Consider the following 70606-nt stretch of genomic DNA (forward strand, 5'->3'; position numbering starts at 1 on the left):
CTGGAATATCTTGTTGCCAGAAAATAAAGGTGATTTAAAAAATAAGGCAGTATTGAGAGGACAAAGCAGCCTGTTCAGTGTACCTCCCACTGGCAAGGCTGTGACAATCTGATCAAAAAAGAAACATTAAATACAGCTAAGTAGAAAAAGTTGAGTCTGAAACCCCATGTCTGATATTCAAAAAGGAAAAAATATAATTGAGTTGTATTTCTGGAAGAGTGGATAGAATGTGTTTAATGTTACAATAAGTGGCAGCATGTTGGCATCAATGTGTCACCTCTTCTATTTGTCTGTAAAGCAGAGATGGATACAAAAGCTTGGCCCACTATTCCCCCCAGATCTCTATGGCTTACTCCCTAACTTCCTCAGATCTCGGCTCAAGTGCCATTTATCAGACCGTCCCTGGCCCTCCAGCATAAAGTAGCAACCCTGATCCCCGCACCCCTGACCCTGCTCTACTTACTCAGAACCCTTCCACATGGCATGATTTCTTTTCCCACTAAATGTAGTCTTCATAAAACAGACTTTAAATACTGCTCTACCCTGTCCCTATCGGTGCCTTGATTTCTAGGAGGCACCCAAGACTAGTGATCATTTACAATAACCAGGGGGAAAAGTAGCATGTTATATGATAATGGATTAGCCAGTTGGCCCACTGAGATCTAACAGCAAATTTGATGCCTCTTTCCTGGGCACCAAACCCTTCCTGTGACGAGGTGCTAGTGAAGCATGCACAAGTTTCCAATAGGATGTACTGTGACAGAATGCTAAGCAATGTAGCAATGGGTAGGTAAAACAGAACGCAGTAACCTGGACTCCAGGGCGCCTTAAAACCAGCTGGCCATCACATCATAGTGCCCTAGTCCATTCAGTCTCCCCGAAGACTAGGGCATATGGCCTCCAGCCTCCGATCCCTCTTCCCCAGCGTGCTTCACCGCTGATGGCCTTGCAAGTAGAAGCAGTCAGGAAAGAACGAGCTCCCACCATCACATGCACCCACCTGCCAGCCCTGCCCTCATACTCTGCCTTCTTCCTGTTACTTGCTCCTGGGCCAGTCCCTCCACTTGTGCACTAGATCCCATCTTCTCTGGCCTCCTTGAAGGCACGGCTCCAGCAAGTCTCCTCTCTCACCTGCAGCATCAAATTGTCCTCCTTTCCTGGATCACCCCTATGAGCATACAAAACAGGCTTTAAAAACAAAACTCTACCCTGTTTGCCCCCTCCTGTAATAGCCTCATTCTCTGATGCCCTTTATTGCAACATTTCTGGAGTTGTAATATTCTGGCTCTAATCTTTTTCTTTCCATTCTACCTGATGTTCCCAATACGCATAGCTGTACCTTTTGTAATTGTCTCACAGTTCTTGGGTATTCTGTCCCTTCCCCCACCCCCACCACTGCTTTTTCTCTCTAAATTTCAGTTTGGGATATTTCTACGGACATTTCTGCAAGCTCACTGATTCTTTCCTTAGTTGTGTTCAGTCTACTAATGAGCCCATCAAAGGCATTCATTTCTTCCTATTGTAATGCTTCCTTTTTTAGCATTTTTTTATTCTTAGTTTCCATTTTTTGCTTAGTTACTCATCCGATTATGCATGTTGTCCTTTTTCCATCAGAGACCTTAGCATAGTTATTTTAAATTCCTCGTCTGATAACTCTTAAAGTCTCTGTCATAGCTGATGCTTGCTTTGTTTCTTCAGACTTTTCTTCCTGCCTCTCAGCATCCTTGTAATTTTTTATTGAAAGCTGGACATGAGGTACTGGGTAACAGGAACTGAGGTAAAGAGGCCTTTAGCGGGAGGGTTTACGTTTATCTGGCGGGCTGCTAGACTGTGTTTCCTGTCCGCTGCAGTGTCAGAGGCTTCAGTTTCCTTGTTTTTGTCTTCACCGTTGTCTTTGGGTTTCCCTAGAAACTATTCCTTACACCAGTCTGTTTACAGCTCTCTTAAGAGCTGTAATCCACTGTTGTAATCCTGGAGCCTTATGATGGTATGGTATTAGGGAGAAGCAGCACTCAATAGTCTTATGATTAAATCTGCCTGGGGGTTTTGTTTCTGTTTTTCAGTGTGCTGGAGTCCCTGCAATGAGATTTCAAAGTCTCTTGGCCTTTCTTTCCCTCTTCTGTGGGACAGGAAGGCTAGAGGGGGCTCAAGCCATCCAGCTGCCCTTCCCGTGGGTCAGAGAAGGCTCTGGCCCTGAGGGCAGGCTTCTGCCATGGAAACACACCTTTAAGGGTATTTCAAAACGGCTACATGGGAATTTTTCTGCCATCTTTACAGTGAGAACCTGGGGGAACTTCTGGAGGTAAAACCCACTGAAGTGTGGGAGCCCCTAAGACTAGTTCCCAGGAGTTTTTAACTCTCAGACTAGTCCATACTTGCCTCCAGCAATTCGTTGAAATCCTGACTAATGGCTCCAGCAGCCTCTGCTTGAGAGGATCTCCTCTGTAACTTTCTGCAATTTCCTGTCCCTAGTTTTTGTGGCAGTCTGTGATCTCAGTTCTCTGACGGATCTAGGGAAAGTTGATTTTCAGTTTGTTCAGCTTTTTTCTTGTTGTGAGGACGCCCCATCGTTTCTCAAACAACACTCCAGATTTTCACCTCCCCTCCACTGAAAGAGCACTTGTCAAAGCCACCGATGACCTCCACAGTGATTGCTAAGTCCACTCTTAGAGCTATTACTTGATCTATTTGCTGTATGTGACACAGTGGACCACTCCTTCCTTCAAACATGGCATGGCTTTCAGGGCATCACACTCTACTGATTCTCCTCCCTTATGGTCCACTCTCCATGTCCTCTGCCGGCTCCTCCTCACTGCCCTGGCCTCTTAGCACAAGGAGTGACCCAAAACTCAGTTTCTGGACCTCTGCTCTGTACAGCTCACTCCCTTGGTAATTCCATCTAGTCTCATGGCTTTAAACACCATCTATATGTTCATTCCCACACTTACACCTCCATCCTGAATCTCCCTCTCTTTCGAACTCCAGGCTAGAATATCCAACTGCCTACTTAACATTTCCACTAAGATAACTACAAGGCATCTCAAACTCACTGTCCACAACTAAATTCCCGATCTTTATATGCAAACCTGTGCTACCTAAAGGTTTCTCCATCTCAACTACTCAGACAAAAAGACCGAGAAATCAACCCTGATGCCTCATTTTCTCACATTATTCATCCAGTCTATCAGCAAGTCCTATTTATTTTACCTTCAAGGTGTACAAAATCCGACCACTTCTCAAGATTTCCAAGTGCCAGTACACTGTTCCAAGCCACCTGCACGTCTCACCTGAGTTACTACAGTAGTCTCCTAATTGGTCCGTTTCAATCCTTGCTCACCCCGCTTCCCTAAAATTGGACCTTATCACACTTCTGCTCAAAGCCCTCCAAAGGCTCCCATCCCAGAGCAGAAGCCAAATTTCACAGAGGGCCGTAGGCAGTCTGCAGTACTACCCACTCCCATCCCACCTCTTACTGTTCTCTCTTCCTTGGTCTGCTTCAGCCTTTACTGACTATCACAATGTTCCTGGAGCCTCTAACATGCTCCTATCCCAAGAGCTTTTGGTCTTGAAGTTGCCCCTGCCTGGATTCTCTTCTCCCAGGGGTCCCCAGGGTTCATTCTCATACTGCCCAGCATTTGTTCAAGTGCTGTCTGATGAAGTCTCCTCCACTCCTTAAAATTCCAACATCACTGTGCGTCCCCTAACTCCCTACACTCTCCCCCAACTTCTCTCCATAGCGCTCATCTTCTGATGAACCATGTGATTTGCTTAGTGTCTGTCTCTGTCCATCAGAGTTTAAGTTCAAGGGCAGGGAGATTTGTCTATTTTATTCACTGCTACATTTCAACACCCAGATAAATAGTAAGGCTCATTGTGAGGCACTCAGTAAATATTTGTTAAATTAATGAATAAATATTAGAAAACAAAATAGGTTGCAAGAGATGGAATAGAATTGAAAGTAAGACACTATCACCTTTTAAATTTATATGTATTTATGTTGTGTAAATATTAGTTCTGCTTGTTTGTTGATTCAATGAAGGGGGGCGGGGGGAGAGAACACCAAGCAAGGAAAAGAAGTAAATGTGCTGACTTCATACTTAGCAACTTTGGCATCAGAATCGCACTGAGTTTTCATTGTGTACAATCTTCTCCAAAGCATCTCCCAGGTTAGAGAAATACGGGAATCCTTGGAGTGGTAAATCTCAGGCAACCTGAGTAATGTGCAGACTAGACTGCAGTGCTGAAAGTTGGTAACTAGCATAAACATTTGTTAAGGACATCCTCAAAGCCAGCTCTCGGACTACAAACCCTCAGCCTGCTTTGCTGGCCGGCTTTTTTACTGAGCCCAAGTTCAGGGAGCCGACTACTGGGCTACTCTTACCACAGGGTACCACAGTGTCCTAATTTCTCCATCCTGCTTAGGGGCGTCAGCTGTAACTTATAGCTACAACTTATTTTCTTTATTTCAGTGGCTGCAGGTAAGCTACTCTCAGGAGTGACACCTTCTTACATTAACAATTAGATGTTAACTATGTTAACAATTAGATGTCAACTATGGTTCAAGTACAGTTTTAAGTGACCTTAGAGTTTTTGGTAATATTCTTGTTCCTGCTTTGTTGGTCTGATTAGATGCTATTCTACCTACAAATGTGTACACCAGTCTATAATGAAACACAATGAGGAAAATAAAAATCCCAGGAATAAAACTGCTCTGTAACAAACAAATACCAGTCTTAACCGTTTACTGCATTTTTGCAACATGCAAACTGCTGCCACCTGCTGGTGACGCTTACGACAAAGTCACCACTTTGAGTGCTCTCCAAAATTCCGGCCAAAATTTTACAATTCCCTTCCAAAGCAGGCAGCCCCACAAATAGCTTTATGAAGATCATATCTGATCAACTCTAATTCTGTTAACAAAAAAAGTAATGTATTAATATCTAATGTTAGCTAGAGCCCTCTACAACTCAAAAACAGGCCTTGCTGTCAGTGCTACAGGTTTGAGAATATGGCTGTCAAGTCTTTTCTCCATTATTATTCTCAACAGGAGGGGAGGTATATTTTAAGTATATTTATTTTAGGTAAAAAAAAAATTACTTAAAAAAAATAAATGGGACAAGATGCATTACAAAGGCAGGCCATTAAGTTAGTTCAATCACAAGCTTAAAACATCACAAAACCCCTATTTTGACTTAAAAGTTATTTAGTAACTTATTCTCATTTATCAGTTCTAGATCCAAACCTTGTGTATAAAATCAAGAGACCTGGCCTCTTCAGACTTGTTTTGGGCAGGATGAACTGGCCGCCTGCAACGGGCCCTCTGCTCTCTCACTCTCACCAAAAGGGCCCATGGAGGCTCTTCTCAATTTATGGCGAATCTCAGCCTTCTTGTAAAAATGGCCTTCTTGAAATTAAGCTGGTACATAACTCTTTGTTGATTTACTTTCTTGATGTACCAACTTTCAACAAACGCACTTATTTCTAAGGTGTTCAGGGGGTTCCCCTAATCTTTCACTACTCAGAGACAAAAGTACTCTACCCACAATTTCACCATCTTAACACCAGCTCATGACTCACGCTTCCAAAACCAGAGCTCACGAGCCCTTGGTGACAGAACACACATCAGCAACTCTGCTCTACTTGTAAGACAATTTTAAATTATTTTTATTTTTAAGATTAAGCATCCTCATTGACAATCAGAAACAGTCATTGCTGACTCTTTGGATACACTCACATAAAATGGTTAAAAGTGATTCCCCGATTTTCGGTGACAAAGTAGGAAAAAAGAACATTTTCACAGATGCAGCTGAATTCTGTTCTTTTTAAAAAAAAAAAAAATCTTATTTTGCTACCAAGCCACTCACCAAATCAAAAGGAAAGACAATTTTTCAAAAAGCCAACAAAACCCAGAAACAGGGATCTAGGCAAGCCACAATGACCCTCCAACAGTGCCGCTGCTAAACAGGGTGGGAAACCAGATTCCCAAAGCTCACTAGGGGAGACCTTTAAAAATAATGTTAAAAGTCAGGACTGAACTACAGTGGTGTGGAGTTCAAAAAGCTGATAATCAAAGAAAGCTCAGCTTGTTCAGCTTGGGAATATATTAGGCTTTCTCCTATTCAAGAAGTTGAAATAAAAATATGAGCTGCTGGAGCCAATATTGAAATTGTCCTTACCACCTGGTAGAAGGCTGAGTGAGGGTAAAGGGAGAGGATGGAGAATGAAAGGCAGCAAAGACAAGTTGTTTTGTATCTAGGCTCTACTGCCCAGGAAGGCCGAACGGGGCTGAAATTCTTGAGCCAGTGTCATTAAATAATAGACTTGTCTCAAAACCAGCGGACTATACACTGATCAGTATCAGGTAACCCACAGTGTCTGTGGTATTAAAAATATCTTTAAAATTATAAATTTCTACTCTGAAAGGCAGAAGACCAAAATGGCACTGGGCCAGCCAATCAGTTACAGAGTAAAAGGGCTCCTTCCAAAGAGCAGTTAGCAGAAATGCAGGTTGGAAGGAATATAATGTGGAATAAGTGAGATCAGGCTCTTGGTACAATTTTGATAAGGCTTCTACCCACCCAATTGTAAGGAGCAGTGCTGAGGGGACTCCCACAGAGCGTCTGAGAGGGATGCTTCTCAAGAGATAAAAAGGGCTGTAAGTTGAACTCTGGACCACTCTCCTTACCTAAAGCTTGGGGAAAAAAATAAATATTTAAATTTTTAACTATTCAGAGCTTTGGGAACATAGTAATATTTAATATTCTCTAGTTTTCATTTTCTGAACCTTTGGCTTATAATTTTCTCAATTATGTTACATTGAAAAATGTATGAACGTGCCTTAGTCAGTAGTAGCACATGAAAATATAAACCTCATTCTTCCTTATCTTCTACATTGGAAGAGTGAATGAATGTGACCCTAAATATCCTGCCAAGTTACTTTGTATACTAAGCAAAAGATTAGGGCAAACCATTTCACTTCCACATCTTGAGCAGCAGGAATTAACTAGTCTTCAATCTCATCTTCCAAAATATCTCCATTAACATCCACAGCATGGAACAACCTGGAAGTATATAATTAGGTACAATATTATAAACTTGAAAGAAACTATAAATAGTTCCTTTCTTTCTCTCAAAAATACTTTCTGTACTTTTCTGATAACATCTTTTGTCTTTTCCTCCTTTTATTTTCTACTGAGGAGGACTGAAATCCATGTCCCTTTGAACAAGCTGCCTTAAAGTTTATACAAATAGCCCTTTTAGCATATAGACAAACTCTCTCGGGCCAAGGATAAACAGTAACAGGAGACGGGTGTCACAAAACTGACACTCAATGTATACAATATATAAAATAAGCCAAGACTGAGAAAGTCAGACAATCTAGAAGCAGCTAAACTCTCAAGATAAGGCAGCTCTATCACATGCTCATCACTCTTCTCTATCTTCATGGCCTTTGCATTCCCCATTTGTAGAATGTTTTATCGTTGTCAGCTTGCCTCCCTACCCTTATGTTACCTAAAATTTATGCAATTTTCAACACCAGATTTCCCATAGTTCACGGGCAGAGCTTGTATCTTCAATTTCTCTTATAGTTTTATAACATGAATGACAACAGGTACAATGATGACTATTGATAAAGATTATCTGATCAACTGATGCTGAATCAGTTGAGGCAGCCAATTAATGTATCTCTTACATGTTGCTGTTTCTCTCCCTCTGCTTCTCCCTCCCTTCCCTTCTAAAGGTAAAGAAATAATACCTTTTAAAACACTTCTGGAGAACAGGATATTCACATTGTGCCAAGGAATCCCCACAGATCACTTCATAATAATAATCTAAACATTATCTTTGCAATAAAGCAAATGATAAAACTAGTCCAACTTCAGTCTAGTTTATAGAACATAGAGAAGATGGAGAAACAAATTAAAAGACACCATAGGAAAACAAAAATCTAGAAGGTAAGATGTTATATAGGACAACTGGTCCAGATTCTTCAAAGAGTCAAAGTTTTCTGTCCTGGCCAGGTGGCTCAGTTGGTTGGAGTCTCATTCTGTACACCAAAAGGGTTATTGGTTCAATTCCCAGTCAAGGCACATACCTAGGCTGTGAGTTTGAGCCCTGGCTGGGGTGCATATGGGAGGCAACTGATCAATATTTCTCTCACATTGATGTTTCTTTCTCCCTCCCTCCCTCCTTGTCTAAAATCAATAAACATATCCATGGATGAGAATCTTTTTTTTAAAAAAGGTCATTGTTCCCCTGACACATACAAAGAAAAAAAGGTGGACAAAACCTTTTACAATAAGAAACTAAAGAGCCCTGGCTGGTGTGGCTCAGTTGGCTGTATGTTGTCTCACAAACCAAAAGGTTTGCAGTTGCGATTTCCAGTCAGGGCACATGCCTAGGTTGTGGTTCCTCCATACAAAAGCCAGCCAATTAATGTTTTTCTCTTACACTGATGTCTCCCTGCCTCTCTCTCTCCTTTCCTTCCCATCTCTCTAATATCAGCAAATGTGTCCTCAGGTGGAGATTAAAAAAAAAGAGAGACTAAAAAGATAGAAGCAAATAAAATGACCGACCTTGATTAGACCCTGGTTCAATAAAACAACATTAAAAGATATTTTTAGGAATAATTGGGAAGTTTTAAATGGATTTATTAGATGATAATATGTCACTGTCATTAATTTTTTAAAAGTATTGTTGTTATGTGGAAGAATTTTCTTACCTTAGACCATACATGTGGAAGTATTTAGAGATGAAGCATCACATCTCCAACTTAGGGTCAAGTAGTTCAGTAAAAAAGTTAGAGAACAAATATGACAAATATGGCAAAACACTATCCATTATTAATTGTGGTGGACATTATCCTACTATTCATAGTCCTATCCATTCAAATTTCCTGTTAGAAAATTTTCACTATAAAAGTTGAGGAGGGGACCTGGCTGTTGTCGCTCGGTGCACTAAGCACCGGCCTGCAAAACAAAAGGTCCTGGTTTGATTCCCAGTCAGGGCACATGCCTGGACTGCAGGCCAGGTCCCCAGCTCGGGGGGCGGGGGTGTGAGAGGCAACCAATTAATATATCTCTTACACGTTGATGTTTCTCTCCCTCTGCTTCTCCCTCCCTTCCCCTCTAAAGGTAAAGAAATAAAATCTTTTAAAAAAATATTGAGGAGGAGACTTCTGGTCAAGATGGAGGCATAGGTACATATAGCTCATCTCCTTGCACAACCACAGCAAAAATTATAACTAAACTACAAAACAACTAATCACCCAGAATCACCAGAAAATTGAGCTGTATGGAAGTCTGACAACCAAGGCATTCGAGAAGTCATGTTCATCCAGATGGGTAGAAGGGGTGCAGATGCGGAGGCGTGGAACAGGTGGTCCCAACACCCACGTGTGGTAGATAAAAAGTGGGAGGGACACCTCTGGAACAAGGGATCCCAGCCCCACACCCCCAGGGTTCCAGTGTCAGGAAGGTAAGTCCCCATCACTTCTGGCTGTAAAAACCACTAGGGGGTGGGGCGGTGGAAGGAACTGTGGGATTCTCAGGTGTCCCCTCTTGAAGGGCCCACAGCAGACTTAGGACTTATGCAGACTCCCGCCCCCTGAGCTCCTGCACCAGGGCAGCAGCTGGAAGGGTGAAACTGAAGGGTCTGGCACCAGGGTGAGTGCTGCGGTACTGCTTCCTCCCGGACAACACTCCGGAGGCCAGGCGGCGGCCAGTGTCTCCTTTCTGAGCCTCTCCCTCACAGAGCCACAGAGCCATGACACCACACCTGAGACTACACCAACCTGCTTCACACAGGTTGCCCTGCCCTGGCGACTATCTAAGGCTCCACCCCATCCAACTTTCCAGGGAGCTTTTCTACAATAGGCCACGCTACTAAGACAGGGAATAAAGCAGCTCTACCTAATACACAGAAACAAACACAGGGAGGCTGCCAAAATGAGGAGATGAAAGATAGGGCCCAAATGGCCCAAATGAAAGAACAGAACAAAACTCCAGAAAAAGGCTAAACAAAATGGAGATAACCAATTTATTAGGTGCAGAGTTCAAAACACTGGTTATTAGGATGCTCAAGAAACTCATTGGGTACTTCAATGGCATAAAAAGACCCAGGCAGAAATGAAGGTTACACTAAATGAAATAAAGAAAAATTTACAGGGAACCAAGAGTGGAGTGGATGAAACCAAGAATCAAATCAATGGTTTGGAACATAGGAAGAAAAAAACATTCAATCAGAAAAGCAAGAAGAAAAAAAGAACCCCAAAAAATAAGGATAGGCTAAGGAATCTCTGGGACAACTTCAAATGTACATTTGAATCATAAGGATTCCAGAAGGAAAAGATAAAGAACAAGAAATTGAAAACTTACTTAAAATAATAATGAAAGAAAACTGCCCTAGTGAAGGCAGTTTTGGTGAAGGAAATATACATAAAAGTCCAGGAAGCACAGAGAGTCCTAAACAAGATGGACACAAACAGGACCACACCAATGCCCTGGCTGGTGTGGCTCAGTGGATTAAGCACTGGCCTGCAAATCAAAGGGTTGCTAATTCGCTTCCCAGTGTAGGGCACATGCCTGGGTTGCAGGCCAGGTCCCCAGTAGGGGGTACGCAAGAGGCAAACACACACTGATGTTTCTCTCCCTCTCTTTCTCCCTTCCCCTCTCTAAAAATAAATTAAAAAAAAAAAACAGAGAAAAGAGGACCACACCAAGACACATCATAATTAAATGCCAAGAAGTTGCCCTGGCTGGTATGGCTCAGTGGGTTGGGCACTGGCCTGTGAATCCTTTGGCTGCTGGTTCAATTCCCAGTCAGGATGCATGCCTGGGTTGCAGGCTGGCTCCCCAGTTCGGGGAGTGCAAGGGGGCAACTGATAGATGTTTCTCTTCCTCTTTCTCTCTCCCTTTCCCTCTCTCAAAAAGTAAATTAAACCATTTTTTTTTAATGCCAAAGGTTAAAGATAAAGAGAGAATCTTAAAAGTGGCAAGAGAAAAGCAGAGACTTACCTACAAAGGAGTTCCCACAAGACTGTGAGCTGATTTCTCAAAAGAAACTTTGCAGGCTAGAAGGGACTGGCAAGAAGTATTCAAAGTGATAAAAAGCAAGGACCTACTACCTAAATCACTCTATCCATCAAAGCTATCATTTAGAATGGAAGGGCAGATAAAGTGCTTCCCAGACAAGGTAAAAGCTAAAGGAGCTCATCATCACCAAGCCCTTATTACATGAAATGTTAAAGGGATTTACTTAAGAAAAAGAAGATAAAAACTATAAATATTATAATGGCAATAAATTCATAACTATCAACAACGGAATCTAAAACACTAAGCAAACAAGCAGAAGAGAAACAGAATCATAGATCTGGATATCATTTGGAGGGTTATCAGTTGGGAGGGGGAAGGGGGAGAAAGAGGGAAAAGGTGCAGGGATTAAGACGTGCAAATTGGTAGGTACAGAAAAGACAGGGGGATGTTAAGAACAGTATAGGAAATGGGGCAGCCAAACAACTTATATGCACGACCCATAGACATAAACTAAAGGGGGAATAGATGGAGGGAATGGGGGATACTGGGTGGAAGGGGGCAAAGGGGGAAAAACTGGGATAACTGTAATAGCATAGTCAATAAAATATATTTTTTTAAAAAGTTGAGGATAAAAAAAGGAAATTTTGCAGATAGTATATTTTCATCATAAAACTCATGTCTATAGAGTAATATAAAAATTCACATATGTGCGAAAATGTGTAAGAGAATTCTCTAATAAAGTTAAACACTGGTTCTGTGGTCTGTAAATCAAGCGCCAAAAACTGCTGATGAGCCCAGAGAATTCTGTGTGTACGTACCGGTTAAAACACGGGGACGCGGGGTCAGTGAAATGTTTGTAAGGGTTTGCTCTGGAGAGAGAACCCATGCAAATCCAGCAGAAATACTGCATACAGCCAGTACATGTCATCTTGTTACAGCCATCTAACTTCTGGCGGGAAAGACAGAAAGGGGAAAATATCAAGACTGTAAAAGCAAAAAGAAAAATGCACATGCCAAAAAGATTCCATACAACATTGTTCTTGTCCCTTTTCTCATAAAGGGCTGAAAGATGGCAACACACTGACAACTATTTAATGCTTAGTCTTTTGCATTATAAGTAAAACAAAATATTTTGCAGGTGTTCCTACAACTAGATACTTAGGAAGTTTTCTTCTTATAACTATAGATACAAACCAAACATGTACAGGTTGGGACAAAAGTAGGTCTACAGTTACGAGTATGGGAAACAGAGTTTATTCTTGTATTATTAATTATTGTATCATTTTCCACATAACTGTAAACCTACTTTTGCCCCACCCTGTATATTAGAAGCAGAACAGGTAATTAGATTAGTATTTAAAATGTCTGGATTCAATCTGTGTGGTTTTACACGTTTTACATAAGCCAAAGAAAACACTGGTATCTAGTTCTCCCCTCCATCGCAGGGCTGAGGCATGTCAACGGAATGCCCGCTTCCTTGAAGGAGTAGTTAGGCAGCGACCACCAGCTTAGACACACAGTGAGTAGTCTCTCCTTTTCTGTAGTTTTGCTGCCCACGGTCAGTCATGGTCTGAAAATACTGGGTGGGGCAAAAGTAGGTTTACAGTTGTTTGTATGAAAAAATAATACAATTAATAAATAATAATGCAAGAATAAACTGTTTCACTTACTCAAAACTCTAAATCTACTTTTGCCCCACCCTGTATTACATGGAAAATTCCAGAAATACACAATTCATAAGCTTTAAATTGTGCACCATTCTGAGTAGCGAAATGGAACCTTGTGTTGTCCCAAGCAGGACGTGAATCTTCCCTTCCCATTCATCGCCTAGGAGCCCTCTCGGCTGTCAGATTACCTGTCTCCGTATCACAGCGCTGGTATTCAAGTGACCCTTACAACGGCCTAGTGCCATGTCACAGGGCCTATACTCTCGCTTCGCTTTGTATCCTCTCACATCTTCTCAGGGAGGAGAGCACGGTATGATAATATATTTGGATGGAAAGAAACCATATTCATGTAACTTTTATTATATTATTATAATTATTCTATTTTATTACTTGTTAATCTCTTACTGTGCCTAATTTATAAATTAAATTTCATCATGGGTATGTATGTATTGGAAAAAACATAGTGCATATAGCATTCAGTACTATCCTCAGGCATCTATTGGGGGTCTCCAACAGGTAAGGGAGGGCTACTGTAATGGACCGGAACAGTAACACAAAGTAATAAAATACAAAGATATGTTTTTATTTTAAAACATATTAAGACTTTATCAAGAAGCAACAGACTTATCTATTTTAATTCAGATTAATTGGAAAATTTCTCCATTTCCTGAGCGTATACTTGTTAAACAGGTATTTTAAATTCAGGATGAACAGTTCTTGGGGAAGTCAGGCTTGAAGTTTTTTTTTTAAACCACATAAATGAGTTAGGAATTGACTGTAGCTCTGGTACAGCCTCCTCATAACCCATTCAATTTTGAGGGGGATATAATGTGAGAACAATTGTCACGGTATGAAAGTACTTTGAAAAGGGACATCTACATACTCTTAAGGTCAATAACATTATTAAGTAGTTAATCTGCATCTTCCAAATAAAAAGGTTCAATAAATACCAAAATGTGTTTCCTTAATTAGTCATAAAAGTATAGGCTGCTTGAGACAATCGCCACACGCCTGAGGTCCGTTTACCTCTATGGGAGTCCCGCAGCACGGGCAGCTCTTTGAGTTCTTTTCCAGCCACTCCTTGCTTTCCATTTCTTCCAGTGCCTTCTGAATCACCCTCTTTCCATACCTCTGTTCCATAAATCTTTTAGTGGCCTCATCTGCTTGCAGGTACTCATTCTGTAAGTCTATTAATTTCTCTAGAAAGTGAAATGGAAAATTAACTTTTATACCACTTTGCAATGTTGATTAAAAACCATTAAAAATGGCCATAATGTTTGACTACTGAATAATGCTATCCCTGGGACTTTATCATAAGGAAATAATCCAAAGTGGAAATGCATAGAACAATGGAAAACAAATTAAATGTCCAAGGAATAATTATGTGTGAAAGAGCAATTTAAGGACATCATATTCACTTATTAAAAACTTATAGTTAGGATGGCTACAGCTCAATTAAAATACTCATTATAGAATCCAGAAAAAAAGCATATTTAGGTTATAACTAGGTAAAAGTTAGACATGTACAAATGACAAAGAACAAAAAGGAAACCTCCAACTAGAAAAGCTGGACTTGTTAAAGGTGGTAGAAAAATAGGTTATCTTTTTCCTTTGATTTTGACTTACCAATATTGATATGTTTAGTAGTATACAGTTAAATACTGACTTAACTAAAAAATGCAAAAGTTGAAACAGACACCAATATTCCACTAAGTCAGCATCATTTACCGTTTGACAGTAACACGGTCTACCAGAAAAAAAAAGCACCTTTGGTTTAAGGGTAAAGACTAACTTTCAAGTCAGTATACTAAAAAAAAGTCAGTGAATCAAATTCACCACCCACAGCTGATGAAAAGTTCCTCCTGCCAACTTTTCCCCTTGATACTTACTCTTCAATCTGGTTTCTATTGCTTTATCACCTCAATGAACAGGCAGACATTCCCAAAGGCTTTACTCATAGACAAAAGGCTTCTGTTCGCAATCCTATTATCTTAATTTTTCAATATGACTAATTAAAGACCCCTCCCAACAATCTTCTTGTTATTTTATGAGTTTACTTTCCTCACATTTACAGCACTGTCTCCCCTTTGAACGCAGTGAACACCTTCTGGTACCGAGTCTCGTCCGCACTCTTTTCCTTCACCTGGGAACCCTTCCTCTGTGCTGTGCACTCCCATAGCTCCATCCCCTCTGCTTAGATGTAGCAAATATGTATCTTTTTATTCTGTCATTTTTATTCCTCTAATAATTCAAAATGCTTTTTGTGTTCTTAGACATCTTAAGGACAAAGATTACCACTCTAATGTCCTCAAAATAATAAAACTGCCAGTATTTCATATATTTTATATGGTAATATCTAACATGTGTATAAAATAGAGATAGAGAATGAGATGTCAAATTTTGCTGAAGTCCCAAAGCCTAACTTCAATTTCTTCCTCAACGATGTGAAACATAGGAAATGTACTTTAGCCTCTCAATGCTAAGGTTAAAGAAATCTGAGTGTTGGCTTATTTTATGCAGTGCTGAGTTCTCTGTGCCAGCTGCCCGGACCCACTACAAGATTCTAGTGCAGACTAAGCACTGAACCTATCTACTCATTCTCCTCCCAGGGCAGGTTCTTGGAGGTAATGACATCCTAACAGTGCCAATTAGTAACTATAATAATAACGGCAACACTAGCTACCATTCTGTATTTCACATGTATGAAGCTCATTGTTCTCAAATTATCTATGGTGTAGGACTAGTTTTTCTTCCCTTCTTTGATTATATTTTGCAAAATGCAATCAAATGAATTATTAGAAAAATAAAAATAAATTTGTATCTTCTATATTTATCTTCTCACAGAGCAGTATAACCACTATAACCACTTTGAGACACACTACAATAGAATATTTCTTCCTTACAATAGCCCTATGAAGCAGCTACCACCACCTCTGTTAGTCGGAGAAAGACTAAGTCACCACAGTCCAGTTAAATCGATCTCAACGGCCTGGTTTCTCAATCCTTATCTAGATCAGAAGTGGCAGATGGGTTTCACATCTTGTGCCTGCTCCAGCAGAGGGTGACTTCCTGAAGTGCTGTGTTGAGGAAGATTCCGAGGCCTCCGTGAGCTCAAGGAGAAAGCACTTGATGACTGATCAGACATGCATGCCACAGAAACAAGTGACAGCTATGCATCTGCCAACCAGGATCTACAGTATTTCACGTTCACAGATAAAAATTACCTTTCCATTCCTTCCCTGGACTGTCTTCCCCTGATCTGTGCATGGCTTGTTTCCTTACTTCCTTTAAGTCTTAACTTAAACCACTTTGCCAGTGAGGCTTCCCCTGGTTCCCAAAATGAAACATCCCAAGCCCCTTCCCCTTCAGAACATTTCATACCCTGTCTGCTTTATTTTTGTTCCTCCTTAGTACTCACTACCATCTGATATTCTTATTTATGTTGTTTGCCTGTCTTCTACATTAGGATGTAAGCTCCATGAGGGCATTTGGTCATTACTATATCCACAGAAGCTAGGACAGTAACTAACACAAAAATATCTTAAAAAAAAAAAAAGATTTATTTATTTTTAAAGAGAGGAGAAGAGAGGGAGAAAGAGGGCAAGAAGCCTCGATGTGCAAGAGATATGTCGATCACATGCCTCTTGCACCCCCGCAAGTGGGGACCTGGTCTGCAACCCAGGCATGTGCCTTCACTGGGAATCAAACCAGCGACCTTTCGGTTTGCAGGCCAGCACCCAATCCACTGAGCCACACCAGCCAGGGCAAAATATCTTTTGAAAGAACACTTAAAATGGAAGATTGAAGGGATAAGTTTTGGGGTTTGCGGGGAGGGAAAGGAGTAGGGGACCTGAGTTCACAGAGCCACAGCTTACCTGCAGTGAGCTTACACGGGGAGACGCCATGGTAGGTCAACCTGCACAAGGTACAGAAGGCAAAGTTGCAGCTGGAGCAGATGCCCATGGTGCAGCCGGGCTCCTGCATCACAGGCAGCTGGCAGCATGGGCGGGGGCAGTACACCACGTCCGCCATCAGGTCCAAGGTGGACTGGAGAAGCAGCCGATCATACCGGGCAAATAACTCTGCTGCCACTAGCTCTTTGACCTGAAGGAAAATATTTTAAAACAGATAGGTTTGACAATTTCCCAACCAGTTCTGATCCTGAGGATTTCCTTAGGCTGCTAGTGCAAATCAGATACATATAAAGTAAACCCCTCTACCTCAGGAGATCAAACAAGTATGGCAAGTCTGTATCTTGACTGAGATGGTGGTTATATGGATCTACGCATTTGTCAAAACTAAGCAAGCTGTACACATTAAATAGGTACATTTATGCCTTAACAAATTTTTAAAAAGCACACCAATTAGGCTGTCCTATATTAAAGTCAGTAAATGATTTGGGCGACCATTCCCAGGGACGTCCCCTTTAGATCCCAACCTCACATAAAGACAGGCTAGTGGCCATCCAAGGTTGATGGCATCCTAGTAAACACACAAAATAAGTCACCAGAATTACCTAACACTTTTTCAACATTCACCCCTCCTGAGAACTGCCCATTCCGAGGCCAGCAAAGGGAGGATTTATGTTGCTTAGATGGTAAGACCACAGCAGTCTTGGCGGTACAGGGAAACAACTTGAGGGCTGGCTTCAAGGCCACAGACTGCCCTGAAGAGCCCTGGCAGGGGAGTTTCTGAGATGTCTCCCTCTGCGAAAGAAAATGGGGATGCAGCTGTCAGTAAAGCGTTACCTGACCAGGAGTGGCCACCGAAGTGCACTTGGGTTCTGGGCAGTTGAGGCACTGAACTTGGCCATCTTTGATCTGGATTTCAAAGTAGTCCTTCAGACAGGCTTTGCAGTATACATGCCTGCACTCTAAGAAGTACATGCATTCACTACCCAGCTTCTCACAGAAACAGATATTGCACAGGAACAATTTACTATTAAAGCATTTTATCTGCTGAGCTTGATCAAAGTCCAGGATTTCCTGGATCAGACTTGACAATGATTCCACATCCTGCACAGCTCTCTCATCCACAGCTTCCTCTTGGTCTACATCACAGCCAGCAGCTCCTCCAAAATCTAGTGCTGTGCTGGTAGAGGCATGAGCCATCCTTCTCTGCCCATTTTTCTGAGAACCAATCTTGAGCTCAAAAGGAGAGACAATATTCAGGTAACCTAGGGTATCCTCCTTAAGAAACTGCATCCAGGCAAACAGGACCACACTGCCACGATGTTCTTCCCACAGGTTGTCCAAGTGCTTGCAGAGAGCAGACAGCTAGAAGAGAACACATGAGGTTGCTGGTGAGTGTGGAAAGACTGTGATTCCTTCAACTCTTCACCTCCCCTGAAATCTTCAAGTTAGGCTCTCATACTTCCTGATGTGATTTTTTTTTTTTTTATTACTGTGATAAACTGTGCTGCAAAACAGCACAAATATTCTCACTGGAGCCCTTTTAAACTATTCAGCAACATGAGCCATAGTGGACGACAAAGTCAGAATCTAAGGGAAGGGCCATGAAAACAAGGGAGAGAATAACTTCACAAGATGTAGAACGAGGTTTACACATGCACTGCTAAATGGAGGGCTTTTTCTGTTCTCTAATTGTTCTTTGTGTTAGTTCGGCTATAGACCTCACGTAGGAGAAAGAGAGCCAGTTCTAAAGAGAACTATTTCTATTCCTGTGGAGTCCTAGCCCTGTACGTGCCCTGCAATAATGGTTAGAAAGAGAAGAGTTTAAAAGGTTTAAAATTAATTCTAACTTCCAGTCCTATCAAAAAGCCAACTCATGCGAAAAGAATAACTAACAGGACCTAATCTCAAAGTCCCTGTTATTCCGATTTACAAACTGGTTTTCACTGAGCAATCTGGGCTTATTCCAGATCCTGGTTAATGGAAGCAGGCAGACTGATTTTGAACTCGGACATGATTGTAAGCTCTCAAGGGGTTTGGCGGCCATGGGGAAAGTTCACACTTTTCGAGCTAAGCAATGAAAGTTTAAACTGTTTTAACTTCTCCACCTTAAAAGTAGTCTGTTCAATTTGAATGACAAATATAAAAGAACTTTCCATTACCAACGTGAAATATTTGTAAGTAGAGCTCAGGAATTATAAGCAGTTTTTCTTTTTAGGTAAACATCCAAACATAAGTCTTCCAGATGCAAAACAACTTTGTAAATCTAAACAGCAAGTGAACAAAGATGATATTTTCTATTCCTTGCTGCTCACTTAGCCCTACATAGGCATGAACTTAAACAGCTATTGACCAGTTCAAGATTGGACAACTAATGTTTTTCTACATTTACATGAATATGCTTTTTAGAAACCTGCTGAAGCTGTAAAATGGACTAAACACTAAACAGGAAGCTCTGAGTTCTGTTTGAGCCACTAAGTCCAATGAAGAAGTCATTCTCTTCCATTTTTTCTTCTTCTCCAGCCCCTTCTCAAAAGAGGCATCCGGGATGCACTAAATGTGAGAAAGGGGGAGACAGAAGGAAAAGAGCAAGAGAGAGAGAGAGAGAGAGAGAAAGAGAGAGAGAGAGTGTGTGTGTGTGTGTACATATATATATGGGGGGGGGGGGGATAATGGAAAATACAAGAAAACTAAACCTACTTTCCATCTATATGCCAACCCCAATTCAGTGGAAGACAGGTCCATGGATCAGCTTCACTGTCAGCAGGTGAAATTCATGATGTCAAGGAATCAGTGCCCAGCACCAAACCCCAAGGAGCACAAGAAACCAGTTAAATGTTAATTCCATGCAAAAAAAAAATTATTTGATAGGAGACCCTACTGTAATTTTAGCTATGTAACATAAAATAATAAACAACTCTCCTCTTTCCCCACCCTCTAAAGCAGGGGTGTCCAACCTTTTAGTGTCTCTGGGCCACACTGGAAGAAGAGTTGTCTTGGGCCACACATTAAATACACCAACACTAACGAAAACTGAGGAGCAAATTAAAAAAAAAAGATTTTAAGTAAATTTACGATTGTGTGTTGGGCTGCATTCATAGCCCTCCTGGGCTGCAGGTTGGACACCTCTGCTCTAAAGCCAGCATTAAGTAGATTCTGTGTGGCTGAAATCTGGAACTACAACCACACACCCAATTAATCTGTCTTTGTAGGGGTGGGTGTGTGTGTTTGTGTGTGCGCACGCGCGTGTGTGTGTGTGTATGCATACACATGCATGGATGTAAAGTATCAAGAGCGCTTTTGAGAAATCAGACTATAAATATCTAAATAATTCAGTCAACTATCAGTGATCTAAATGTCAAATAGCCTTAATATTGGGAAGTGGGTGAATAACCCACTGTCTAGCATGTACTGCCTCTGGCTCAGCTATCAAAATGTAAGGTAGTATTTCTTTTATTCTATGTGTATTATCTTTAAAGTTTAATTTTGTTTTTAAACCTCAATTTTTTTAAATTTTTTTTTATTTTTTCAAATATATTTGTCTTAAACCTCAATTTTATAAAAGCACTCTCATACAAAAGATTAGGCTGTGGGGCAGGGAGAAGAGAGGGGTTGAAAACTACACAGTCAAAATGGAAAACTGACAAGCTGTTCCTTAAGGTCAGTAACTCTGACAGCTTTTATCTTAATATACATCAACTTAGCAATCTTCATTATGACTTCCAGAAAAGTAGCTGCTATTGATCCATTATCTACCTCAGAACACTTTATATTAGCTTCAAGTCATATTTATATCTCAATCAAGACTGTTCATAAGCCTTCATAAGCTATCTACAGGAATCATATACATTTCTATTTGTGTGTAATTACATCTATGTGAGAGATCAGTCAATAATTATTTCTTCTTCTTTTACAAGATCTTTAAAAATAAAAGCACTTATGTTTACTTAGGATATTTGTCTATTTTAACTAAATTAGCTCAATTTTAGTCCTCCTAATTACAATTAAATCTTTGTCTTAAGGAATGGATAAGAAACTGAGAAAAAAAGGAATAATTCCAACATCTAAGGAAAATAAAGAGGACCTTAAAGTTTCATCACAATACAGATTAAATGGGAAAATAGCAAGACAAAAAAAGAAACAATATACTTGATTAGAAGTTACTCACTGTAATTCACAATAATTACTCATTTTAATTACTGCCATTCCTTTCTAAAATACCAAACATTTTCAGTTTATTAACATTAGGATTCATGAAGGCAAGGGGAGAAAATTACAAAATGAAAGCCATTTGTTCTTCATGCACTGAAGTCAAGATCAAGGTAGTCTTCAATTAGAGATGATTTTTTAAGTTTCTAAAAATGGATAGGAGAAATTAAGTTTTGGGTCTAACCTGAGTTGGTGACAGCCATTTGCCACTAAGTGTGAATGAAGGTGGGGAGGAGGATGGATAATCTGGTGGCAGTTCAAAGTTCAGCACAAGTGGAGGCAGAAAGCAAATGGTGTATTCAAAGCCACCATTCTGGAGACACTCATTTGAATTGCCTGAACCAAAAACAAAGATTAGAAAGGATCAGTTGGTCAATACTTGAGTGTCTACTACTGTTGAGCAGTGCTCAAGAAAGACTTAATGCTTTTGTTGAGGGGATGGAAACCCTCCCCCACGCTCTATTTCCTAATTTTAACTTCACAGCCACCATCTTTAAAAAAAAAATCTCATAAGCCCTTGAAAAATCTATTAAGCACCATGAAATTTATAATGAAGATATACAACTTATTCTTGTATACACTTTTGAGTACAATTCCTAACACTAATGAGCAAGTAATACACAATGTTTTCTTTTGTTGTTTTACAATAGATGATTAAAGACACAAGGTAAAGGATGTTCATTTCTATCAAAGAACCATGACCTACTTAGACCACTGTGTGTCAACTATCCATGAATCACAGTTGGGACAATTTGTGCCAACACAATGATGTCAAGCTTGATGGCAAGATACAGCGTACAACACTCTCACGTTCATTTTAAGTCATCACACATTCTCTTCCTAAGGCCTTTATAGGAGAAACGCTTGAGAAAGTGTGCGTCAAAGTCTTCTGTAAATGTTTTTATCAAATAAAGTTTGGTTTTTTTCCTGAAGCAAAAGGTCACAGAATAACAGCATTAACTCATGTTCATGGTGGTTTAAATGATTCTGGAAACCAAATATATTAACAACCACCATGGTACTTTAAAGCTTCCAAGTGTTCTCACATACATTATTTCATTTCCTCTTTTATTATCCCTGTTTAATAGCCAATGACTCATGGCTGATAAACTGCTAGTTAGAAGTTTAAGATGTATGGGATATACAGGATAATATCCCAAATTCAGTGGTCAAAAGGTGGAAGCAAACTGAAACTCTTTACCTCCCGGTCTAATTTTCACTTAAAACAGAAACATGCATTAAATGCCTATAAAAGTTAGGTGATAAATAATTTAGGTTTCAGACTCAAGAGACACAGAACAGACTTAACAGCTGTCAGAGGAGAGAGAGGGAAGGTGCTGGGTTGTAGGGATTGAGCGGTACAAATGGGTAGTTACAGAACAGTCACAGAGACGGAGGTTACAGCATAAGGAATATAGTCAATAATATCGAGATAATTATACACAGGGCCAAGTGGGTACCTGAAGCATTGGGGGGACCACTCTAAAATATAAAGTTCATGATTTTCTAACCACTTTGCTGTACATCTGAAACGAATACAGAATAATACTGTCTGTAAACTATAATTGAAAAATTAAAAAAAATAATTTAGGTTTCACAAAGAAATTGAGAATAACCTTTATTTAGAAAAATCAGTTTAAGAGAATATTGTTAACTAACCGCTCACAAATATCTTGAAATTTGGTGGCAAGTCCAAATAGATCCTGGTTTCTCCACCTTGTACAGACTCCGCTTTTCTAAATTCATCCCCATCATAAATACTCGCCAGGGCCAGCAATTCATCCTCCTGAGCTTCTCGGTCTTCTGACGACATTTAATTTTCTGAGGAGCTAAAGACAATCATCCAAATCAGTTAAGAAGAGACAAGACTCAGGGTTTGGAAAAGTCTAGTAGCACAAAAAAAAAGAGTTCCTCATCAACTATTGCAAAGAATTAATCAATATTCTCACTTTTCTGCTAAACTAAAAAATGACAGGCACGTCAAATATTCTACTAGCTTTGCAATAGGAACAGCCTTTTTTTCCAAACAATGACTGTAGTGCTTTTAATTGCTGACTCCTCAGTTAGGTACGACTGATTTAGGGGAAAAAAAGCATAATTAAAAAAAAATTTTTTTGAAAGGACAAATCATAAATTTATTTGACTTGTCCACTAAACCTAGCAGCAGCATGTCTTGACCACAAAAGGAGTCAAAGTATATTTGATACACTTTTAAAAAATAAATAAATTTTTAAAATCCACAGGAATCTCTAGTGCAGGTTTTCTAAACCTCAGCACCAATGACATTTTGGAACAAATTATTCTTTGTTGTGGGAAGCTGTCCTGTGCATTACAGGATGTGTAACAGCATTCCTGGCTTCAACCCACTAGATGCCAGTAGCATCTCTTTCCCCCAAGAGCTGTGACAATCAAAAGTATCTCAACATAGCCCAGAGCCCCCAAGGGGAAAAATTACTCCCAGTTCAGAACACCTTGTTCTAGAGAAAGTCACAGGCACAGATACTACATAACAGTGTCAGATAACTGAGGAAGCAGCAAATTAACATTAAATTTTGGAAATAATACCAGATTTTGTCAAATCAATTTTAAGATTATTATTATTTTAGGTAACACAAATATGCTACAATTAAAGTGTGAATCAATGCTTTTTAATCACGGTGACTAAGAGAGGCACCATAATTTCACATAATTTAAATGTGAAAAATATGTAATAAGAATCTATGACATTTAATAAAACAAAAAATTAACATTCCGTCAATTAAAATATTGGGACCATAACTGCATTTGTAAATATGTTCCCTCTCAACCAAAAAAATTTTGACTTGAAATGCACAACACTAAAAAGTTAGGACATGGGTTTTTCACATCACAAAGGGTGACACTACAAAATTTAGACAAATTCATTTAAATAATTTTGTTCCAGCAGATGATAATGGTTCTGCTTAAGGTGTATCCCTAAGACACAGTGACATGTTCCATTGGAAGTCAGTTAATACCTGTTAATAACAACCAGAAGAAGAGATTATTGACACTGCAGTATATTTCAGTTCAGAGTCTGGAATTCACGCAAATATTCCATGTATTCTCCAGATGGTGGAAATGAGACTGCTGAAGTTGGATAAGAGGCCAAGATGTGGAAGTCATACTAGATATACTATAGAAATCCTGACATCTGCAAAAAACAAAATAAAAAAACCCCACAAAAGGTAGTGTTAGGACCTCATCTGCATTTAAATTATTGCCATTTAAATCAAACACATCCTAACACACACTCAACCCTAATCTGTACAGCTACACATTACTCTCCTAGAACAGCCTAACTGAGCCACATGGTTAAAGGGGCATTTGCATGTACCCAGAAAAGAGGGAGGTCTTATCTTCCACCTTCGGCCCTGGGAGGAGTTCAGAAGGACCGCCAAGGTCATGAAACGACAACACACCACACCCACCGACAAACATCTTCTCGGCTGTCTCTCCTTCCCTCTTCTGCTGCTATTTCTTCATTTCCTATCCCCCTTGTTTTTCCTCTCACCTGCTTACAAATTAATTCATGTTAGGTTAATTTAAGCACGATAGCAGGATGTTTAAAAACAAAACAACAAAACTGCTAGCATGCCCTGGCCACTGTGGCTCAGTGGTTGGAGCACTGTTCTGTAATGGAAAGGTTGTGGGTTCATCCCTGGTCTGGGCACAGGCACCTGCGACCCCCCAGTTGGGACGCGTACCATCCCTGGTATGGGTTCCTGATCTGGGTGTATACGAATGCATCCAATTGATGTAAGAGCTTCAATGTTTCTCTCTCCCTTCATCTCTTTCTCCAAAAAAGCAAATGAAAATGTCCTCAGGTAAGGTTGAGAAAAAAAGCACTTGGACTCAAGCACACACAGGCAAACTTTTTTTTTTTTTTAAGGAAACTTTATTTTCCATCAACTTTATTTCCATTCTGCTTCAGAGTTTGTGGAAGAACAGCTCAAGACCATTCAGTAATTGCTCCTACCCATTCAGTGGCCTGAGCTGTGCAGGCTGCAAACCGGTTTTCAGCGGCGGCTGAGCACTCCAGCCTTCAGTAGAGAACTGAACAGGCGCAGAGGGCACCTGCTCCTTCAGACCAGTCAGCGACCTCAGGCTGAGGGGCAGTGAACTCGGGAGCTGGGCAGTCGCCCACCCGGAAATCCCTCCTTGGTCACAGCCTTTTCAGCAGTGGCCTGCTCTTCCTTTTCAATCTCTTCAGGATCCCTGTAGAAGTACAGATCAGGCATGACTTTGCCCGGGTGTTCATGGGAGATAGTGCCGTGTGTGCACAGAACTTCCTGGGCCAGCGTTCACATCAGACCCACTGAGTGAGCCCCCTTGTTGTTGCCTGAGATGGCAATGTCCACAAAGCCCAGAGGAGCATCTGGTTACACAGAGCAATGGTAGGCAGGTTAACACAAGACACCTCTGGGAAAGGCTGGTGGTCAGCCCTGGGACCAGTGACCACCAGAAGCCTTGGCTCCCAGAAGGCTGCCTGGATGTGGTTAGTGAAGGTTCCAGGAGTAAAGCAGCTGGCAACGGGAGCGGCTCCAGTGGTGGCAGCAAACTCCGGCACAGCGTGCTGGCCAGTGTTCCTGGATGGTATGATACATCAGCGGGGTTTTCAATGGCTTCAATGGCCACAATGGCACGGGCTGCCAGCAGAAGCTTTTCCCAAGTTCTCTTCAGATTTATGATGCCATCGTTTTTCCTTTTGTAGATGTGCTGTTCCATTTGGAAGTCAAGGTCGGTACCATCTAAGTGGGTTCCTGCTGTAAGGAATTTGAGGACATCCTCCTCCTTCATTTGCAGGACACTAAGATCTCCTGACATTGTGAAAGTTTCCCATTAAGTTACATGGCACCTGAGAACAATGCCACGTGAGCCCCTCTCAGGGTAACAGAAAAAGGCTAAGTTCTTTTCTAAGTGCTCTAGAGCCACGCTTCTGAGCGGGGCGTGAGGGGGATGGGCAGGGTGGCCCACAGAGGAGTTATAGAGAATCCTATGAACACGCACAAATGATATGCAAAAATGACATGTAACCATAATTTTAAAACCAGATGTATGACTCCCAAATAAGCTAAAAATGAAACTCAGACTCAACTTACATTTATTGAACACCTACTATGTACCATATTAGGTCCTTTCAAATTACTTTATTTAATTTTAAACAATTTTACCAGATGTAGTTTCTGGTGATAATATAATTAAGCTTTGTTTCTTCCTGTTTAAACATATATAAATGGGGTGAGATAAATTTACAGTTTCTGGTTTTAGGTTAGTTTTCTCCATATTGTCTGCACAGTAGGATCACTTGAGCAATTAAATCAGGTATCAGCAACTATCCAAGCTCTCCAGGCAATTCTTACCTGCAGCCAGGATTGAGAAGATCTACTCCAAGCAGTGTTTCCCATCAACAGTTCCTCATGACCTACCCACCAGACCTCAGCTTCTGAAGCTGCCACAGGGGATCCCAGTCCCTTAAATCAAGTCGCTGACCTACATTTCCCTGTGATTCTATCCACTCAGCCTTCCAGACCCAAGTCCACGCCTCTACTCCATGTAGAAATTTATAATTAGACATCATGCCTGTGTTTAAAAACCCAGCAAACTTTTTTTACTATAACTTCCCTATGGCAACTGTCATATCTCACCTTGCATTACAGTAGTTTGTACTTCCTCTCCAACCAGACTGCATAAGTTCCTTAAAGGCGAGAATCAAGTCTTTTGCATCTGTGTATTGTTCTCAGCATCTGGGAGTACGTTACATTAGACATTGGAAAAAATTAGAAGTGAATGGAGTGAGATGCAGCGAGCTGAAATGGGGGGCCGAATCATAAGGAGCAGTAACTGCTCTGCCATATCGCACTAGATGCAGGAGGTTGGGCTGGTCGTCGTGATAACAAGAACAGTAACACTTGGGGAGCTGTTATCGTGTATAAGCCCTTTGAATGCATTAACTGTTAGATTCCCGCAACCCATGAAGCAAATTCAATCACTATTTCCATTATACAGATGAGAAAAATGACATTTTAAGTCCTTTTCTGGCCTAAGGTCACACAGCTAACATATAACTAAATCCGGATCCAGACCACCCTGTTTCTTCACCTGTAACACAGGAACCAGAATAAACACCGGCGCCATCAGACAAGAGAGCATTCCAGTTGCATACTAGCTTTGGCAAACCACAAACCGCTACACTGGTGAGGCAAGCCCCTCCTCCCTGGGTTTCCCTGCGGCCTGGGAAAATCCTTCTCATTCTCCCCCACCAAACCGTGGGGACTCCAGATCTGGAGTCAGCCCTGGCTCTGGAATCAGCACGCCGCCGCCGGTGTGTCTCCACCACTCACCAACCAGCGTGCAGAACTGCGGTTTGTGTGACTCACCTGCAACCCGGGAGCAGGCCCAAGCCTCGCTACCGGCCCCAGCGCCTGGCCAGAGAGGGCGCTGTGCGGCCGTGTGGGGTCCCCAAGAAGCAGGACGTGGATCCTCCTCTTCCTTTTCTGAGCACCCTGGGAGGGGGTCTTGGCCGGGCCGGGCCGGGCTGGGGGCGCCCCGTACAGTGTCTGGGGGGGCTCAAGCCCACAGAGCAGTCCCGGCCCGGCAGCCCTTCTCTGTCTCACGGCGCACGGAGCGCGGTCCCCACCGTACCTTCCGGCCGCCCCACCGTTCCGGGCCCGAAAGTTCCGCCCTCCACCCTAACCTCGAGGCCCCTCACCGCTTTATGCCAGACCTGTCTAGAGACGCCCAGCTCAATCTGCGCACCGCCTCTTCCGTTTTAGGAGCTGTCAGCTGAGCCAGATGGATCCTGCTTGGGCAGCCTGGGCAGGAATAGGGCTCTGCGCAGCCGCTACGTCCGCCCCGGCTCCTCGGCCGCCCCCCGCAGGCCGAAGGCGGCATTGCAAGCGGGACCAACGTCACTCCCACCTCGCCTGCGAAAGTACTTGCAGGGGAAGTTGATACAAATGCAGATGTGGGACCCGTCCCCAGCGGGATCCCTTCAGTAGTTGCGGGATAGAGCCTGGGAATTAGAATTTTCATCCGTTCCAGAGGTGATCGCGAGGCAGCGTTCTACCTGGGACAACCACTCTGGTTACAACCTCAGACCTGCTCCACTATGTAGATTTAAGCAAGCCTCTCCCTCCACTCGTCGCTGCTACCTTATTAGAAATGCTACCCATCTTTCTGGCACCCCCACGATGAAAATGTTCACTCAGTGTTCATTTTATAACAATAATAACTACCACATTTACTGAGCAATTAGGATGCTTCAAGCACTGTGCTAAGTGCTTTATATATTGTTTATCTTCACTATAACCTTATGATTTAGGTACTATTTGTTATTCTTACTTTATAAATGAGGAAACTGAAACTTAGGTTCAAAAACTTACCAAAGGGCACATGATTATTAAGAGGCTGCAAGGGAATTAAAATTACATATCCTCTATGTTATGCCATATACAAAAATTAACTCAGAAAGCATCAAAGACCTATATGTGAGAGCTAAAACTAACTATAAAACTCCTAGAGGAAAATGTAGGAGTAAATCTTCAAGAAACTGGGTTAGGCAATAGTTTCTTAGATATGACACCAAAACACAAGTGACAAAAGAAAAAATAGGTAAATTGAATTCATCAAAATTAAAAACTTATATGCTTTAAAAAAAACACTATTGCCCTGACCAGTGTGGTTCAGTTGGTTGGGCATTGTCCTCACAAAGTGAAAGATCACTGGTTCGATTCCCTTTCAGAGCACAAGCCTGGGTTGTGAGTTTGGTCCCTGATTAGGGCACATACAAGAGGCAATTGATCAATGTTTCTCCCTCACATCAATGTTTCTCTTCTCTTTCTCCCTCCCTTCCATTCTCTCTAAGGATAAATACATACATACATACATACATACACTACCAAGAAAGTGAAAAGACAACCCACAGAATAGAAGAAAATATTTGCAAATTATATATCCGATAAAAGTCTAAAATCCAGAATATATAAAGAATTCATACAACTCAACAATAAAAAGGCAAATAGCTCAATTTTAAAATGGGCAAAAGGATCTGAATAGTAATTTTTCCAAAGAAGATATACAAGTGGTCAGTAAGCACATGAAAAGATGTTCAACATCATTAGTCATCAAAGAAAGGTAAATCAAAACCACATTGAGAAACCACTTCATGTTCACTAGGATGGTTATAATACAAATTCAGGTAATAACAAGTGTTGATGAATATGTGGAGCAATTGGAATCCTCATACACTGCTGGTGGGAATGTAGAAATGGTGTAGCTACTTTGGAAAACGGTCTGACAGCTCCTCAAAAAGTTAAACATAGAGGTATAGTTAGACCTACTCCTAGGTACATACCCAAGATAAGTTAAATCATATGTCCCCACAAAAACCTGTACACAAATGCATAATTACATTTGCATATATTTACATTTGTATATATTTATTTACATGTAGTATATACAAATGTACACTAAAGCAGCAACATTCACAATAGCCAAAAGATAGAAACAATTCAAATATTCATCAATAGACAAGTGGATAAACAAAGTGTGGTATATCCATACAATGGAATATTATTCAGCTATAAAAAAGAAAGACATACTGATATATTTTACAACCTGGATGAACCTTGAAAACATTGTGCTAAGTGAAAGAAGTCAGGTACAAAAGACTACATATGGTACGATTCCATTTATATGAAAAGTTCAGACTAGACAAGCCCTCACAGGCAAAGTAGACGAGTGATTGCCAGGGCCTGAGGCAGAAGACATGGGAAGTGACTGTAAGTGGGGATGGGGGTTCTTTTGGAGGATGAAAATATTGTGGAATTTGATAGTGGTGATGGTTGCACAATTTTGTGTATATACTAGAAACCACTAGATTGTATACTTTTAAAGGGCGAATTTTATGTAAATTATATCTCAATAATTTAGGTACGAAGCACTGCTCTTAGCGCTTACGTGGGATGGTGACATATGGGTTTCTGCTCCTGGGAACCATCCAACTAACGTGCCTCTAATGTCTAATAAGCTCCCATGTCCTCATTATATACTTCTTCCCTCAGAAAAGCAACTTGCCAAACTAGGTCTCTCACTCGAGTCTACAGTATTCTAAAGTTATTGATTACAACTGCCTCCCTTGCAGGACTAGCTTCATGGTCCAGCCACCTGTGTGGTCACATGCAGGGCCCTGTCCTCAGGAGGGCCTCTGGCTTAGAAAGGCTCAGCTCTTGGTCTAATGATCTGCGATGGCCGTCTTGATATTCTTAATACTTTTTGAACAAGATGCTCTGCGTTTTCATTTTGCACTGGGCTCCACAAATTACATTGCTTCATCCTGTACCCTGGAGAAAAGAATAACCAGGTGGGTAAATTGGGGTGCTGGAGGGGCTTACCTGGCAGCCACAGAGGGAAAACTTTTTTAAATTTAATTTTTATTGTACTTTTTCCAAAAATTTAGTTCCCTTATACTCCCCTCCCCACAGCAATCACCACACTGTTGTCCATGTCCATGAGTCCTTTTTCCTTTTTGGTCAACTCCTCTACCCATTACTTTCTCTCCACCCCACAAGCTGTCATCTGTTCTCCGCCTGTGAGTCTGTCCCCATCTTCATTGTTAGTTCAGTTTGTTCATTAGATTCCAAATATGAGTGAAATCATATGGTATTTGCCTTTCTCCAATTGGCTTATTTCACTTAGCATAATGTTCTCCAGGTCCAGCCATACTGTCACAAAGGGTAAAATTTTCTTCTTCTTCTTTTTTTTTTTTTTTTTTTTACCACCGAGTAGTATTCCACTGTGTAAATGTCCCACTCATCTACTGATGGACACTTGGGCTGCTTCCATATCTTGGCGATTATAAATAAGGAAAAACTTTTGAAATGCAAATAATCACTCCTAATTATCTGTCCTGTAAATTTTGACTGTCAGGGACCAGAGGACTAGCTATCTTGTTAATAAATATAAAAAGCAGAAACACATTATTTAAAAATGCAAAGGAGAGAAGAAGAATCTCAGAAGTCATTCACTAATGTCATTATCCATGTTTAGCCAAAGGAAATAAAACCAAGAGCAAATCACATGCAACCCTCCTTCAGAATGCTCCGAGGCGAGATCATGAATCCTGCAGAGACCTCCCAGATGCAAAGAGCAAGGGGGCCCAACAACCAGCTTGGGAAATTCTCACCAAGTCAGAGTAGGAGGTGAACTGCGACATCATGCTGTGATCTCAAGTCAGAGGTTGCAGGATGGAGGGAATAGAAGAGAGAATTTTAAAGCAGTGTTAATAATTTGGATGAATGTTTAAAGTGGACTAAAACATTTAGCTCTGTCTTCAAGGATGCTAGACCATGGAGTTCAGGGCTTGGAGAGGAGGCTAGAGGCCGAGACCCAAGGCATTGGGTAGAGAAGCAGGAGCAAGTCACGGATGATATCTGGTACTGTCGGGACCCTCAGTGCCACACGTGTTCTAATCCACTGCCGTCATCCAGCACGTAGGTGTCCAGAGACTTTGCCGAGCCCATCCCTCCTTCCTGGTGGAGACGGCCTTCTTTTCAGTGGCTGTCATTCACAAGCACCCCAAAACAAGCCTTGACACGTAGAGGGGCAGCAGCGTGGAAGGGAAAGCCCTGCACCAATTCTGGGAAAGGACTGGACGGTGGTGAGCCCCGCCCCAGTGCACAGGTGTCACTGACGTCCTGCTGGTCTCCTGCCCTTGTGTGTTTGCGCTCCTTGAGGATCTTAAAAGCTTTACTATCATCACATGAGAACCTGAAAAATTGGTTTCTCTTTCAAATAGGTGTTTCATTCTTAAAAAAAAAAATGGAGCTACTACACTAAAATCGCAATTATAAATGACTAACAATCAGAGCGGCACTCATGTCCCAGGCCCTGCTCTATATGTTGTGTATTGACTAAGCTAAACCTTACAGCACCTGTATAGCGTAGTTACCAACATCAACATCCCTATTTTAAGGCCAGGAGACCGATCACAGAGAAATTAAGTGACTTGCCCCTGGCACTCAGATGGTAAACTATGGAGCCAAGCTTTGAACCCAGCCAGCTGGGAGTCTTGAGCCCCACATCATTAACCCCAAGGCTATGTTTAAATCAAGTTAATACTTTGCTCAAGGAAAGTGATCAGTGGGGTATATAAGGAAAAATAACCAGATCACCTGTGTGACCAGCTTCCTCGGTCAGTGCGGCTCAAACAGTATCTCAGGTCATCCCAGGGTTATAGAAAAACAGACTCCTAAAAAGGTTTGAGGTGGCTGATGGTATAAAATGTTTTCTGTGCTTCTGAAGCAAGTAAAATTTGATTTACAATAATAGACACAGAATGATCGTGTTTATACTTACAACCTGGCATTTTATTATTATTCCCCTGAATAACAGTGAAGAGAGTTTTGTAACCCCCAGGTAACATGGCTCTGTAAGAAGGAAAGAGGCGTGAGATTTAGCAGCAGCTGCCATCATAAATCAGTGTGTGGTTCCTTCTCTCAGAGCTCCAGGCTCAACTCCTGGCTGTCATAAACTTACAAAGGGGAGCCCCATGAGAATTTATGTAACGAGGGGAAGACTCATTTTCCTTCCTGCAAGAACCTTTCTGAAGCAAGGTGAGAATTGGCCTGATTAGATTCTATGGGAAGAAAGAAAACCAAACCAATGGTTTAGAGGAAGGAAAAATGTGAGTCAACTTCAGCTACTTCCCTCACTCCCCCTGCCCCCAAAATAAATTGACCTTGTAAACAGAAAAGAACATTCTGAAGTCCACAAATAAATGAGTGACTGGATAACCAAATAGATTAATGAATGAGTGTGATCCAGGCTTCCTCCGGGGTGGTTCTTACAGTGTGAGAACAGTTTGATCCTGGATCACCCAGAAATACTGAATATATAACAAGGCCAATCAACACAGTCAGCTTCTGAATATTCATGCACAGATGATGCTCCCAGTTAATATGTTTGATTTTTGTGTTTACTGATAGATGTTCAAATTCACTGAGCCAACCAAATTTCTTTAAAAAAAGCAAAAGCAAAAACCCAACCTGCAACTGAAAAAAAAAACTTGTGTTGAGAGCTTACATTATTTCTAGATAGGGCTGCCAGATAAAAATAATTTCATTGTTTATCTGCTTCATATTTAACTGGGGGTTCTGTATTCCTATTTGTTAGATCAGGCAACCTGTTTCTGGGCTGATTACCCTATGGAGAAGGGAGGGCTGAGGACGGTGTCTGGGGACCATGCCTACACCTGGGAGTCAGAATCAAGGAAAAATGAAGGAGGAATCAGGGAAGCGGACAGAAGGGTCTGCAAAAATCTGGAGAGAGAACCAAGTGTGCACCGAGCTTCTGCCGAGCAGCGGCACAGGCCCAGGGGAGGGGTGGCGCTCAGCAAGCAAGGCCCGGGGGCTGTAGGGTTTGGCCCTTACAAGGTTGCCCATGCTCCTAACGAGTTCTAAATCAGTGGCTCTCAGTGAGGATGGGGTGGAAACGGGGTGCCTGTTGGAATGATCTATAGCACATCAGAACTGAAATCTGTATGTTGGAAATAGCCTGCTTCCCCTCTGCTGGCTGGGGAGAGAAACATAATATATGTGTAACCCTCATTAACTGAGAATTTATGTGGTCCAGTTTGGGGGCTGTGTTGTGGTTACTAAAGTACAAAATAAGTTATACATATTTTCTTGAATTTTTCTTGAAAACCACGAAGGAGATTCCTAGTTTACAACAATCCATTCGAAAGTCCTCATCTTCAATCTACTTCTTTGCTCTTCTCTAGTGCACCCCCTCCGTGATGTCCTCAACCTTCACCATTCCCCTCCCTCCTCTATTTTTCCTTTTTTTAAATAGATCAATTAGACTTCTATTTCCAACAAAAAGGTCCACCTTCCCCAACCCTGTCCCAAATGATCTGAGAGATGAAGCCTTTTCAAAGAGGAGAAAATGGAGCTGCCTATTATAAAACTTTCTTTGGCAGGCTGGGAAACAGAAAAGTGTGCATTTTCTTGCCCAGTCCCCAGTAATTTGAAAGACTTTCCAAATGATTCTGATATCTGGCTCCCTTTGTGTCTTAACTCAGACAGAAAGCCTTGTTATTTCTTGAAAAGTCCTATTTCTTGGCAAATTTCTCCCTGCAAAGTTCTTCTTTCTGCACTGAATCCAGAAAGAGGTGCCACTGCATGGGAGTAGACATCTGTCATCTGTCCCTACAAAGAACACAAAGTGCTATGCTACCAGTATATGGCCCTGAACATCTACCTGAATCTTGCAGTCAAGATTTCTAGCTAGACTGCTCTAACTTCAACAAGATCTTGAAAATAAATAAACAAATAAGGCAGACCTTAGGGGTTCCAGTCCCCTTCCCACCTGGAATGATCCTGAGGGTGAAGCTCCCCAGCACCATCAAGCTGCCTTGATGGTGGTGACGATGGCAGCTCTGGGGCAGACTCACGAGGAGCCCTGGGGTGGGCGGCCAGCCCAGCAGGACGTGGGTGATGCGGGACATGCTCTGAGCCTTCTAGCTGGCCTGCGGCTCCTTTAGGACTCCAAGTGCTTTTAAAAAGACCCCCGGCTCCTGCCCCTGCCATTTCACCCCCGAACCTCTCTCCATGGCAAAGGACTTCAGTGGGAACAGCCGCAAGTCTGGTGGTGAGCAGGGCCTCCAACCACCAACCCCAACCTACCTTAAAAAAAATAGTTTCAAACTTGCGGGAGGCTATGCTGAGTTGTTTCAAAGCTCAGGGTGATGAAGGCTTTCTAGACAAAGCCCAGTGTTAGCTCCATTTACCCCCTGACACGAGGCTGCCAATGATCAACTGACCCCTATAGCCAGAAAGGAGGAGAGAAAATTCTTAGAGAGACCCCATTCCCAGAGGAAATTGCCTTTAAAAAGTCTGGGGACTTGTTTGCTGGCTTTAGATTCTTTTTTTTAAATCTTTAAAAAAAATCTTCACTTGCTCATTGATGTGAGAGAGAGAGAGACATCAATCAGCCACCCCTCGTACACTCCCCAACCAGGGATCAAACCCACAACCTTTTGGTGTATGGGACAACGCTCACCTGGCCAGGGTACGGGCTTTGGATTCTTCAAGGGTTGTCTTAGCTTCATGCCCTCAATGTTAATAAAACAAACAAAAGCAATAAAACTACCTGTGAAATCCATATTCAAACTTTCTCATGACTCCTGAGTCCATTTTTTTCATCCGTGGTCTCTGTCAAGGCCACAGACGTGCATGCGCGCACATGGAACACACACACACACACACACACACACACGCGCGCGCACACCCAATGTCCTTTTTCCTTTTTAAAAGATTTTATTTATTTATTTTTGGTGGGGGTGGAGGAAGGAGGGAGAAAGAGAGAGAGAAAAACATCCATTGGTTGCCTCTCACATGCCCCCAGCTGAGTACCTGGCCCGCAACCCAGGCATGTGCCCGGACTTAGAATTGAACCTGAGACCTTTTGATTCTCAGACCAGCCTTCAATCCACTGAGCCACACCAGCCAGGGCACAATGTCCTTTCAAGAATATAAATGTTAATACCTATAAAATCATGAAATCCATCATTCTTCCTGTAGGCACTAGGTCACATTAGGTTTCCCACTGAGACAAATGATTGTCATCTTGTGTGTCCCACGCGACACAGGTCTGGAGTTGATATTCGTGAGCTCCTGGTACCCACCTCTCTGCCTCTGTGCCTTTTTCTCTGCCTCTGGCCACCAGATGGCGTTCCGGGAACATTCTCAGCACCAGTTTCTGCACCAAGGCTTTTCTGCTTTACTTCCAACAGGCCTTCCTCCCTCTGCCTCCTCCATGCCCTTCCAATCCATTTTCCACAGTGCAGCCAGAAGGGCTTTCTGGAGGGCAAATCTGTGTGGTCTTGGACAACCTACCTAACCCTCTCCTCTCAGGATCTTCATGGATGTGAGGGCGGCATGAGGCGATGTAGGTCATTGAAACACAGGGAGTCCTGACAAGTGAGCTTTCCAATGGAAGGGACAAATGCAAGACCATCCTCACCATTTGCATCTGAGGCATAAAACCTGGAAAATGATACAAGGTGAAAACACAGTCTCCTGTCTTGAGAGCTTTCTCTGCACCCGGCACTGTGCCAAGCCCTTACGTATATCATCTCATTGAATTCTTGCCACAGGCTCATGAGATGGGTTACAGCCATACTTTACAGAGAAGGAAACTAAGGCCCAGAGAGGTTAAGTGACTTGTGGGACGTCTCCAATCTGGTGACTATTCTGTATGTTTCCAGAGCCCTGCCATAGGAAATGTTCCCTTGCTGGGGCCCACAGCCTTCAGGAAGATGGTTGGGAAACCTCCAGAAGGGGAATGTGGGGCAAGAGGAGAGGGTGTGGGGAAGAACCAGCACAAGGGAAGGGAGGGAGTGGAGGTGGGGCTAAGCCTAAGGAGGTCCGTTAGCCACCCCTGTTCTAATGACCACAGGCCTCCAGGTCAACAGGCCCTGACTGGAGTCACTTTTGTCCCAACAGGGTACCTCTGGTCTCAAGGACTCAGCTGCAAACACCAAGCTAGGGGAAGCCAGCCCTTAATTCCCACTATTTCAAATGCTTTATAAACCTCCGGACTCAACCTCGAAGAAGGGGGTAAACCTGAGAGGAGGCTGCGGACGGCAGACTGAGGGGGGACTGAGAAGCAGCAAGCCACCTCAAAGAGCACCCAAGCCTGCCACTCACCTCCTTCCTGGGCCTTGCCTCTGCAGGGAGGGGAATGGGAGGCAAGGCACACCCTAAAATATCCTGGAGGAGTGTTGGGGAGGGCAGCAAGGGCGTATCATTCAGGGGACTCTGCCATAAACAGCAGTGAGGAGAGGAGAGGAAAGTTGGAGGAAGGGAGGGAAGGGGAGAGGAAGGTGTGGGAGAGGGAGAAGTCTAAAACCTCCAAGACACAGGAGGTGGAGGCTGGGGGATTCCCCAGCCAGGAGCTCAGGCTGGACCAGATGCAGAGAACAATGGGCCTCTGGGCTGGGAAGCAGGAAGGGAAGTGGGCAGGAGGCCCCGTGGTCAGGCCGGGGAGGCCCTTCTGCTTCAGGAGCCAAGGCCACGGGCACGCTCATGGGTCCCTGTGGGCAGGGACTGCCCCAGGGCTGGTGTGAGAGCCAAAGTCAGCCACAAATGGGAGGAACTGTGCAGAACAGAACAGCCGCTGCTAACAATGACGTCACTGCCTGTGACTCGGGCCCTTCATGCATCATTTCATTTCATCCTCACAATTTCCCGCTGGAGGGCTACTATTCTTATTCTCATTCACACTCTAAAAAGGAGGTGGTGAAAACTCAAAGGGGCCCAGTGACTTGTCCCCGTGTCCCAGCTGGTAAGCTGCGGAATTGGGATTTGAACCCAGGGAGTTTGGCCGCGATGGCCACCCTCTTAATCACAGCTGCTTCCCATGCAACAGAAGTGAGTGATCAGAACAGAGTCCAGATTAAAGGCAGACGAGTATAGGAAAAAGATCAGAATGGCCGAGGAATAATGGGAAAATGCCAGGCACGAAGAGAGACTAGGAAGCGGAGAGAGAGGGAGCAGGACTGCCCCGGGTGGGCCTCGGGCCCAGGGCGGCAGGCGGGGCTCAGGCCCTCTGCTCGCTTGGCCACACAGGGGCACCGTTTCCCTACAAGGCCGCCTTGCTGCATGAGCAGCACCTTCCCATCCGGCCTGTCCCTGTAGCCCCTGCCGCATCCTCCTCAGCAGCAGGCTACTGGGCTTCACGGGAAGCGTGCTCTCTTTCTCTAATTGGCATTGAAACTCACAGCCCTCCCTTTTCCTGTAGGTGGGGTTTCCATAGGAAAAAGCTGCTTCTCTGTTTCCCCAGCCTAGCAACTGTTTGGAAGTCAGATCCCCACATCCTGCTTTACTGGGTCAAGTCCCTCTTGGACTGGCTCTTGCCCATCACTGGCTGGAGTGGACCAACGGATGCCCCTGCGTTGGGTCTCCCCTGGCAATCCCGCTTCATCGCTGCCGGGACCTCTCGGATCTCTCCAGATGAAGATGGCCTTGCCTGGGAATCCTGCCAGTTTCATCATCGTCTAATTATGGGACAAGGTCGTGCCAGCAGGTCTGGGGGCAGGAGAGAGGGGCTAATCAAGTCCCCCCAGAAACACTGGAGGACTTCCCAGCCTTTGAAGAACTCCAGCAGTTTCTGAATCTAGCCCGTTCTGGCGGTAAGCATGATGCAACTTTTGCGACTTTTGCTGGGGCTTCTGGGGCCAGGTGGCTACTTGTTTCTTTCAGGGGATTGTCAGGAAGTGGCCACTCTCACTGTGAAATACCAAGTGTCAGAGGAAGTGCCATCTGGCACGGTGATAGGGAAGCTCTCCCAGGCACTGGGCTGGGAGGAGAGGCATGGGCAAGCGGGGGCTGCCTTCCAGGTCTTGCAGCTACCTCAGGCACTCCCCATCCAGGTGGACCCCCTGGACGGCTTGCTCAGCACGGGGAGGCGTCTGGACCGAGAGCAGCTCTGCAGGCAGCAGGATCCCTGCCTGGTTTCCTTTGATGTGCTTGCCACAGGGGATTTGGCTCTGATCCACGTGGAGATTGAGGTGCTGGACATCAATGATCATGAGCCACAGTTTCCCAAAGGCGAGCAGGAGCTGGAGATCTCTGAGAGTGCTTCTCTGCGCACCCGGATCCCCCTGGACAGAGCTCTGGACCCAGACACTGGCCCCAACACGCTGCACTCCTACTCCCTATCTCCCAGTGAGCACTTCGCCCTGGATGTCATTGTGGGGCCCGATGAGACCAAACACGCGGAGCTTGTGGTGGTGAAGGAGCTGGACCGGGAAATCCACTCATGTTTTGATCTGGTGTTAACTGCCTATGACAGTGGGAACCCCCCCAAGTCAGGCACCAGCTTGGTCAAAGTCAACGTCCTGGACTCCAACGACAACAGCCCTGTGTTTGCTGAGAGCTCACTGGCACTAGAAATCCAAGAAGATGCTGCCCCTGGTACTCTCCTCATAAACTTGACCGCCACCGACCCTGACCAAGGCCCTAACGGAGAGGTGGAGTTCTTTCTCAGTAAGCACGTGCCTCCGGAGGTGCTGGACACCTTCAGTATTGATGCCAAAACAGGCCAGGTAATTCTGCTCCAACCCCTAGACTATGAGAAGAATCCTGCTTATGAGGTGGATGTCCAGGCAAGGGACCTGGGCCCCAATCCCATCCCAGCCCATTGCAAAGTCCTCATCAAGGTTCTGGATGTCAATGACAACGCTCCAAGCATCCACATCACATGGGCCTCCCAGCCGTCACTGGTATCAGAAGCTCTTCCCAAGGACAGTTTCATTGCTCTCGTCACGGCCAATGACTTAGACTCAGGAAACAATGGTCTGGTCCACTGTTGGCTGAGCCAAGAGCTGGGTCACTTCAGGCTGAAAAGGACCACTGGCAACACATACATGCTGCTAACCAATGCCATGCTGGACAGAGAGCAGTGGCCTGAATACGCCCTCACTCTATTGGCCCAAGACCAAGGAACCCAGCCTTTATCGGCGGAGAAACAGCTCAGCATCCAGATCAGTGATGTCAATGACAACGCACCTGTGTTTGAGAAGAGCCGGTATGAAGTCTCCACTAGGGAAAACAACCTGCCCTCTCTTCACCTCATTACCATCAAAGCTCATGACGCAGATCTGGGCATTAATGGACAACTCTCATACAGAATCCAGGACTCCCCAGTCTCTCATTTGGTAGCCATGGATCCAGACACCGGAGAGGTCACTGCTCAGAGGTCACTGGACTATGAGCAGATGGCTGGCTTTGAGTTCCACGTGATTGCAGAGGACAAGGGACAGCCCCAGCTCTCATCCAGTGTCTCTGTGTGGGTCAACCTCCTGGATGCTAATGATAATGCCCCAGAGGTGATTCATCCCCTCCTCAGTGATGGGAAAGCCAGCCTCTCGGTGCTTGTAAATGCCTCCACAGGCCACCTTCTGGTGCCCATTGACACTCCCAATGGCTTAGGTCCAGCAGGTACTGACAAAGCACCACAGGCCGCCCACAGCTCCCAGCCATTCCTTTTGGCGACCATTGTAGCAAGAGATGCAGACTCGGGGGCAAATGGAGAGGTCTTCTACAGTATTCGGAGTGGGAATGAAGCCCGCCTCTTTGTCCTCAGCCCTGACCTGGGGCAGCTGTTCATCAATATCACCAATGCCAGCAGCCTCATTGGGAGTAAGTGGGAGCTGGAGATAGTGGTAGAAGACCGTGGCAGCCCCTCCTTGCAGACCCAAGCCTTGTTGAGGGTCTTGTTTGTCACCAGTGTGGACCACTTCAGGGACTCATCCCCTGATCCTGGGGCCCTAAGCACATCGGTGCTGACGGTGATTTGCCTGGTTGTCCTGCTGGCCATCTTTGGGTTGATCTTGGCTTTGATCGTGTCCCTCTGCCGGACAGAGAAGAAGGACAACAGGGCCTATAACTGTCGGGAGGCTGAATCCACCTACCGCCACCAGCCCAAGAGGCCCCAGAAACACATTCAGAAAGCAGATATCCACCTCGTCCCTGTGCTCAGGGGCCAGGGGGACGCGCCTGGTGAAGTCGGGCAACCCCCAAAGGATGTTAGCAAAGAAGCAATGATGGAAGCAGGCTGGGACCCCTGCCTGCAGGCCCCCTTTCATCTCACACCGACCCTCTACAGGACCCTGCGTAACCAAGGCAACCAGGGAACGCTGGCTGAGAACCGAGAGGTGCTGCAGGACACAGTCAACCTCCTTTTCAACCATCCCAGGCAGAGGAATGCTTCTCGGGAGAATCTGAACCTTCTTGAGCCCCAGCCTGCACTGGGCCAGCCCTGCTCAAGGCCCCTGAAGGCGGCAGGCAGCCCCACAGGGAGGCTGCCCAGAGAGCAGGGCAGCGAGGAGGCCCTGCTGAACTCACCAGCCTCTTCTGCAACCCTGAGGCGGCAGCGAAACCTCCATGGTAAAGTGGCCCCTGAGAAAGAGTCAGGCCCCCGTCAGATCCTGCGGAGCCTGGTCCGGCTGTCCGTGGCCGCCTTTGCAGAGCGGAACCCCGTAGAGGAGCTCACTGTGGATTCTCCTCCTGTTCAGGTACCTCTGTGTGGGCAGCTCTGGTTGCCCCTGGACCACTACCAACAGCATCAGACACCACCAGTATTCACAATCCTCATATTCATTCCCTAGGCTCACTGGGCACTTTATGGTGCAATGTGTGCGGTCATTCAGGGCATAGCTCTGGGGTCAACAGAATTTAGCTGTGTGATCCTGGACAAATTACTTACTGTCTCCGAGCCTTAGTTTTTCAATCTGTAAAATAGGAATGATTGTAAGAGCATCTGCCTCACAGAATGGCCCTGAGGAGTGGATCAGTTAATTCCTAAAAAGCACTTGCTCAGGGAGCCCAGACTCAGGGGCTGCATATCACTTGCCTGAGACCCCAGAGCTTGCTGCCTGAGTCTGCAGGATGGGGCAGTGAAAACCACCTTGGAACTTGGGAGTTAGGCAGGTCTGGGCTCAAATTCAGCATAGCTACTTAGAAGCCGGGCAACCCTGGGCAAATGCCTTAGTATCTGGGCCTCCTTTTCCTCATCTATAAAGTGGGGATTATGATGCCAAACTTACCCCGTGGTCTACATCCCAGGGGGTTGAGAATTAAATGAGATGATAAATGGCAAAGTGTCTAGAGACCTAGGATTTATTAGACACAAATGGGAAACATTTTCAGAGATGGTGCCTGATACCGCACTCGTATCTGCCCCCCTGCACCCCAGGTAATTTTCCCTGTACCAGGCTGCCAGCCCAAATCACACTTCTGTTTGGCCAGGCCATCAGCTAAGGCTTCCTGTGGAGCAAGGACGCAGCTTCCTTCCTCCACCCCCTCCCGAGGAAGCCACCTGGAGAGGGACCAGCTGCTTTCTCAGGATTCTTGCCCTGGGCCCTATGCAGACCCAGAGGTTGCCCAAAGCGATTCATTCATTCATTCATTCATTCATTCATTCATTCATTCATCAAGTGCTTAGTGAACGAGCCCTTTGTGCCAAAACCTGGTTGATGGTAAATAGAGATAGCAGAGAGCAGGCACTGTGGTTGGCTCCAGTGGGGTGATGGAAAGAAGGGTGCCCATTTAGGATCAACTGGCAGCTAAGAGGCAGTTCGTCTAATGTCTTAGCAGTATAGTGCCAGAGAGGAGTCAGATCCAAGTTCAAATTCTAGCCCTACCAGTGATTGTTGTATAGCCCCTGGAAGCCTCTGGAAGGTTTCACACCTGGAAAACGGGTGTGATGATATCTCTTCTCTTGGGCTATTCTAAGAATTAAATGAGATTATATACAACTTGACAGTTATTAATAGTGCTTATCATAAGCTCTATTAGTAAGTGATTTATATACTTTTACTCATTTAATCCCTATAACCACAACCACTCTGTGACCCAGATCTTATTATTATTCCCTTTTTACTGCTGAGGGAACCGAGGCTCAGAACGCTTAAGTAATTCCCCAAGGCCTCGTAGGTGGGAACTGGGGCAAGGGGAGATTTAGGGTTTGAATCTGAGTCCAACTGACTCCAGAGTCTGGGCTCTAACTGTGAAGTGACCTTGAATGACAGTGTTCAGCTCAGGCGATGGCACTCGAGGAGTGTCCCTGAAATACAGCTGTCACTTGGGAAAAGGGCGGCAGGAGCCTCAGGAGGTGGGGTCTGCCCTGAGGCAGGCAATGGGACCCTGAGCCTCCCAAGTCACATTGAAACCCCAGTCAGGGTACCTTCCCCCCCAGCCCTCCTCTGAGATTGGCACTCTCTGTCTTGCCAGGAGATCAGAGGGGGCCCTTTCGGGGAGGAATGGGGGTGGGCTCGGGAGGCACAGGCAGCGTTTCTAGGAGAAAGAACCCAACCTTCTTGCATTTGTGGAGCCCTTTTTAGATGTTTTATTTATTTATTTTTAGAGAGGGGGAAGGGAGGGAGAAAAAAAGGGGGAGAAACATTGATGGGAGAGAGAAACAGCAATCGGTTGCCTCTTGTTTGCACCCAGATCAGGGACTAAACCCACAGCCTGGGCTTGTGCTCTGAATGGGAATCAAACCGGTGACCTTTCGCTTTGCAGAATGACGCCCAACCCATTGAGCCACACAGGTCAGGGCTGTGGAGCATTCTTAACTTTCAGACCATCTAATTAATACTGACAACCCATGAAGAAGGCTGGCCGGACAGGTATTTCTAGCTCCGCTTGAGAGGTGAGAAAAGGTCTAAGTAGGTCTAAAAATCTGCTTGACATTACACAAAGTAGAAATGACCTTGAACTAGAACTCAGCCTCCCAAGACTTGGTCTGTTGCCTTCTTCCTTGTGAGGCGCTGCGGGGTCTGGCCCTGACATCCTGCCCAACTTCTGCCCCGGTCTCCAGTCAGCCTCTCTGGCCCCTCAGCATTCAGTGCTTTCTGCTTGGAACACCCTTCACCCCAGGCCCAGACCCTCGCCCTCTCTCCACTTGCTGAGATTCCACTCTCCCCTATGGAGCCTTGGGGTCTCAGCAGAGGTGCCTAGCAGGCAGTATGAGTTTGATACTTGTAGAAACAAGTATATAACCTTTTCTCACTTCACCCCACAACTTCCTCTCTGCTCCAAGTTGGGTAAGTAGCCCTCCTCTGCTCCCACAGACCCCCAACCTTTCTCAACCCAGTGCAACCCCCTAGAGCAACCGCTGTGCACTGCCTTCTCTGACAGATTGAGCTCCCGCAGGGCAGACGTCGGGCCTCGCTCTCATTCGTATTCCCACAGTGAGCGCAGGACCTTGGCACATACAAGCACTTACTAAATACCTGTTGAATGAATGAAAAAGCATGAATCAATGAATGATTTAATGACATCGTTTTTGCCTTCTCTACAGCATAGTTTTACATCCAGCCCATAAAAATTGGCTGAGTGCTTGAATACTGCTGAAGGGGGAAATAACTCTTTAACATAATCCCGATCAAAGTAATAATTAATTTATGGTCAGGAAATGCCTTTTTCACCCTCATCCCAGATTCCAGCAGGAGCAGGTCACTTGTGGGGGATGAGAGGAGATGAGCCCAGAGGGTCCTCGTTCTCTCGCTCAGACACTCAGGTCCCGGGATGACAAAGGCAAGGCAGGGAACCTGCCTGCACAGGTCCCAGCCTCTCTCACCGTTCGCCTCTCACCATCCCCCATCTGATCACACAAACATCTGAAGCTGGAGGAAAGACTATAAAAAGAAAGCGCCCGCATTGAGGGAAACATCCGGTGAGGAAGTATGCTGGGTCGGAATTGTGTGGAGTCAACAGATTTTTCCTGTCTTGTAGCAAATCTCGCAGCTGCTGTCCTTGCTGCATCAGGGCCAATTCCAGCCCAAACCAAACCACCGGGGAAACAAGTACTCAGCCAAGCCCTGCGGTGGCAGGTAAGTGCACGTAGCCCCCCAGGCTTCTCCAGCTTCCCCTCCGGCCTCCCCTCACCCCCGCAGCCTCTGAGACTGCAAGGAAGGGTGAGCACATGCCAGCCATTGCTCCCCTGGGAAAGTGCAGCGGACAGCATCCACCCCCCAGCCCAGGCCACTGGGTCCTGGAGCAACTGTATTTATAGTATTTACAGGACAGAGTCACTAAGGAAATGACTTCATCCCTGAGGCTCTGATTATCTGTCCCCCGATTGCAGAGCTGGGCTATGGACCTTAGATCTGTAACTTTCAGTTCTCTTCTCTTGACTCTTAAACATAATATGAAGGCCCCTGGCTAAGGACATGGGTGTGTGGGTGTGTTCCTTTGGGCTGTCCCAGAATTCAAGAGACCTCAAGAGGACATCTAACTCCTTGTCAGGTGGAGAAACTGAGGCTCTAACTAGTTTGATGCACCTAGTTATGTAAACTTGAGCAAGTCTGATAAAACCCTAAATCCTTGGTTTCTCATCTTTAAAATGTAGGTCACCACACTTCCTTATAGTGATGGGGTAAGAATTCAGTGATCACACATATCCTAAGCCCACAGCCCAGTGCTTGGCACATGGCAGGTACACCAGCAATGCTAAGTCCTTTCTTCTTAAAGTGACTTTGTTCAAGGTCATATAGCCAGTGAGTGGCAAAGCTGGGACCAGCTCTCAGGGCACCCGCCTCTTGGTTCAGTGCTGTTGCCGTGACAACCTGTAGCTTCTTCTCCTTCTTCTTCTTTCCCCCAAAGATAATGAGAGGTAGTATGAGCAGCAGTGAGTACTCCAGGGTCACAGCAGCCTAAATTTGATTTCTCACCGGGGACCTTGGGCAAGCTGCATAATCTTCACAAGTCTTGGTTTTCTCTTATGTAAAATGAGAATGCTAACAAGAGAACTCCTTAGAGATGTGAAAGGTTTAATGAAAAGGTGCATATACCCTAAAAAGCATAAGGCCTGTCTCAGAGTAATAGCCCAGTAACTTGAGTTGTTGTCATTGTTACTTGCAAACTTGCCTCCTCCCTGCTGATCCCTTCATAGCAGCAGCAGTGACCACAGAAAAAAAAGCAAAAAAGACCCCCAGGCTCTAAAACCCCTCAGGGAGCTTCTCCACCTGCTGGGATGATGAGGGGCCAGTCCTGTCCCCCCCCCATGCCAAGAGGTTCCAGGAACTGGCCTTCCCCAGGTGATAAGAAGGGTCCCTGGGGGAGAGGAGCCCAGGAGGAGGCAGTAGGAGTGGGAAGGGGGGTTGTGGGTTCTGAATTGCTTTTGGACGTCTCACCTCAGCTGCACCCTCTACAGATCTGCTCTTCTGGTCTGGGATTTGGCCTCAAGTCGGGAGGAGGAAACATTCAGTCACTCAACCCACACAGTATTAAGTACCTACTATGCACTGGGTCCTGTTCTGAGCACTGGTGAGAGAGCAGGGAATGAGACAGACAAAAATCGCTGCCCTGACTGGAGCTCATACTTTGAAGGAGGGATGGATGGTGGATGACTACATTGGCTCAACCAAAGTTACTAAACTCCTATTCTGTGCCAGGCAATATGCAGAAATGGGAGGGACAACAGTATGTAATCACACAATGCATACATAGTCACTTCTGTCTGCTGAGTACTTACAATGTGTTAGGCACTGTGCTAAGCTCTTTACATACAATGTCTCATTTTAGCCTCATGATGCCCCTTGAGGTGGGTGTTATAGACTCAGAGTAGACAGGAGGGCTGGGATCAAGTAACTCAGGTTGGTCTGATTTTGAAGGCTGAATTGTGTGTATCCAGCTGCCTGTGTAGATCAATGACCGCTGGATGAATAGGAGAATGTTCATGAGCTGGAATGAATGAACCTGTGTGTGGACCGTCTCACTTGTGGACTGAGTTGATTTCCTTTCCAGGAGTGCAGTCCCAGAAACAGATGGCCCAGGGACTAGGGCTGGTGGCCAGGCGGAACCGGACCAGGAGGAGGGACCCTTGGACCTTGAAGAGGACCTCTCGGTGAAGCAGCTGCTAGAAGAAGAGCTGTCCAGCCTACTGGACCCCAACAAAGGTAGGGGCTCCCCAGAGTCCTCCTTCTGACCCCACACTCACATGCCCAGGCTTCAGAGCTCTGCTCCAATCTACTACAGGGAAACACAGCCATTCTGTTTCTGGGGAGGAACATCAACAATATATTTTTCCTGGAGCTTCAAACGGTCTTTGTTTGCTTACAGACCAGATTCTACTTTGATTACTCGTTTTACAAATAATTTTAAGAATAGTGAATGATTGCTGAGCTCTTAGCGTGTGCCAGGTACAGGAAACATACGTATTACCTCATTAAAGTTTCCACACAGTCCTTGGAGGTAGATAGTATGAGCTCCAAGTTAGAGATAAGCAAACTGAGGCTCAGAGAGGTCACTCAGGCTGCCCAGAGTCACCTAGCTCGTTATTGACTGAAGGGCAGTTGACCTGGGCCTGCCTGTCATCAAGAGACCGCCCCTTACCTCTTAAACCACTCCTCTGAATTTCTTTGGTGTGTTCAAACATCCTTTTACCCTGAGGCTGAATCAACTCTTTAATGTGCTAACGTTTCTAACAGAAACAAAAGGAATTTTTTTCTAGAGAAACAACTTGTTTTGAAAATAGACACAGAACATGAACTTTAATTCAAGAACCTGTTAGCCGGCCCCTCTGCTGTGGACGCCGGCCAGCCCCCTTTAGGTGACACCCATGAGTCCGGCCATTCCTAAGCTGTGGCTTTGTTTCTGCAGTTAACAATCTGTTTCTCATCTGGGCATATCCTGTGTGCTCCATCTGGCTGCAGACACGCTGAAGGCATGGCAGGCACTTCCTTTTCCTTAGTTAAAAAAAAATATGGCTAACATTTCTTGAGTGCTTTTAATGTGCTAGTCCCTGTTCTGAGTGCCTCATGAGAAACTCCTACGAGATGGGGACTATTCATTACTCCCACTTCATAAAGGAAGGATCTGATGGGCAGGGGTGTTAAATAATTTTCCCGAGGTTGTGCAGCCAGTGGGTTATTAACACTGGCAGCGTGGCTCTGAACTAAAATTAAGGAAAATTAAATCTAGTTAAAATTAAGCACATGTAAAATGAAATATTCAGTACCTCAGTCATACCAGCTACATTTCAAGTGCTCAATAACCACATGTGGTTAGTGGGTATTGCCTTGGATGGCACATATATTATAGAAAGTTTTTTAGGACTGTGTTGTCTAGAATATAGAACTATGAGGTCCAACATAGCAGCCGCTAACCACATGTGAAAATGGCTAGTCTGAATTGAGATGTGCTGTAAATATAAAATACACTCCACATTTTGAACACTTAGTTTAAAAAAAATATATTATCTCAATAATTTTAAAATACTGTATTGGCTATGAGGTAAAATAGTAATATTAAGTATAAAAATGTTTTACAAATTAATTTCACTTTTTCTTTTTACTTTTTTTAAATGTGGCTACCAGAAAATTTAAAATGACCTCTGTAGCTCACAGTCTCTCTCTGTTGGGCAGCTGTGGACTGGTGCCTTTGGGTTCAGTTCCCACGGGGTCCTGCTTTGCTGCGGCACAGAGGGCAAGAAGCACAGAGGGCGGCGGGGGTGGGGGTGTGTGAGGAGAGCAACTGGGATAAAAAGCCTGAGCGGCTCACAGGGCTGAGCTTAGATGAGGCCGCTGGTGACGGGCCGCGCATTGGCGTCTTGGCTGCATCAGAGGAAAGCCCCACCTGAGGATGTGATGCAGATATTTTATTGGTTGCATGAGCTCTGTGAATGCTCACGGCAACCCCACGAGATGAGTCCTGCTATCTCACCACTTTGTTTGAGAAAAAGGAGGCTCAGAGAGGTTAAGCAATTTTCCCAAGGTCACACTGTTCATAAGCAGCAAAGCGGGGAAATCAAACCCAGGTCGGCCCTGCGCCCACCTGCCACAGAGCGAACTCGCTGTCGCTTTCCAGCCGTTCTCGTACACCCCAGTGATTTTCTCATTCCAAGCTTCATTCCTTCTGAAGCTCTCTGACCCTTGTACAAGGAAAGGCCTAATTCTGTAACAGCCAAGGAGTTCCAACCTTATTACCCCAGAGTCTTGGGGAACTAAGGTTTACATTTCCCAAATGTCCAGGGTTAATATTTATGTTCACTCAATCATTCAGTAAATGTTCACCAAGTCCCAGGCGTGGGCTGGCCGGTGGGGAAGTGGCCTGACCCTGCCTCACACGCTGCACAGTCCCACGCTCACGAGGCAAGACCGAGATTCATTTATATCAATATAAACAACAATTAGCTGTATTTTGAAATAATTTTTCCAAATCACACAAGCAATATTTAGTTAATGTAGAAAAATAGAGAGAAAAAGAAAATAAATTTCTTCTGCTCTGAGTAATTTTGATAAAAACTTTGACATGTCTCCTTCCAGGCTTTTATTCTATGCACAGATTTAATTTTTTATTTGTATTGGTTTTTATTTTTTCCCTTTTTAAATTGAATTTGTTGGGGTGACATTGGTTAATAAAATTATACAGGTTCCAGGTGTACAATTCTATAGTAGGTCATCTGTACATTGAACTGTGTGTTCACCACCCCAAGCCCCCTTCCGTCACCTTTTATCCCTCCTTTACCCTCTTCTTCCTCCCCCCACTTCCCTTTCCCTCTGGTAATCACCATACTACTTTTTTTTTTCTTAATCCCTTTACCTTTTTCACCCAGCCCTACAAACCCTGTCCCCTCTGACAGCTGTCAGTCTATTCTCTAGGAGTCTGTTTCTATTTTGTTTTTCAGTTTATTTTGTTCATTAGGCTCCACATATGAGTGAAATCATACGGTGTTTGTCTTTCTCTGACTGGCTTATTTCACTTAGCTTAATGCTCTCTAGGTCTCTCCATGCTGTTGCAAACAGTAAAATTTCTTTTTTTTCTTTCCTACGGCTGAGTAGTATTCCACTGTGTAAATGTACCACAACTTTTTAATCTACATATCTACTGAAAAGACATTTGGGCTGCTTCCAAATCTTGGCTATTATAAATGACACTGCAATGAACATAGGGGTGCATATATTCTTTCGAATTAGTGTTTCAGGCTTTGGATATATTCCCAGAAGTGGAATGGCTGGGTCATAGGCAGTTCCACTTCTAATTTTTTGAGGAAACTCCATACTGTTTTCCACAGTGGCTGCACCAATCAGCATTCCTATAAACAGTGCGCAGATTTCAAAGCAGCTCACCTGAAGCAATTATTAAATACATTTCCAAGTAGATGTTGTGTAGGTTTTGGTTTTTTTTTTTAACACACAGTTTCTTAACTATGAGACTTTCTTTCTTTTGCTTGGGCCTCTACCCTCTTCTGGGACTAATTTCTGCAACGGGAAAAAAGGTGCGATGGTGGCACTGGGGACCTACTGCCCCTGTCCCTGTCCTGGGACAGCCCCTAGAGAGGCAGCCTGCCTCCAGCACCAGTTTTCCTGGAGCCTGAGAGCATGGGGCCCAGGGGAGGAAGGGCCAGCTCCTGAGGGTGGAGAGCGTGGTGCAGTCACAAGGGACTTCAAAGTCATCCGAACTGGGGTCCAATCTGGACTTGCTTGCCTAGTACATATGTGACTTAACTTTTCAGAAATTCACAGTCTCCTCATCCATAAAATGGGATAATACTCTTGACTCCAAAAGTTATATGGAAGTTGAATGAGATAGTTATGCAATTGCTTGGCACAGAAGCACTTAATGAGTGGTCACTATTATGCGTAGAGACAGAGGGCAGCACCAAGCCAGAAACTCCAGCTGGAGCTGGCTGAGAAAAGAGATTTTTCCCCATTCAGTGGTGCGCCTGGTGTAAGGAATAGGTGAAAGGTGCGTAGACCTAAAACACTCCACTGACCCAGACATTGTTTAGAAACAGGCCAATTTCTAATTCTAGGCCTTCCCCCTGCCTCCTCCTCCTTCAGCTCACGGGCAGCTTCAGTCTGCTGCCTTCCTGCCCAGTGAGCTTCCCTGTCAGGGCCTCTTCCTTCCTGTCCTCCTCCGGCTACCCCGTCTGTCCCCTGCCATTTTCCTTCCCTCCTTTGTTCAGTACCCTTACCCTGCCCACACCCCACCCTTGTCCGCCCGGCCCTTCCGTGAGCCCAGCCCTCACTGTCCCCTCCGCCCCCTGCAGGCCTGGCCCTGGAACGGCTGAGTGCCCCAGACCCCGCCTGGATGGCTAGGCTTTCCCTGCCCCTTACCACGAACTACCGTGACAACGTGTTCTCCCCGGACACTGCAGCCTTGGAGGAGCCGAGGACCTTCCAGACGTTCGGCAAGGGGTCGGGGCCGGAGCTGAGCCCGACTGGCACGCGGCTGGCCAGCACCTTCCTTTCTGAGATGAGCTCGCTGTTGGACATGCTGCTGGAGCAGCGTGCCAGCGTGCCCGTGGAGGCCGCCTCCGAGGTGCTGCGGCGGCTCTCCGTCTGCGGGAGGACCCTCAGTCTAGACCTGGCCACCAGTGGGGCCTCCGGCACGGACATCCACGGAAGCCCAAGTGGAAAGGGGGCTGAGGGCAGGACCAGCAGTAGCAGCAGCAGCAGGGGCCTGTGGATCCAAGAACGAGGGGCCCCAGGAGACATTAGAGAGTCCAGGCCCTGAGGTTCCTTGGACATGTGGTTTCTAAAATTGTTGAACTCACTGAGCTGAGGTGGCTCGAGAACTTCAGGTTAACTGATGCCGCCCCACAGAGGGGGCAGGGGCCGAAGGACTAACAGCTGGCTCACCAAAGCAGCTCCTTGTTAAGAGCTGGCTCTGAATTTTTGGAGGACAGAGATAGTTTGTAGCTGAGATAGTGTTTGCTGGCAAAACACATGTAGAGCACAGAGGGCCAGTCCTCCAGTGGAACAGATGTCAAGGAGTGTCACAAGCACAGAAGGATGGCCTTGTTGCCTTCTGGAAGGTCGGGGGCTGGATCCTGGAGTGCCAGGCAAAGCTCTCTAACCTACTAATAAAGGAAAAGCGTGGCTTGTTCTGTTTACACCTCTCAGGAGGGATGAGTAAGAGAGATGGTTCTTTGTCATCCACTCCCTGGCAAGAGGGTCAGGCTGAGCCTGGACAGGAGTGGGACATGTTGGTGTTAGCTACGCAACAATGGACATGTATGCTCTTGACCCCACTCCTCTATTGCCACATTATCAAATAATACGCTTCTCATCTGGAAAATTAGGGTTAAGAAAAGTGTGACTATTTATAGAGCATTTACATGAGCCAGGTACCAGGCTTACAATAGGATTTAATTAATAATTTCCCGGCAGCCCTGAGAGTGAGGTGTTATTATCCCCATTTCATAGACCAGGATATGAGTTTTGGAGAGGCTGAGCCCAAGATCAAGCAGAGAGGAGACGCAGAGTCAGGATTTGGAGCCAGGTTTGTCCAACAGCAAAACTCATGCCCTTGACCTTTACACTAGACTGCCAGCCAAGGAAGGAATAGAAAAGCCCCCATAGGTGAGCTTTTGGCAGTAGTGGACTGGTCTGAGCTGCCTGGCAGGAACACTGCTGAAGAGAGTATTTCCAAAGCTGCTCAGACCTGGCACGTCTTTACACTTCCAAGCCCTGGATAAAAGGGACTTGGATTTGATCTGACGCAGGCCTGGGCCTCTGCAGAATCCTGTCCTTTCCCAGTGAGCAGCCTTTTGGGTACAGAAGTTGTCTTTCCAGAAACCACCGTTTGTAGGTAAATCTTCCTGTCACAGCAGGTTAGGACCTGTGAATTCAGGCGCGAGAGGGGAGTGTGTGAACTGGGTCCATGAAATCGACACTGACAGCAGCCAACCTTCCGGAGGAGGGGGTAGTGAAGAAACAGCAAATATTTTCCCAAGGCTCAGCTTTATAATTTTCCTGCAAATTTCCGAGCTGTCATTCAGCTGGCTTCTCCATAGCGTGGGGCTCTCCTGGTCACTGAAGGCAAAAATTCCTCCTTCTGTCCTCCTTTGGAGCTCAGCACTCATGTTCACTGTCCACATAAATGTGCCCTTCGTACTCCTAAGTAGGGGCTAATGAAAACCACCCATACTCAGAATACAGTGCGGCATCATTATCCCAATAAACCGCAAAGAGCTAAGGGTTTCAGGAGCAGGGTGCCTGGGTCTCTGGTCACCTCCCTCAAGGCCAGAGTGATCTCCTTACAAGACTTGTGATTTTCAAGCTGTTGGGTTCCCATGAATGAGAGAAGCTGGACAGACGAAGCAGACAGGGTCTCCGGGCTCACCAGCCAGGGCCCAGCACAAAGCAACATATGGAGAACACTCACTGAACGAATAAACGAATGAATGAAGAAATGCTTCAGAGCTCCCAGTTATCTACACTGGGGCTCCAGGCAAGACTCTATGGGGGGAAAATGGTCCCATAAGTGAAAGCAGGCCTGGAAACCACAGCACCGGACAGTGCCGACCTCCTACTCCGGGTGGATTTTCAGTGCAGAGCTGATGTTGGGAGGGTGAAGAGATGCGGGGAGGAGGTGACCTGAGACACCTTGCACCATGGCTGGCAACTGGATCGCTGGACATGCTGGGTGACTGCTTCCTTCTAGTTCGGAAGTCCTAAACCTGTAGTCCTTGGCCCTCACTGAATAGTGGGCAAACCTTTGCACATAGGCATTTTCCTAAGCAGAAGATACAAAGTTCTCATCAGATTCTCAAAGGAACATGTGACCTATAAAAGGTTGTGCAGTACTGCTCTAAGTCACGATTTTAAACCTCCATAGACATGGGTAATTTTAGTTATAAGAAGTCTGAACATCTTATAGCAAGGAGACGGCAGGACAGAAAAGGCTGACTGGCCCAAAGCCACGTGGCAGGTTTGTGGCAGGGCTAGGATCTGGATCTGGGATTTAGGATGATGTTCGTTCTAATACATTCAGGGCTCTTCACCTGGGGCCCTTGCTTCGGCTTCGGGATCTATGGACCTGCTTAATTGCTCATAAAATTGGGAGGAGGTATATTTTGCCGTGGGAAGGAGTTAGTGCTTTCATCAGATTCTGTGACCTAAATAGGGCTAAGGACGACCGTGATCCTTTGGGCTGGGGAACTCCTGGGCAGAGCTCTTCTGAGGCCACTGACCCTTGCACGGGGAGGGGGTGTGAGCACTGCGGGTTGTACTCCCGCTTGCGCCATGCAGCCTCCTCGGAGCACGCGAACACCAGCCCTTTCCCAACAACAGGGCTGAGAGGGAGATAGCGTCTGTGGTGACAGAACTGTATAGGCTGAACAACAAGGTCGCAGAAACTTCTTGACATCAGCCAAAGATGTCAAAGCTGAGACTTTGGACATGCTCAGAACAGTTTCCACCAAGACGGGCTCTGTCCCCTGGGAGACCGCGGGAGCAGGCGAGCCAGCAAGCACTCAGTTAAATGTCGTCTTAATTTGGAGAGCGCAGAGGGATTTTTTTTTTTTTTTTTTATCAACAGTCAGCCTTTCGTTCTCCAGCACCAGGAGTGTTGTGATGCGGCGCTGACTCGGAGCCTGGGGGCAGCTCAGAGATTGACAGGCAGCCTCCTTGTCTGTCACCCGGCTTCAGCTCGGCAGCTCACTGACCCTGCCTCTCCTCTGGCTGAAACAGGAGTGAGATGGCGACCACCACCCTGGGGACTCTGAAGGGAACCAAATCCCAAAAAGGAGATGACGGGATGGGTGGGAAAGGAGGCTCAGTTGGGCACGGAGTGTGGAAGGAGAAAATAGGTCAGCATTTTTCAGCCCCTACTAAGTTCTGGGTGGGTACAATGTAACGGGTGGGGAGAGGAGGGAGGTGTGATCAGAAACACTCATTCAACCAATATTTTGTATTTGTTGAGCAATTATGGGGCAACAAATTAGCAAGGAGATGGCAGATAGATAGTTTGAGTATTATGGGGCGAAAGTAGCATTGGGGATAACGGGGGGGGGTGTATATCGAATCAATCCTTTAATGAATATTTAATGCACCTATGAGGTGCAGGCTAGGCTTGGAGAAGGGACAATGCATAGAATCACTCATTCATGGAATAAATATATACTGAACATTGTATTAGCACTGAAGATATAATGAGCCAAACAGCCTTGCTCCCACCCTCAGGGCTCCCTGGAAGCAGCATCTCCGCATGAGGAAACTGAGGCAGCAGAGCCTCACACAAAGGTCTCACTGCTGAGGGCACTAGGCCCTAAACCTCAGGTCACCCAGACGCCTGACCCAGGCTGGCCCTGCTGACAGGGGCCATCTCCTGGCCCTCCCACTACACTTCCTTTCAGGGCACTGACAATGAGTCATTAACAACGGAATTTTAATGGCAAAAGCACAGCAGTTCTGGGTCTTCCGATGTAGTCCATCCCCTGGGGCTGTGTGCAGACCGTGGTGGCGGAATAGCCATGGATTTTCGGTCCCTTGACAACATCTCTCTCAGGACTCTCCCATCCTTCCCTCTCCTTAAGTAGAGCTTAAAAATATCCCGCCTCCAGGCCTGCACCCCAAACTGCATCAGTACTTAATTTGTAATGATTGAGGGGGAGGGAGAGCCGTACCTGGCCATCACCGCAGGATACCCAGTGTCCCTGGACAGGATGAACTGCCCCTTGGCCCCAGGCATGGTCAGGAGAAAGCAGTAATCAGATAACCCAAAGTGACAACAGGAGGGGAAGAGGCTGGTGAGAGGGCGCCCTACGAAGGTCACGGGCAATCTGCAGGGGGCGGGCTCCGTGCTCAGCTCCACGAAGGAAGCACGCGCTCAGCCAGGCTCCTTGCTGCAGGATGTTTTGGAACCTCGAATACGCTGATGTGCATTGTGAATCTATAAAACAGGGATGTCTAGTGCAGTGCTTCCCAAACTTATTTGACCACAGAAACCTTTTTTTTTTCTTTTTTCTTTTTTTCCCCGGAGAGATTAGTGCACTGCATAGCTTAAAAGCCTGAGCTTTAACTAAAGGGCGCATTGAGCCCCTACCTGCATGGGGCCTGAGCTAAGTGCTGAGGATACTGGAATACGAAGAAGACAAGGCCCCTGCCCCAAAGTAAGGGGACAGTGAGAGGCAGGCCAGTGTGCAGGGCAGCCCTGGAAAGGCAGCAGGGGGCAGGGGAGGCACTGGAGCTAGAAGAGGCTTAGGGCTCCAGGCGTGGCAAGAAAGTGTGACAGGACCACCAGGGGTTGGGGAAAGGGGTGAGGAGCAGAGAGGGAAATGTGGACACACTCTCTCAGATCCTCCCACCTTTGCACTGTGGCTTTCCCCTCTGGAACAATCACTAAGGGTTTTGCTCCTCAGTCCTTCCCACACCTCACTCTCAACCACATCTATGCTATTGAACTTGGGCTAACATCCAAAAGCCAGGGCACAGCTATTCACAAATTCAGTAATTGGAGTCATTAGCGTTGACTCAGAAATCATTTTTTCTAAGTCTCTCTCGGAGAAGCTTTTAAGACCCTTTAAATTGGTTAATGGAAAGTTTAGAGACGAGAATGGAGCCTCGGCTTTCAGCTCCCCCAGCCCGGCTCCCTGGCTCTCCCCAGCACACTAAAGGGCAGACTGATGAGATAATCCCATATCGGTTTTATTAAACTCCCATCCATTTCTGGCACACCCTTCCCAACAGAAGCGCACACAATCCACACTCTCCTGCTCCAAGAGTCCAGGTGCTCAATCTCCATTCACTCCCTCACATCGGCAGGACGATAAAAACGCTTTCATGTAAAATTACAGTGTGAACGGTGCAAAAGAGCCCTGGGCCAGGAGTCAGGGGGCCTGGGTCCTCTCCTGGCCTGGTGACTCCTAAAGCCATGTAAACACGAGCATCACCCTGCCCGCTCTGGCCTCCGTGGACACCACGGTCTTTTCCACAGTGAAAGGGCCCCATGTCAGCCCCTCAGGACACCGCTGCCCTTGGTCTGCAGCTGCGAAAACAATGCAGTGAGTCAGGCTACTCACTGCTTGAAGGTGGCTGTGCAAAGGGACATGGCCAAAACCTGGGTTTTTACACTCTTTCCTCTTCTTTACTGCGCTGGGGTGGGCACTTAAGGTTCTTTGGAAAGGTGGGTGGGTAACTGGCCTCTTCTTTGGGGCTCAAGTTTGGTATCTCTCTGAGAACCCACAGCCTTCATCTTTAGGAGCTGACGTGAGGTCTGGAAAAAATCAAGCAGATGCATCAGGCATTTAGGCAAGAAACTCCTTACTTCCAAATCAGACAATCATGGATCCGCTGGAGGAGAACACAAGCGAACTGATTCAGCGTTCCCGATCTCAGGGGTTCATGGAACCACCCCAGGACTTCTGCCACCTCTCTGGATCTGTGCTCCCTTTATGCGATGTAACACTGTTTTCCTTAAAGCTGATTCACTATTCTTAATATCTGTGAAACTGTAACATGCTAGTCACATTTGCATATTATATATTAAATATACAACTACTAAAATAAAACATATTAATTTGAATCCCACCTAAAATCCTCTTGTGAACTACCAGAAGCACACATATCAGATGTTGGGAAAAAAATGCAGTCTAAGCTTCAGGAAACTATGGGAAGGGAGGAGGTAACTGATTTTCTCAAAGACAAAGGCTGAGGTGAGGACCAGGGTCTCTGGACATTTCAGTACAGTTTTTCACAGGTCACTGAATGAATCCTTTCTGTGCACCAACCAGAAATGCCTGTAATTGTATCCACTGCTCCTCTGTGGGGCTACCAACTGGGGTGGAGGGGGGGAGGTCAAAGTCATTTATTAGCCATGCACTTAAAAGTGCTTGAGAACCTGGCTCCCTCTGGAATTTCCACCCTGGAAAGGGATACTGACGCCCATTTTATTGCCATCCAACTTCCTCCCCAGCCTCCCTACCCCAGCACCAGTGAGAGGCATTACCAGGGACTGTGTCTGGTCTCACCTTAGCCGAAACCGAGTCTGACGAGACTTCTTTCCAAGGGGGAGGGGTGCAGGGGGATCGCCCTGCTGGGAGCTCCAGGGTGTGGGGGGATGGTCCTGCTGGGGACGCTGGCTCCGAGACGGCCACTTCTGCAGGGGAGGCCAAGGTTCCCCGTGCTCCAGGCATGTGGGAAGTGCGAGGCTCCTGCCAGCAGGGGGCTCAGGCTGCAGAGGGAAGGGCTGGAGAAGGACTTCAGTCCTGAGCTGGCCAGGTCCCGTGGCCCGGAGGCTGCAAGGAGAGGTGCGAGGAACTCTCACTCACACTGAATTCCCGGATTCCCACTCTGCAGCAAGGACTTCTTAAAGGACTCGGTCCCCCCGGTACTGTTAACGTCCACCCGTCCGGGGGGCTTGCGGGCGAGCAGGACCCTCAGGGCCCTAGAAGGGTAATTCGGGGAGCTAAGGTGACCTCGGGACGTTGTCCCTCCTGGAAAATCACCAGAGTAGCTACCATTTATTTAATACTTACTGTGTGCCAGGCTTTGTTAACCCTTTATAGTCACCTCGTTTAATCCTTACAACCACTGAATGAGTAAAGTACTACTAGGACCCACACATTCCAAGGTGAAGAAACTGAGGCTTAAAGACAATGGAGTCCAAGTTCAGTGACAGCACAGGGTTAAAACAGGTCTGTCTGACTCGAAAAGCTGTGCTCTTGCCCATCACTGGGGCAGGAAAGGACAAGGAGAACCAGAACTATTGCCATGCCTTCTCTGTCACAGGTACTAAGCTCAGGGGAGGGACCCTGCTGGCTTCAACTTGCATCTGTACCTGCTGCCTCCATGGAAGAAAAGAGGGTCCGCAGCCTCTCCTGGGCGGGCTCGTTCCCCAGAGCTGCTGACTGCTGGTAACATCTCACAGCCTCTCCCAGATTCCTCTGTACACCAAGGCCCTTCTCATAGCAAATTCCCAAGTGGTACCTGCTCTGTGAGTCCTAAAAGAGAAAACAGACACGCAGATATGCGTACATGCAGAACTGAAGAACTGAATGCTCAGGCTGGGGCAGGGGGCGTCGGACATGCTGGCGCGTTGTCACGCAGGGTCAAGGCCCAGCGCTGGCCCTCCCTGCACCCTGGATCTCATCCATAACAAGCCAGAGGCCCCGAGCCTGCCCAACACAATGGGGGACTCCACGCAGGGGGAGTCTAGCTGGAGCAATGTATAAGCGTCTCTCTGTGAGGCTGGTGCTAAAACTATGCAGAAGTGAAGGCTGCAGGAAGCACTCGACCCAGCTGTGGGAAACCTGAGAGTCAGGCCCCTACGTTATCCTGAAAGAGCCAGGAGCATGGGTGGAGGCCGGGCTTCCCAAAGGCCTGCCAGCATGTCTGCCAAGAGGGCTGCACAACGAACATTACAAAGAAAGTACTTCTCATCTGAAAGGTTAAAAGACTGACCCTTTGCCCAAGGCTCGATCCTCTCTCTCCACTCAGAGAACTATGTCCTCAGAGAGGCAGGATCAGGCTGGGTTAGCAGCCACGTCTGCACAGCCAGGCTGCCTGGCTTCCAACCTTGGCTCCGCCACCTGCCAGCACCTCAGGCACATTGGCCCGCCTCTCTGTGCCTCAGTGCCCTCATCTGTAAAGTACGCATAATAATGGCACCTATGGTATTACATTGTTGCAAGGATTAAATGTGTTAATATATAAAAAGTGCTTAGATTAGTGTTACTTTTTCATACCTTGAGTTGCCTGCATCATTTCTCTCTTCCTCTCTACTGGAATTTTTTCCATTATATTCAATCTTTCAACTTAAAAAACAAATCACTTGGTTGATTCCCAACCCTGGTCCTATTTCTCTTCTATCTTTTACAGTTAAGTTTCTGGGAGGAGCTTCTAAAACAGGCAGACCAAAGTCTATGCACTGCATGTGGTGGACTCATGGCTATACACTGGCTTAGAATACAGTACTCGATATAATTTATGAGGCCAAAAGGCCCGCCCTCCAACTGCTCAGCACAAACCCAGAAAGATAAAATCCCCAGTGGAATGGATGACTACGAGGCCTGTGCCGCACACAGCACCACCTGACAAGTGGTGCGCTTCTCCTCCTGGCCTGCTGGGTGACTAACACAGGCCAGGGTGACCCGCTTGTCCCGCACATGGATATGAGGCCCAGTCAGCCCAGGGAATGCTCTGCGGCTCTTCGAAGGAAAGACAGGCACAGAGGACAGTAACTGGTTGGTGACACCAGTCCGTTTCAATGGCTACTACAGATACTCTGCCCAACACAGAGTGAAAAGGGGCAAGTGTTCTGATGCCCAAGAGTTCAACACAAGCTATCAGCGTGTTTGGCCAGAAAACAAAGAGAGGCTGCAGTCCCCATGCAGGGAAACCCTGGTCCCCGCACACTGCCCGCATTCATCCAGTGCTCCTGGGCCTTCAAGATGCAACTCAAAAAATATACTGGTCAAATACACTTGAGGAACACAGCAAACCACAGGAGGTTCTTGCTGATTCACGGTGACCGAAAGCTCTGAGGTTTCCTACATTAAAGATACCCGTTTAACTTAGTATTTCCCCAAGCCAACTGACCCTTTCCTCCCTCATATTACTGATAAGCATCCCATGAAATGAATGCTCCGTGGAACAAGTCCTGGATCATTCTGCCTAGATGACAATGCCCCCAGTTCACAGACAACTAGACACGCCCCCTCCCACCGCAACTGCTTCGGGTCTTCACTTCATGTGTCTTCTAGGCTCACTGTACTACAGTAAGTATAACGATGCACCTTTTGTGTGTACAAGTGACAAAGTGCTTTCACAACCTATTATCTTAGTCACATTTTGATCCTGACAACAACCCTGTGAAGTAGTAGACAGGCAGGCATTATTATCCCAATTTTAGATACACAGGAACAGGTGTGGATCAACAACTGCCCGGCTCAGCAGTGTCCTGGTTAATGTTTAACACCTGGCTCGCCAGGGGAACAAGCCCTGCTCTGTAGCATTTAGCAATTTCTATGGTGCAAATACTCCTACCACAGTTGGTCTTACACCACCAATAGCTCTGTCAGGCCGGTTCGAGCCAGCTCCAGCACACCTCTGGACCCCCATAAAGGTCACCCGGGAAGTCAGCGAGAGTCAAGGCTTAAACCTGGCCCAATATTCCTATCAAAAGAACTCAGTGCCAGTTCCGGAGTCCCTTCCTTTCTCAGAGTTGATGCCCAATCTGCCTGGATACCGGAGACCACATACCCCATTGCTGGCTGCAAGCCAAAGATATTTCACGGCTCTCTGCTCATTCAGGTACGGCTCCTTGGTGAAAAGCACCCCGAGGAAAGCTTGGGCCTGTGGTCAAGAGGAAAGAAAAACATATCTGGGTCACTGCCAGGCCCCATGTGCCCAGGAGAGACCCCTCACCCCCGACCATGACGCACACCTCTCTCAAGCCTGCGTCTGCAGCCTGCTTCAACATGGACACTGCCCTCTGCCGCTCAGCGTCCCACGAGGAGGCTGCGTCTTGTAGCAGGCACCTGGCATAGCGGTACTGAGCCAGGCTGTGGCCCTGGCTGGCAGCCAGCTGGTAGCACAGCACTGCCTGGGGCAAAGGGAGAAACACCGTCAACTGGTGACTCTGGCAGCCAGCTTTTCCTTTGAGTGAAATTTTTTAAAAGTATTTAATTAAATAATACATAATCATTATAGATTGGTAAGAAAATGCAGGTAAGCCAAAAAATTTCAAATACAGATAAAACGAAAAATAGAAACATACAATGCCAAGAAATCCTGCCTCCTAAAGATCATTGTTAACATTTTAGTGTATAACCTTACAAATTTCTTCATATACATATTCACATATATACACATATATTATATATCTTTATACACACATAAATATGTACATGTGTATAGGGGAGAGAACTATACTCACTATTTTGTGACCTATTTTTTTCATATAACAATACAGCTCTAGCACACTATTTTTAAGGCCCACATAGATGTTATTAACCAATTCTCTATTGAGGAAACACAGGTTGCTTCCCTTTGCCATCATATACAATTTTAAGAAATACATTCTTATATGTAACATCTTTGTGCTCTTAGCCTCTTTTATAATTAATTAGCCCACTCAGGACATTCTAGGCCCTGAAGATACAGCTGCAAAGAAGAAAGACAAGGGCCCTGGCCTGCCTGTGCTTAGAGTCGAAATTCCTAGAAGAGCTGCTGCTGCTTCTTTTTTTTAAGATTTTATTTATTTTTTCAGAGGGAGGGGAAGGAAAGGAGAAACATCGAGATGGGTTGTCTCTCACAGGCCCCCAGCTGGGGACCTGGCCCGGAACCCAGGCATGTGCCCTGACCAGGAATCAAACGTGAGACCTTTTGTTTTATAGGCCGGTGCTCAACCCACTGAGCAACACCAGTCAGAGCATTAAGAGCTTTTAAAGTGTTTCCCTCACAGCTGCAAGTGAGACTGGGCTTTCCCAAGCCCCGCCCGCTGCTCACTCGGGAAGACACTCTGGGCTTGCAGCACAGGGGATGGGTGTGGGGGCAGGGGAGGAGGTGCGGCACCTTGTCGAGGTCCCTGGGGGTGCCTCTGCCATACTCATGACATAAGCCCTCGTTGTACTGTGCTTTGCTGTAGCCGTGTTCTGCGCCTTTCTGGAAGTAGGAAAAGGCCGCCACGTAGTCCCCATTCCTCATGTTCTCTGTCCCTGTAAGAAGGCACAGGGTGTAAACACTCCCAGCTTCCTCTGGAAACTTCCCTACATCTGCAGCCAGGTACCCACAGGCTTCCTCCTTTCTTTTTTTTGTGCTGGACAATTTGCGTGTATCTCCATCCTCTGAATATTTCACTGGCTTGCCATACGTATCAGTGGGTTCTGCCCTAGTCTATACCATCCTCCTCTTGGTAGTAATGTCCTGACTTCCCCTTGAGAACAGCCCTTTCCCCAGAGCTGTCAATCAATGTGCCTCCTCTTTTCCCAGCCAATGAGACCCTCCCCTCGGGAATCTGACTCTTGATCTCCTTTCCACGGGAGAGAAAACAGCTTTTGCAGGTTTATTCTGAGGACAGCACTATCAGTTACTGCACCCTGGGTCCCTGGGACTTCCCTGACTCCTGCCCTTCCCGAAGCTTGGCAGGTCAACAGATCCCAATAGATTCCTTCTGTGTTTAAGTTAGCCAGACTGGATTCAGGCTGCTTGTAACCAACACAACCTGACACAGCTGATACCGTTGATGCTGCTTTATGAAGACACTGTGAGAGGTAATATGAGAAAAAGACTTGAACTCAGGTGTGTCTAACTCCAAAGCCCATATTCTTTGAACTTCCAAACAAAAAGGAAAATAGGAGAGGGGCTAGGAACAGCCAGTTCTCAACTCCAGGCCTTTGCCAAGCTGTTTCTTCTACCTGGCACATCTTTTCTGCCTCCACCATCAGACCTTCACATCCTGTTTCTGCCTGAGAACCTGCAGACCACACTCGGGCTTTAAACACTTTTTTTTTTTTTTGGCATTTACTTAATACACAAGCCTTTTTCTAAGAACTAAACTGTTTCAAGAGTGCAAGCCCTTTCTCCTCAATTAGACTGTAAAATCCTGGAGGCAGAAGCAGAAAAAGAATATAGAAGAAATGACTTTACATAGCGAGAAAGCTCTATAGAAATGCAAAATACGGTTATGGCTTATGCTCCTTTTGTGTTCTGTCACAGTGCTTAGCACTTGCTGAATAAATGAATATATGAATGAAGGAATGGGCAAGAAAATTCTCAGAAGAGACTATCTGCACATCTAAATCACAAAAAGCTAATAAGGTAGAAGCCAGGTTGTATTCAGGCAGCAGGAACTAAAGTCGCCTCCCTGCTGTCTGAAAACTCTCCGTCCTGATTCGCAGAGCCCTCTCGTCCTTGAGGAGAAGACCGAAAGGGCACAAGATCCCACCCTGTCCCGCTTCCCCACACTGGCTGTCAGCACCCCCTCATCCATCTATTCTTCTCAGTCTCCTCTGCCTCTAACCTAGACCAAACCACCACCACATTTTGCTTAGTCATCAGTAACAACTCAGCCCAGTCTCCTGTTCCCTCTGTGGAACCCCTATAATTCATACCTGTCCCCTCAATGGCCAGAGAGATCTTGAAGAAAGTAAATCAGATAGTGTGACTGCTCCTCTTCCTGCTCCAGTGTAAAGCCCTCTAATGGCTTCCTGCCTCACTTAGAACATCCACTGTACCATGGCTCAGAAAACCTCACCATCTGGCTTCTGCCTGTTCTCTGACTTCACTCTCCCAGTGATCTCCAAGCTCCACACACACTTACCTTTCTTCTGTTCCTCTAACACCCTGCCTCAGGACCTTTGCACCTGCTGTTCCCGCTACTTGAAAAGCTCTTTCTCCAGATGGAAACAAGACTGGCTTATTCTTGTTAATCAGGTCTTAGCTCAAGGATCGTCCCATCCACAAGGCCTTTTAAATCAAAAGTTGTTTCTGTTTAACTTTCTCCATAACAGTTCCCACCATCTGAAATTCTCTTTGCCAATTTATTGTTTTTCTCTCCCTCAGCTCACACGTTAGTTCCATGAGTAAAGACTTTGTCTTTGGAACACTATATCCCCAACACCTAAAATAGGGCTGAGCAAAAGGTGAGAGCTCAATAAATTTGTTCTGAATGAATCCCAGCCTTTCACCCACCTGCTCACTAAACTCTAATAGACGCTGCTAGGAGCATGAGTCTCCACATTAGAAGGCCTGAAACTTAACCAGGACGAGTAGTGGAGGGCCATCTGGAGTCTCCAGATGTGGGTGAGAAGTTCCTGTTGGTGCCCTTGAGAGCCTGTTACAAACCTGATCTTGCCTGTGTGTGACAGAGAATGCAAGAGGGCCTCCAAGATTTACTTTCTCCTTCTTACATAGTAACAGAATTTTCACATAGGCACACGGTCATTCATCTAAAGACTACATTTCCCACCCTCCTCTGCAACCAGGAGCGGCCGTAGGTCCACATTCTGGATGAAGATTTGTGCAACTTCTAGGTGATGTCCTTAAAGGGAAGGAATGGCCCTTTAGCTTTCCCACCTCTCCCCTTCAGCTGCCTAGAGTGCGGATATGAGGGCAGGAGTTAAAACAGCCAAACAGGACCTCAAGGTGGGAGCCAGTGTTAAGAATGGCAGGAAGGTTTGAATGAGAATGGGTCCCCAACACCACTGTGCCACCATGCTAGATTTGTCCACCTACTTGAGAGAAAATAAACTATCTCTGGTTTGAATCACTCCCTACCCTGACTCTATTTGACCTTTTCCATACCCCTTCCATTCTCCCATCTGCCTGCCTTGAGGCAGGGCCCACACATTTACCCAGGAAGTTGTAAGCGATGGAAACACTGAGTTGGAAGAGCTGCTGAAGAGAAGTCACAGCCTCCTCCAGAGAAAGCGTTTTTGACTTATCTTGTTCCTGGGGAAGAAATATAAAGACTCATCATGGGACGGTTCACTGGAATTCCATCTGCCCAGGGCAATGTTATAAAGATCCAGGTGGCCAATCTGGACAATACCTGCTTTTCACCAGTGGGGTGAGGCTGTGCTGGTTTTGCCTTGGAGTTGAAGCTACTGCTGGCATACAGGAAGCCGGTCTCACTGGGATCTGCAGGGAAATGGCCAACACCCAGCCAGGGCACAGGAGAAAGTGTTATTTCTCATTCTCCCCCACTTTCCCAGTCTCCCAGCTCTCCATCCAGCACCACTGGGAGGAACTGCAATAATTCTGAACTACCCCCGGAAGCATGGGCCTCAGAGGAATGACAAGCTCCTTACCTGGCACATCCAGCAAGAAGTGTTCGCTCCCCACCCTCCCACCGCTGCCTTCTGTTGATTCTGGGAGGTGGGGACATACCTTCCTCAGAGAGATCCTGCAGACCAGCTGTCCTCAAGGAGCCGTGTGAGGAGCGGCTCTGGGGCTGAGTGGAGGGTTCCTCCTGGCCCAGTCTGGGTTCCCTGAGGCCAGGGTGCCTGGGAGCTGGGCTGTCCGCCCCGGGGAGAATGTGCCTCCGCAGCGCTGGAAAGAGCCAGCAACAGCAGTCACATGAGAAGGGGATCGGGACAGCCTGCTCAGGCTTGATTGAGTCCTCCCTGATGTTTTGGGGGCCAAAGAAGAATTTGGAAACTCCTGTGACAACTCTTCCACACCCCTCCTCCTCCATCTCCTTCGCTGGCTTCCCTCTGCAGGGGTTTAGAGGGGACCACATTTACGCTCACCGCCTGCCCTAAGCATTAGTCACTCTTCTGCATGAAGCAGTATCTGCTTTATTTACTCACTGTTGTAGCCCCAGCACCTAACACTTTGATGGTAATATTAATTAGTAATGATTGTATCATAACAAAAAGGACAAGAACTTAAACTAATACTTACAGAGTACTTTCTATGTGCCAGACACATACGTCCTTGACATATATTAATTCATTTAGTCCTCCCAAGAAACCTATGAGGTGGGGTTTATTATTACCCCATTTTACAGTTGAAGAAACTGAGGCATAGGGAAGTTTAAAGAGACTCATCCAGGGACACAAGGCTAGTATACAGCAGCTCTGGGGCTTGAACCCCAACAGAGTGACTCCAGAGCTTTAACCAATCAGCTCATTGCCTCTGTACCATGGCACATAGTAGCTCCTCAAGAGTCATTTATCAATGAATGACTGAACAGAGAATGAACTAACTGGCTGAGGGGTAGGCAGGAAGCCACACCCAGGATCTAAAGTATCCTGCATCCCTGTGGGGCTCCCTCCATGAAAGGTGATGGGAGGACATGGGAGGACGTTGAAGGGTTGGTGTGGCCCACACCCTGGGTGGGTGGCACTTCCTCACATTCCCCTTCCTCGGGCTTCAGATAGGAAAGGCAAGGAGCTGCTGCAGACGGTTCTTTTCCAGAGGTGTGTCCGGAGATGCTTCCTGGTCCAGAGACATGCCCAGCCCAGCCCTCCTATCCCGGGGACTGAGAACTCACAGGAGCATGGATGCCACAAGGGAGATGAGAGGAAACAGTCCAGGGGACTGCACCAAGAGCTGCGCTCTGCTCGCCGAGGTCGTGTTGGCAGGGACACCTGGAAGTGGATCTGCCTCGCCAGCTGCAGGGCCAGCACAGCCAGAGTGCCCTGGGAAAGACAGCACGTCAGGCACGCAGCGCTCCACCGGCCAGCTCCTACAGCCTCTGCCTTCAGCTCAAACATCGCTTCTAGAAGCCTTTCCTGACTCCTGGTTGGGCCAGATCCTCCACTCCATACCCTCACACTCTGGAACTCTGATCACAGTGGTACTTAAGTAATCGTCTCTACAATTATTTCATTAAGGTCTGACTCTCCTGTTAGTCTTAAAGCACAATGAGGGCAGGAACCATGTTTGTTTTTCACACTAATGTATCCCTGGCACCCAGAAGAGTGCTAAAATACACACCCTGAATAAACACATATGTGAGTTACTGAATATGTCATCTACGCGGGCAAAAAGATAATGTGGTAAGTTGGGGCTTTGCCACAAATGTAGCAATAGGTCAGAGTTCCCCACAAGGCTCACTCTCTTCCTCGAACCTAGCAGAACTCCTCCCTTCCCCCCGACCCTGACCAAGCCACCCCACCACACCCACATGCACAGGTACAGGCTTACTGAAGGTGTCTTTTCTTCAACAGGTCTGCAGAACACCTAAGCTAGCTCCTAGCCCAGTGACTGCTTGGTTTTCCCTGTCCCTTCCTGTTGCAAAGTGCACTGGGTTCAATGACAAACAAGACAGACACAGTTTCAGCCCTTGTGGAGTTTTATATCTTCGCTGAGGAAGACAAAAATCCATAGTACACGGAGAAATAAATACAATAACTACAAGTCATGCTAAATGCCAAAAAGAATACAAATCAGAGTTTGCATGGAATGTAAGGAGGAGGCTTGACAAGACGAGGAATCAGGGAAACCCTCTCTAGTAGGATGATGTGTGAGCTGAGGCCAGCTCCCTGGGGACAGCTTGTGCTCAGGCCCTTTTGCATGGGCAGTCGGGACAGAGAAGAAGGATGGCATCGAGGCCCCTGGGATCCAGGTCTGGTTTCCAAAAGGACTCGCTGTGGGATTGCCCTAGGGTCTGGATCTTGGACAAAACGGGAAAATGCTCTCCTCTCCAAGGTGTGTTAAGCCTCTAGTCTACAGCTCCTGAGACAGAAGTGCCCCTATCACGGTGACACCCCACAGGCTCAGCTCTCCTGTTGGCACCCATTTACAGATGAGACAACTGAGACTCAGAGAGGTCAAGTCGCTTGCCCAAGTACGTAGCATAGAAGTGATGGAGGTGAGATGTGACAGACACCAGAGTGATGTGTGTGCCAACTTCATCCAGAATACCTTATAAGCACAACAGGTATTCTTATAAGAATACCTTATGAGGCAAAGATTCTGCTCTATTAGATTGAACATCTGACTGTATATATAGATCAAATTCTGCAAATATTTAATGTGCAACTATTATGGGGTCAGGTTCTGTACTAGGTGCTTTTACAAGCCACACTCAGTGCAGCAACGAAGCTATAGAGCGTGGAAGGTAAGAGTATGAGCTTCAGAGTAAAATCTGGCTCCTCAACTCAAGAGCTGTTGACCTTAAGCATGTCACCTAAAGTTTCAAAGCCTAAGTTTCCTCATCTATAAAGTGGAAATATTTCCCTTATAAGACTTTGGTAGGGATTACAGAAGATAATGTACTTTACATTAACAAATAAAATATTAGCTATTTAGCACTATTTATTGTAAGCTCCATGAAGGCAAAAATCATATCTACCTTGTTCTTTGCTATTTCCCTGGTGCCTAGCAAAAATGCCTGGCTCAGAGGGGTGTTAAATAAACGTTTACTGAATAAAAGGAATACATGGAGGGCAGGGGATGGGAAGTGGCTCTATCTCCTTAAATATGCTCCAATGCCATAGGTCACTCAAAATTTGAGGGTGGGTGCAATGATGCCCTAGCTCTTGTTTCTAGACTCTACTTTCATGCAGGATCATTCTTATCCACAATGAAGATCAAGGACAGGGCTGAGTAAGCCTTACCCAAGATACGGCATCCCACAAAGTGTTCGGGGAGACACGGCCAGACATCCACTGGAAGGCATCCTTCCATCCATGAGACCTTGGACCCCTGCTTGTGCCTGGACCTGGACCATGGGGGCCTGACCTAGATGATATAATACAGGCCATTAAGTTCTGTGCCAAGTAGTGGGGGAGAGGGGGGCCAGAAAGGAGACAGGTGACAGATGGCAGTATCTTACCTGTCAGAGCTTGGCACAGAGACCAGCAGGGTTGAGGAGGTAGCCTGATACCCATCTGGGCTGGTGGACTTGGGGGTGAGGCCAGGTCCTAGCAGACGGGGAAGAGCTGTGCAGAGCAACAAAAATCAGTCACCTTGACATAAACAGGATTGAGGTAAAGACAGTCCCATCAGTCTTCCCCTGACACTTGACAGAGCCCCACCTCAGGGACCCAGGAATCTCTGCCATCTGACTCTGCAGAGGTTCTTAACACGTGGGAATCTTTTGCCTATTACAGATTCTAGGGTGCCAACCCAGAACCAATAAACCGGGATAGTTCCGGGTGGAGCATCTCTATTTCGAAAAAAGCTGCCTAGGCGATTCTGATCCCTCGTAGGGCTAACCATCACTGTTCTAAAATGAATAACCAGGCATTTAGAGACAAACCCCAGTTCAATATTTGAAGCACTTTGTCTCTAAATCCCGCTTCTTTTCATTGTCACTGCCTACTCCATCGGCTCCACTCTTTCATTGACTCCACCCACCAGCTCCTGTTATTTGGCCCCTCCCCCTTGCAATAAACTACCCTCTTCCCATTAGCGCCCCCACACCTCTAATTCCAACGGCCCGTCTGCTGGTGTATAGCCCCGCCCCTTTAGGACCCGCCTTTCCCTCAGCTCTAACTCCGCGCACCAAGGCCTCGGCTCTTTCCTTCCGCCCGCCCCCTCCTCCAATTCTGTCTCCGCTGCCTCTAGACGCGCGGCTCGAACGCCCCTCACTTCGGCTTAGGAGTCCCGAAAGGCGCCACATGTCCTCGCTAACACCATAGAGGCTCGCAGCCAAAAGAGCGAGGCCAAACCACGGGAGAGCGGCTAGAGCGACCGCTGTGGCGCCCTCCGGATGGGCGAACCGCAAGGCCCCTCTCGGCCAGCCAATTAGGAAGGAGCTCTGCCGGAAGAACGGCGCTCCGCGAAAGGAAGTGGGGGTGTGGGCCTGTTTTGGGCCAGCGGGAGGTGAACTGCGGCAAGGGCGAGAACTGCGGAGACGGTGCAGAGGCCGGGTGATCGCAGGTGGCGAAGCGGAACCGCCTGAGAAGCGGGGCTAGAGTGGCCTCGGTGGCGCAAGAGGACCTAACGGACACAGTGGGGAAGCGGCAGGGGAAGTCTTCCCCGGGTCCCGATTATGGAGGAGGTGGGAGTAACGACACCCATTGGGCGGAGGAGAGGAGCCTTAGGATCCCACGAAGGAATTCCGTAGGCCGGCTTCTGCTTGGGAGGTGGGCCTGGGCTGCCTCCCTAGGCAATGAAGAACTGTACAGACAGGGTTCGGATTCTGGGATTGCAGCTCCGCTCAGCTTTTGTTTCACCGTGTAGCCGCTGGCCAGCCCGTCCACTGTCTGGGCCTGAGTCTGCGTCATGAGAGGGTCAGATAGAGTGATGTTGACTGGTCTTAACTGGTTTGGAGGCAGGATAGTAAGAACCTAGGAAAATTTCAGCAAATGGAATGGGAAAACTGAGACAGACAGCTGAACTGGCAGAGCAATTTATAGCTAGCTAAGAAGTCACAGGGTGGAAAGCCCTGGGTGCCTAGCAACTGGCAAAACTGGTGCTGGACCTCTCCCAGGATGGCCTTTCCTCCCCTGGCATATCACTGCTCGTAGGGTTTAGATGCCCTGACCTTTCATATGGCTGGTGTTTGGGGTGCTCTGACCTTTCCTCCCTAGAGATAAAAATCTCCAGGCCCAGAAAAGCAGCAAAACCAGGTGGATGACACTGGGACCTCACTAGCACTGACCAGTCAGTGCAGACCGTGACCCTGAAAAGATACACCTGGAAAAGCTGAAGAACATTGTACTGAGATCCTTCCCTGAGATGGCCCCTAAAATCTCTGCCTTTAGAAAGCAGGTAAAACCCCACAAGACAAAGAAGTCAGCCGACACACGCCCTCCTTGGGGCACTTCCACTCAGATCTCCTCTTCAGTGAGTTTTCTCTCTCCTAAACTCTAAGATACCCATGAAACTTGCAACCAGGAGAGCACTGGGAAGCGGCAGTTTGTCCAGGGTTAACCCCCTCAATCTGTCTCCAAGACCCCCTTTTTTCTGACTTTCCAGTGAGCTGACAGCAGGCTGGCCTCCGCTCACTGCTTTCCTGTAACGTTTCTAAGAGAGCCAAAGCAGGCCCTTCTATCCTAGGCCCTTCTTTCACTGTCCTCAGCTTTAATAAATGGACTCTCAAAATCACTGGACTTGAACCCACACACTACC

General features: G+C 46.1%; 3 protein-coding genes and 1 pseudogene across 8 annotated transcripts; 1 reads left to right on the top strand and 3 right to left on the bottom strand.

The window, feature by feature from the left end:
• Positions 1-249: 249 nt before the first annotated feature.
• RNF14 (ring finger protein 14) lies at positions 250-27701 on the bottom strand. 6 transcript variants are annotated; one of them, XM_054568268.1, is made up of 11 exons: positions 27219-27548; positions 26487-26585; positions 23817-23992; positions 22480-22649; positions 21005-21156; positions 17449-17976; positions 16576-16804; positions 13727-13899; positions 11852-11982; positions 6969-7061; positions 250-1168 (listed from the first exon to the last, which is right to left on the bottom strand). In XM_054568268.1, exons 4-10 carry the CDS (start codon positions 22631-22633, stop codon positions 7004-7006), a joined length of 1425 nt encoding a protein of 474 aa, XP_054424243.1. In that variant the 5' UTR covers positions 22634-22649; positions 23817-23992; positions 26487-26585; positions 27219-27548; the 3' UTR covers positions 250-1168; positions 6969-7003. The 6 variants fall into 6 exon arrangements, with proteins under 6 accessions (XP_054424243.1, XP_054424244.1, XP_054424242.1 ...); XM_054568269.1 differs by lacking the exons at positions 250-1168; positions 27219-27548 and adding an exon at positions 27566-27701 and having other exon boundaries at positions 5828-7061; XM_054568267.1 differs by lacking the exon at positions 250-1168 and having other exon boundaries at positions 5828-7061.
• On the bottom strand, positions 24764-25665 carry LOC129066589 (40S ribosomal protein SA-like; annotated as a pseudogene).
• Positions 27702-38038: 10337 nt separating the features above from the next.
• PCDH12 (protocadherin 12) lies at positions 38039-51047 on the top strand. The gene is made up of 4 exons (XM_054567941.1): positions 38039-40918; positions 44142-44239; positions 46155-46306; positions 50401-51047. The coding sequence occupies exons 1-4, from the start codon at positions 38039-38041 to the stop codon at positions 50865-50867; spliced, it is 3597 nt and encodes a 1198-aa protein (XP_054423916.1). The 3' UTR covers positions 50868-51047.
• A 2935-nt stretch (positions 51048-53982) lies between these two features.
• DELE1 (DAP3 binding cell death enhancer 1) lies at positions 53983-69261 on the bottom strand. The gene is made up of 13 exons (XM_054568274.1): positions 69122-69261; positions 68364-68469; positions 68146-68269; positions 66075-66222; positions 64967-65128; positions 64629-64717; positions 64432-64528; positions 61652-61794; positions 60522-60680; positions 60338-60430; positions 57915-58077; positions 57106-57372; positions 53983-56351 (listed from the first exon to the last, which is right to left on the bottom strand). Exons 1-12 carry the CDS (start codon positions 69150-69152, stop codon positions 57107-57109), a joined length of 1581 nt encoding a protein of 526 aa, XP_054424249.1. The 5' UTR covers positions 69153-69261; the 3' UTR covers positions 53983-56351; position 57106.
• Positions 69262-70606: the final 1345 nt, after the last annotated feature.

This window comes from Pteronotus mesoamericanus, unplaced genomic scaffold, assembly GCF_021234165.1.
Source record: "Pteronotus mesoamericanus isolate MK-2021 breed Mesoamerican mustached bat unplaced genomic scaffold, CSHL_Meso_final contig_2, whole genome shotgun sequence".
Classification (NCBI taxonomy): Eukaryota; Metazoa; Chordata; class Mammalia; order Chiroptera; family Mormoopidae; genus Pteronotus; species Pteronotus mesoamericanus.

Bases quoted from the DNA above. Each gene is read 5' to 3' on its own strand.
- PCDH12 (XM_054567941.1), top strand. From the start codon at position 38,039: ATGATGCAACTTTTGCGACTTTTGCTGGGGCTTCTGGGGCCAGGTGGC. The intron at 40,919-44,141 runs GTACCTCTGTGT...CCTGTCTTGTAG, and splicing joins TGGATTCTCCTCCTGTTCAG to CAAATCTCGCAGCTGCTGTC. The intron at 46,307-50,400 runs GTAGGGGCTCCC...CGCCCCCTGCAG, and splicing joins CCTACTGGACCCCAACAAAG to GCCTGGCCCTGGAACGGCTG.
- DELE1 (XM_054568274.1), bottom strand. From the start codon at position 69,152: ATGTGGCGCCTTTCGGGACTCCTAAGCCGAA. The intron at 58,078-60,337 runs GTATGTGGTCTC...TTTCTCTTTTAG, and splicing joins GGCTTGCAGCCAGCAATGGG to GACTCACAGAGCAGGTACCA. The intron at 57,373-57,914 runs GTACAGATGCAA...CTCTCCTTGCAG, and splicing joins TTCTTCCATGGAGGCAGCAG to CCTCCGGGCCACGGGACCTG.
- RNF14 (XM_054568268.1), bottom strand. From the start codon at position 22,633: ATGTCGTCAGAAGACCGAGAAGCTCAGGAGGATGAATTGCTGGCCCTG. The intron at 21,157-22,479 runs GTTAGTTAACAA...TTTTTGGTTCAG, and splicing joins TTTCAAGATATTTGTGAGCG to GCAATTCAAATGAGTGTCTC. The intron at 11,983-13,726 runs GTAAACGGACCT...CTTTCCCGCCAG, and splicing joins GCTGCGGGACTCCCATAGAG to AAGTTAGATGGCTGTAACAA.